Below are 72089 nucleotides of genomic sequence, written 5' to 3' on the forward strand. Positions count from 1 at the left end.
GTACACACACACATTGCTCTGCACACTGTACACACACACATTGCTTTGCACACTGTACACACACATTGCTCTGCACACTGTACACACACATTGCTCTGCACACTGTACACACACACACTGCTCTGCACACTGTACACACACACATTGCTCTGCACACTGTACACACACACACTGCTCTGCACACTGTACACACACACATTGCTTTGCACACTGTACACACACATTGCTCAGCACACTGTACACACATTGCTCTGCACACTGTACACACACTTTGCTCTGCACACTGTACACACACACATTGCTCTGCACACTGTACACACACATTGCTCTGCACACTGTACACACATTGCTCTGAACACTGTACACACACTGCTCTGCACACTGTACACACACTTTGCTCTGCACACTGTACACACACACATTGCTTTGCACACTGTACACACACATTGCTCTGCACACTGAACACACACACATTGCTCTGCACACTGTACACACATTGCTCTGAACACTGTACACACACTGCTCTGCACACTGTACACACACATTGCTCTGCACACTGTACACACACATTGCTCTGCACACTGTACACACACATTGCTCTGCACACTGTACACACACATTGCTCTGCACACTGTACACACACTGCTCTGCACACTGTACACACACATTGCTCTGCACACTGTACACACACATTGCTCTGCACACTGTACACACACATTGCTCTGCACACTGTACACACACATTGCTCTGCACACTGTACACACACACATTGCTCTGCACACTGTACACACACACATTGCTCTGCACACAGTACACACATTGTTCTGCACACTGTACACACACATTGCTCTGCACACTGTACACACACATTGCTCTGCACACTGTACACACACTGCTCTGCACACTGTACACACACACATTGCTCTGCACACAGTACACACACACATTGCTCTGCACACTGTACACACACACACATTGCTCTGCACACTGTACACACACACATTGCTCTGCACACTGTACACACACATTGCTCTGCACACTGTACACACACATTGCTCTGCACACTGTACACACACACATTGCTCTGCACACAGTACACACACACACTGCTCTGCACACTGTACACACACATTGCTCTGCACACTGTACACACACATTGCTCTGCACACTGTACACACACATTGCTCTGCACACTGTACACACACAGATTGCTCTGCACACTGTACACACACATTGCTCTGCACACTGTACACACACATTGCTCTGCACACTGTACACACACACATTGCTCTGCACACTGTACACACACATTGCTCTGCACACTGTACACACACATTGCTCTGCACACTGTACACACACATTGCTCTGCACACTGTACACACACATTGCTCTGCACACTGTACACACACATTGCTCTGCACACTGTACACACACACATTGCTCTGCACACTGTACACACACATTGCTCTGCACACTGTACACACACATTGCTCTGCACACTGTACACACACATTGCTCTGCACACTGTACACACACATTGCTCTGCACACTGTACACACACATTGCTCTGCACACTGTACACACACACACTGCTCTGCACACTGTACACACACACACTGCTCTGCACACTGTACACACACACATTGCTTTGCACACTGTACACACACATTGCTCTGCACACTGTACACACACACATTGCTCTGCACACTGTACACACACACATTGCTCTGAACACTGTACACACACTGCTCTGCACACTGTACACACACTTTGCTCTGCACACTGTACACACACACATTGCTCTGCACACTGTACACACACATTGCTCTGCACACTGTACACACACATTGCTCTGCACACTGTACACACACATTGCTCTGCACACTGTACACACACTGCTCTGCACACTGTACACACACATTGCTCTGCACACTGTACACACACACTGCTCTGCACACTGTACACACACACATTGCTTTGCACACTGTACACACACATTGCTCTGCACACTGTACACACACACATTGCTCTGCACACTGTACACACACACATTGCTCTGAACACTGTACACACACTGCTCTGCACACTGTACACACACATTGTTCTGCACACTGTACACACACATTGTTCTGCACACTGTACACACACACATTGCTCTGCACACTGTACACACACTGCTCTGCACACTGTACACACACACATTGCTCTGCACACTGTACACACACATTGCTCTGCACACTGTACACACACACTGCTCTGCACACTGTACACACACATTGCTCTGCACACTGTACACACACACACATTGCTCTGCACACTGTACACACACACACATTGCTCTGCACACTGTACACACACATTGCTCTGCACACTGTACACACACATTGCTCTGCACACTGTACACACACATTGCTCTGCACACTGTACACACACACATTGCTCTGCACACTGTACACACACACTGCTCTGCACAGTGTACACACACATTGCTCTGCACACTGTACACACACATTGCTCTGCACACTGTACACACACACATTGCTCTGCACACTGTACACACACACATTGCTCTGCACACTGTACACACACATTGCTCTGCACACTGTACACACACATTGCTCTGCACACTGTACACACACATTGCTCTGCACACTGTACACACACATTGCTCTGCACACTGTACACACACACATTGCTCTGCACACTGTACACACACATTGCTCTGCACACTGTACACACACACATTGCTCAGTTGACTCCGCCGGCGGCTCCAGCCCATTGTTACTTTCCGCCGTGTGTCTGTCCCTTTAAGCGGAGGGGCAGGTCCTGGAGGAAGTGACGGCCTCAGAGCCGCCGCCTGGGGGAGAACATCCCAAGATCCGAGTCCGGCCCGGGAGAGACGCGGCGGCCGGAGCGGATGAGGACGGAGCGTGTGCGGGAGCTCTGCTGGGGCGGACGGGCCGGGGGCAGAGGCTTCCAGCAGGACGGGCGGCCGATCCGGAGGTCACATCTGCCCCGGGTGAGTGCGGCTCTGCGCAGCCATCCTCCAGCGCTCAGCGGTGGTCCCTGCTCCCCCCGGCTCCTGCCCCCCGGTCGCCCCTCTGATCCATCCCGCATCTTACGGCTTTGGTTGTGACAGTGACAACTATAGTGCGACCATCAGAGGGGTCACATGGACCCCAATATGCCACCGGCAGGACTCCCCTCCCCCATCCTTACTCCTCTGCCCCCATGTGTGCTGTGAGCCCCTCTTCCACATGTGCAGATGATGACCACTATGGATGTAGCCCCCCGGGGACACAAGTCTCGTCCAGCAGCGTCAATTTATGGAACATTATATCTTTTTTGTTATCACATTTGCCATATAGTGGAGCACAAGCTATTACTCCCTGTTATCAGCCTTGTCCGGCAGGTAGCGAGCGTGAGTATCGTCCATGTGACACATCCCAGTGTGTGCCCTGATCTGTGTATCCCTGTGTATGGACTTCACACACTACACATATTCCACATCATCTGTGATCTCAGGAGACCGTGATCTGCTCCCCTAGAAGATGGTGGTCCCACCACTGCCCTGTCCTACGGGGGCTCGGACAGATGCACTACACGTCCCACCACTGCCCCGTCCTGCGGGGCTCGGACAGATGCACTACAGGTCCCACCACTGCCCCGTCCTGCGGAGCTCGGACAGATGCACTACAGGTCCCACCACTGCCCCGTCCTGCGGGGCTCGGACAGATGCACTACAGGTCCCACCACTGCCCCGTCCTACGGGGGCTCGGACAGATGCACTACAGGTCCCACCACTGCCCTGTCCTACGGGGGCTCGGACAGATGCACTACAGGTCCCACCACTGCCCTGTCCTGCGGGGCTCGGACAGATGCACTACACGTCCCACCACTGCCCCGTCCTGCGGAGCTCGGACAGATGCACTACAGGTCCCACCACTGCCCCGTCCTGCGGAGCTCGGACAGATGCACTACAGGTCCCACCACTGCCCCGTCCTACGGGGGCTCGGACAGATGCACTACAGGTCCCACCACTGCCCCGTCCTGCGGGGCTCGGACAGATGCACTACAGGTCCCACCACTGCCCCGTCCTGCGGAGCTCGGACAGATGCACTACAGGTCCCACCACTGCCCTGTCCTGCGGGGCTCGGACAGATGCACTACACGTCCCACCACTGCCCCGTCCTGCGGGGCTCGGACAGATGCACTACAGGTCCCACCACTGCCCCGTCCTGCGGAGCTCGGACAGATGCACTACAGGTCCCACCACTGCCCCGTCCTGCGGGGCTCGGACAGATGCACTACAGGTCCCACCACTGCCCCGTCCTACGGGGGCTCGGACAGATGCACTACAGGTCCCACCACTGCCCTGTCCTACGGGGGCTCGGACAGATGCACTACAGGTCCCACCACTGCCCTGTCCTGCGGGGCTCGGACAGATGCACTACACGTCCCACCACTGCCCCGTCCTGCGGAGCTCGGACAGATGCACTACAGGTCCCACCACTGCCCCGTCCTGCGGAGCTCGGACAGATGCACTACAGGTCCCACCACTGCCCCGTCCTACGGGGGCTCGGACAGATGCACTACAGGTCCCACCACTGCCCCGTCCTGCGGGGCTCGGACAGATGCACTACAGGTCCCACCACTGCCCCGTCCTGCGGAGCTCGGACAGATGCACTACAGGTCCCACCACTGCCCTGTCCTGCGGGGCTCGGACAGATGCACTACACGTCCCACCACTGCCCCGTCCTGCGGGGCTCGGACAGATGCACTACAGGTCCCACCACTGCCCCGTCCTGCGGAGCTCGGACAGATGCACTACAGGTCCCACCACTGCCCCGTCCTGCGGGGCTCGGACAGATGCACTACAGGTCCCACCACTGCCTCCTCCTGCGGGGGCTCGGACAGATGCACTACAGGTCCCACCACTGCCCCGTCCTACGGGGGCTCGGACAGATGCACTACAGGTCCCACCACTGCCCCGTCCTGCGGGGCTCGGACAGATGCACTACAGGTCCCACCACTGCCCCGTCCTACGGGGGCTCGGACAGATGCACTACAGGTCCCACCACTGCCCCGTCCTACGGGGGCTCGGACAGATGCACTACAGGTCCCACCACTGCCCCGTCCTGCGGGGCTCGGACAGATGCACTACAGGTCCCACCACTGCCCCGTCCTACGGGGGCTCTGACAGATGCACTACACGTCCCACCACTGCCCCGTCCTACGGGGGCTCGGACAGATGCACTACAGGTCCCACCACTGCCCCGTCCTACGGGGGCTCGGACAGATGCACTACACGTCCCACCACTGCCCCGTCCTACGGGGGCTCGGACAGATGCACTACAGGTCCCACCACTGCCCCGTCCTACGGGGGCTCGGACAGATGCACTACAGGTCCCACCACTGCCCCGTCCTGTGCCACCACGTTACTGAACTGTAATGTGCCCAATCACCTTCTTGGTCCTGCTCAGGATGCCCCAATGCTCTGCCCGTTCTCCGTCCTGCCCTGGTACTGTATTACTCAGGATGCCCCAATACTATGCCCATTCTCGGTCCTGCCCTGGCACTATATTACTCAGGATGCCCCAATACTATGCCCATTCTCCGTCCTGCCCTGGCGCTGTATTACTCAGGATGCCCCAATACTATGCCCATTCTCGGTCCTGTCCTGGCGCTGTATTACTCAGGATGCCCCAATACTATGCCCATTCTCGGTCCTGTCCTGGCGCTGTATTACTCAGGATGCCCCAATACTATGCCCATTCTTGGTCCTGTCCTGGCGCTGTATTACTCAGGATGCCCCAATACTATGCCCATTCTCGGTCCTGTCCTGGCGCTGTATTACTCAGGATGCCCCAATACTATGCCCATTCTCGGTCCTGTCCTGGCGCTGTATTACTCAGGATGCCCCAATACTATGCCCATTCTCGGTCCTGTCCTGGCGCTGTATTACTCAGGATGCCCCAATGCTATGTCCATTCTCGGTCCTGCCCTGGCATCCAATGCTCTGACCGTGGCACATGCTGTATCGCCGTGGTGTCCTGTGACGCTCACACTTTCTGCTCCATTTCTTCTCCATGAAGGTCCGGTCTTGTCCCTGACCATAGCGGTGCTGTCTCCTCCTTACGAGGAGCGTTGTTATTTGTGGTGTGGGTCAGTGACAGATATGGTGCACGGTCTGTGTCCAATCTTCTGTCAGATCTTCATCTGTCTCCCATGTACCCGTCGTTGTGTAATCTGCCCACAGTTTCCTCATCTGTTCTGGGATTTTGCTCTCAGAACTTTCCTTTGTATTGTGTAACTTGCTGTTTTGGGGTGTGCAGGTCCGGGCACGGCTTGTGTTGTGCGCTCGCTGGGGTTAGGATTTGGGCTTCTCCTCACATTTCAAGCTTTGCTTCTTTATTTCTACCATTGAGTTTGTGTTTTCCTTTCTCCAGTTTTCCCCAGTACAGCTCGCCTCGCTGCCTGGTGATGTGTCCTCTGGTAGCAGCCAGACATTTCTTGTGGCTGTTGTCGTTGCTGTGGTACTGTAGAACAAGCCTCGGGGAGCTGAAGGTCCGTGTCCGTCTGGAAGATGGTCAGGTAGCAGAGGAGAGCCTGCAGGCGGACAGCGAGAGGGACTGTATCACCCTGGAGTTCCGGAAGGCAGATGGCACTTTTATCACCTACCTGGCAGACTTCAGACAGGTGAGCGCTGGTGTAATGGTGCTTGACCACGGTAATGGTGGCAGTAACATCATGTGAGATGTAGGGAAAGCTCATAGAATCCTTCTGCAGTCGTCATTGTGGGTGCTGCTCTTCTAGAACCGGCATAGTTGTGAGTCACCTTGTAATGGCGGTCTATCCTGCCCAAACCACCGGCAGCATGAATCCGAGCCCGGCTGTATGACCGCACCAAGGTACGTGTACTCACTCTGGCGTTTCAGAAGAACTTAGTTGGAGATCCCGGCTGGGGATCATAGGAACAGATGAGACCAGTCCAGTGCTGCACCCCCCCGCACCACTCCAGGTGATAGACAAGTGTTTACATAGGGAGAAACCTGACAATCAACCACAGTGGTCAGGTAGAAGCCAGGTGAGGATGTCCCTGGTCTCCAGCCTTGTCTCTGCCTATGAATCGGCAAATTATATTTTTGCTGAAACGCTGGAGACAAGTACACCTGTTGGCAGCCCGCCTCTGATTCTTGCCGCCCGTGGTTTGGATGCCATGAATCACCTGTCGGGTTCTTTGTCACTACAGAGAGATTTTGGCTCTAAGTGATGGTTTATGGTATTTGCATGTACTAGTTTATGATAAGCTCTTTATTATGCCAAGAGAATTTCATCATGGTTTTTTTTTCTGCCAGTAACCATTTTCTACCCTCACCACCTGTGGGTGATGTTCACACACAGTGTACCTGCTCAGAAAGTTCTGTAACGTTTCACCACTGAATTCAAGGGTGTGAAATCCTAACTGGATAGTAAATGTGCAGCATATTATCCTCAGGAGAGTCGATCAGTGTCCGCAGATTCCCAATGCTCACAATATCAAGGATCCCATGTCCTGAGTTTGACTGTTGCGGTGGTCTGTAGTCGGCCGTCTCTATCATCCCACAGACTTTTGAATGGGGCAGATATGCAATCCCTGCTCCGATCACCTTCCCGTGATATGTGGGGGTCCGAGCTGTGGAACGCCCAACAATCAGACATTTATTAGGTGAGAAGTATTGGTTATGGGATTCATGGTCACATAGGGATACTGATCAGTGTCCAACAGTCGAAGCCCTCTCTGACCAGCTGTCACCTCAGGGGAAATATGGGTTTAGGGCTCATGTAGACGGCTGTGGACCTTGGTCCGATCTCGGAACACAATTCAAGGACTGACTGCGGCTTTCCTGACCCAATCTTGACGGCTTCATATAATTCTATGAGTCTGTTGGTCTCGAGTCTGGGAAGCCGCGGCCAGTGGTCCATGCTCTTACCGATGGGCGTCTGAATGAGCCCGTACAGTTTCCACTGAGAATGCGTACAAGTACCTGTCTACCCGTCGTTGCCACTCACATTTTGTGTATAGGAAATCTCTGAGAAGCTCAGCATAGACCTTTAGAGACTAACACGGCTGGTTCTTCCCCTTCACACTGGCAGGAGATTTCCCCATGTAGCGGGAGCTGGCATTGCAGTCCGGTCGCTGAGGAAACCAACCTCGTGATGGAGACATTTGTCACTGTGCGAGCTGTAAAGCCAGCAAGTCACCAGAGCAGTGGGGGTCACCAGATTCACGGCGGCTGCTGGTGGTTTCTTTCTTCCTTTTGGCAAGACTTTCCAGCACGTACAACATATTTATAAGGGTTGAGAAAAGCAGATGGCGAGGCCTACTGTATGACGGCCTGGAGTAATTCGGCATGTGTGGCCCCTATTTGAGGTAGATGCCCCCTTAGGCTGGGTACACGCGGTCTGATGACACACGGCCTTTAGGGCTCCTGACCCAACTCAACTGCCTCGTATAAATCTAGGAGACTGTAGAGTGCAGGTCATAAGCCTCACCGTCAACGCAAACCGCAAGACATTGGTGTAAATGCGGCCTGAGCCAGTGTCTGACTCCTCAATGATCCTTACAAGAGGACCAGAGACATCAGCCAATCTGGCCACCGATCATATCCCGGAACATGCCGCAAGACTCGTCATAGGGTCAGATATTGACTCAAATGCTTGAAACCACCTCTCGGTGACATTGTTTTCATAGGCCGGTTTCACAAATGTGTTTTTGGCATACGTGAAAAGCGGACCCATTTTCATCAGTGTATGGTCAGTGCGTCGGATTTTATCATCAGTTTCGTCAGTTCTTCTCAAGTGCAAAAAAAAAAAAAAGCTTATCTCCTAACTGTCAGTGAAAAATGTCCAGCCCCTGTAAACTGGCGGATATGTCACCGGCCTATACACTGACAGGGGAATTTGATTAGTGACTGAGATAAAAACAGACACTTCTCCTTTTTATTTTATCTATTGTTTTCTAGAAACTTGATCTGAAAAAAGTCACATGAAGAGCCCCATAGAACACGTGCCCATTATACTCCATATGTAAAAAATAAAAAAACGAGCACATATGAGAAATCGGACACGTGGAAAGGGACCTGCTAGTAGGGAGCTAATTTGCATACTTATTCTTCCCCCATGAAGTATTTGACATTACACATCCAATTTCTGTAAGGCGAATTGGTCTCTCCTTCCCCACAGTTCTGCCATAAACCTTAATGCTTCATTCACACATCTATGTTTCATAATATGGACATGTAAATTCTCTTCAGAGGACAAGGACATAAACTCTAGCGCCACCTATAGCAAGTATCAATCCTAAAAGTCCACATTGACCCTTTAAAGCGCCTAGTCACACGATTTGGGATAAAAGCTAAACCTGAATCTCGATTTCCGGACAGGTTTCAGGGCGTTGCCCCTCCTCAGTGCAAAAGAAGAGATCTAATTTGACTGTGAGAGGCCTCTGACTGGGGTCTAAGGGGTAACATCTCTCCTTGTGGAGATTGACATGCCAGTGTAAAAGACCCCAGCCAGAGGCATGTCATGCAGCCAAATGAGATCTCGTGCTTTGCACTGAGGAGGGGGCAACACCCTGAAACACGTGTTTGCAAATAGGACATGAGCTAAATCGGAATCTCTGTCATGTGGCAAGGCTCGTTAAAGGGTCGATATTGACTTGTAGCATTGCTGCTTCCAATCGGTGGCGCTAGAGTTTAACCCTCTTCCTCTATGAAGAGGCAGTTTGCATACTTAATTTCCTAGAGGAGCTTGCACGGCCTCTAAGTCTCCTTACACAGTCATGTCACTCTCCACAAGGATAGTATGGACAGTGATACACGGGTCTCCAGACCCAAACATGACCGCCTCATACATGTGTGACTGTAGCATTAGTCACATACTCCTGATGTGTTCATGCGCTTGTTATAGACTGGTTGTGATGATTGTATCCGGTTGAGAAGCCTTTCTTACACTAGATGTCTATTGATCTGTCTGGAGGGCGGCTGTACAGCTGACGCACTGTGTGTCATCGCCCTTAGGATGTCCTCTTCTGTAGAAGTTGTGGGAGCCTTGCATTGCCTTTGTTACTGATGAACGTTCTTCACTGTCCATCACTCACCGCACCCAAAGGAGAGACGCTCATGTGCTGCAGTGAAGTACTCGCCATGCGATGCCACCACTGTCTCTGGGCCTCCCCAGTCCGCACCAGCACAGGCCTGGGAACCATGAAGCTGGAGGCGCTGCCATTGTCACGTTGTGTCCCAGCAGAGGACGGGTCTGAATACTCTTCTACGTGGCCACATCTGGACCACAGATGCACCCCCGCTCCTCTCAGACGCCTCGTGTTGGCTGGAGTGTTGCTGCGGGCTTGTTGTTTGTGGGAGAAAAAAAAAGATCTTCTGTCTCTGCAGTCAATAGGAGCTGCCCTCGCTATCTGGGCAGCGCCAAATGCCGTGATGAAGCTTCCATTGTGGCATTTCAGCCGTGCCAGCAACTTCACTAGAGAGAACTTATAGGTCGAGAGCAAAGAAGAATAACAAATCCAAACAATACACTACTAAATACAGATATACCGCAAGTATATATGTACACACCATCGTGGCCAAACGTTCTGAGACTGAAAAATGTTGGCTTTCCCATAGTTTGCTTCTTTGTTGCTCTTAGATCTTTTAGCCTATGTACATTTTAAGACACGTCTTACAGTACCAGGCTATGAGATTACAGAAATCTCATGCACACATATTGTTGTTTTATTTTCCTTTCCAGACCGAATTGAAAAATTGCTGCGTTTTTTTGAAAACTACAGCATTTTTTTCACCCACAGCAAGCAATGAGTAATTGCAAAAACGCAGCAAAAAATAAACAAAGTTACAGTAGTATGTGAAACATATTTATTTTTGTGATTTTTTTTTTTTTTTTTTTTTTTTTTCCCCCCCACACACCAAGTTTAAACCGTAATGTCTTGGTCTCCTCCCCTGAAAATGGTAGGATTAGTGCAGTTTAATTTAAATTAGTGATATGTGTAAAAAGTAAACATTGGCCGACCAAAGAATGAAAATAAAAAATACCTGTGGCCGACCAAGGTGTGAAATTGAGCAATACCTGTGGCCGACCAAGGTGTGAAATTGAGCAATACCTGTGGCCCACCAAGGAGTGAAATTGAGCAAGTGTGGAAGTAAACAATGTCCTACAAACTCGATGCTCGGCTAATATTTTAGGTAGCCTATTCCTGACCGATTCCACTTCCCCGCACTTGCATGTAATTGTATTTTTTCATGAACTTTTGTGTTCAGAATAGTCACTTTTTTTTTTTTTTTTTTTTTTCCAGACACAAAAATCTTTTTCCAATAAATACTATTTTTTATATTGCCCTTTTTGTATATTTAATACTACACTTGGTCATGGCCAAAAGTTCTCGGTTCTTTATAGGTGTATTATATATAGTGGACTCCCATTTGTCACATGGTGTTATATGATGATCCGTCTAAATCACATTTTTCTGGGATTCCGACAGAATGGGCAAGGCTCCGTGTCAATGTCCCTGTATTATTGAAGTGTCGCCTTCTGGTTTTTATTATTTTACGGCTTTACAAAGTGGAAACAGTCAGTGACGTCTAATGTAGGCACAATAAAACCATCCGACATCTCCATGGCTTCAACCACCATGTGCAATAACCACAGTGCAGAGGTCACTGCTGTATCTTTAACTCGTTAATAACCAGTCGATCTGGAGCCTTAATGACTAGGCATATTTTTTTCTCTTTAATGTCACATTCTTATAGCCGGAATGTTTCGGTTTTTTTTAATTATAATTTTTTCATCAACTTTGCTGTTTTGTATTTTTGAATACTATTTTTGAGGTGCCTGAAATTCACTGTAACGCTTCGTTACCCTTTTTATGTCTTTTGTTGTTGAGGAGGGGGTGCATTTACCGTATTTTTGAGTATTGCTTTAATGCATTCGCAGTGTGGGCCGACGCAGAGAACCTCCTCCCTCTGGGGCGGCACTCTATTCTAAAGCCCCTAACTGAAAATATGTAGTAGTGATTTAAGGGAATTTTTCTTCTTTTTTGCCACCTAATGGCTATGTGCACATGAAGTTTTTTTTGCCAACACTTCTCGAAAAAAATTCTGTGTGCTCATAGCCAATGTGAGAGCAGCATGATGGAGGGGCAGAGACCCTGATTTCAGCAATGTGTTACTTACTAGGCTGTAGGTCTGGTAACCTCCTGCTAAGAGTATCACTAGAGGACTAGTAATCCTGCTGCCATGTCGTCCTCCATATTCATGAGCTCTGTATAACTCTACCCCCCGCTTTCTGCCTCTGCACAGTGTATACAGAAAGTGGCCAATCAGTAGTGAGGGTGGGGTTACACAGAGCTCCGCAATAGAGGACTACGAGATCTGTATCAGATAAACGTGTGATTTTATCAAGTGACACTGCTGGAATCAGGGTCTCTGCCCCTACATTATGCGGCTTTGGTAACATGGTGACAGATTTACCTTAATTAATTTGATCAATGTCTTCATGAGGATGGCGACCTGCAATGCTCATGTTATTAACATAATCTACTTATCAGACTTCTATTCTCCCATCACATATGCCGATACAGTTTCTAAGCTTGACTGTTCGTAAATAATGTGGTTTGTAAACCACCATGTAATCACTTTTTATTGTCTTTATGTGTCTAAAATGGCAAGTTGGGCAACTTACTAGATGGTCATGAAAAGCAACGTACCGTTTTGTGTCTGCAGCTCCTATGCAGAGCTGTACATATTGTGTATTTCTTAGGCTACTTTTACACTAGCGTCGGAATCTCCCCGTCGCAATGCGTCGGGCAGAGATTCCGATGCTAGCGTTTAACGCACTGCACAACGGAGGCAGCGGATGCATTTCTCCGGCGCATCCGCTGCCCCATTGTGAGGTGGGGGCGGAGTTCCGGCCGCGCATGCGCGGTCGGAAAAAGCGGTCCGTCAGGAGCAAAAAACGTTACATGTAGCGTTTTTTGCTCCCGACGGTCCGCCAAAGCACGACGCATCCGATGCACGACGGATGCGACATGTGGCAATCCGTCGCAATGCGTCGTCAATACAAGTCTATGGGGAAAAAACGCATCCTGCAAGCACTTTTGCAGGATGCGTTTTTTCTGCAAAACGACATTGTGACAGATTGCAGTTAATGCTAGTGTGAAAGTAGCCTTAGTAGTGTGTCTTCGCCCTCCGCGCTCCTCCGCCCTCGCCGCCTCCTGTCCGTCTCATCTTCTCAGATCTGTATTGGCGGTCTACCTGCTCTGACGCCCCAGTTTCGCACTGCTGACGTCTTGATGACCACCGTCAGACGCCCTGTGTGGATGACTTTGGGCACTTTTTCCCGGTTCCGGTTTGAGTTGTCCCATCTGGCATTGGGTTGGGTTCCCGCTCTCCTCCTTCCCTGGGACCTGCCATCATATTCCAGGGCTGGATGAGCAGCTGGTGGCCCCAGGCCTTTCTGTCCTCGGGTGAACTGTCCTGAGCTCTTACCTCATATGTCGGGGTCTCGGCTGATCCTACAGCACAATGCTCTATATTCCTTGTTGTATCTGTTCACATGTTCGGTGTTACACGTGTCCTCCCTGTGTTGGGGATCTTAATCACTGTCCATCTTGACCCCGCTCACACTTTGGGTCCTGGGAAAGCTTCCAGGTGCATGTGCCCAACTTTTCCATGTGCCCTAATGTGCTTGGTGTGTCCTTTTGGTGTACATAGTGTCAGTATATATTTTATTTTAGATATGTTTTACGGTAGTGGTCAATGGCTGATGTTTGCCCCATGGGGGGGCCATATAGGTGGGTATACATTTGGGGAAACTCATATTTAATATAAAAGTATAATAAGAAGTGTGAACAGCTCCCTAAAAAAGATCTGTCGCCAGCTTTCTCAATGCATCTGCAACTTGGGATTTAGGCTTTAGAGATGGACCTATTTGGCTGGTGTACTTGCTTTGAAAATCCATGTCAGAATTGCTCTCTAATACTCTGAAAAGTTTAACTCCATGTCTGCCCACCTAAGCTGACTGATGGCTCCTCAGTGTTCCTCCTCCCTGTTGCTGTTGAATCTCGCCCTGCTCAGGACAAGCTGCAGCTGTCATTCTGGGTGGGCAGAGACTGAATACACATGGAGCTGTCAGCTCTTATAACTGAACTGATAAAATGCTTACAATCAGGGTTATACAGCCATGCTGACGTAGACTTTCAGAGTAAATACACCAGGCTCATCCGGTGTGAGAGATGACTAATGTGAAATCTGGTGCCGGATCCACTTTAATCCAATATAAATGTATCTTTCTGGTCGTTCTGCCTTCCGGGAGGGATCCGATGGCCAAGGTCAGTAACCCTGCAGCGTTCCTAGATTGTCTGGAATGTGTGGGAAGATGGATCATGGGAACCTTCCAGCTATAATACATGTATGTTTTGAGAAGCAATTCCTGCCTTGGGGCTACGTGGGTTCCACAGACCAGTAAGGCAAACAGCTCTGGAAGGAGCGCTGCGTGGAGCAGGGTGGGATGGTGGTGTTTTTATAAGAAGTTAGAATGCTGAGTGATCAAAGCGCGCCGACCATTATGTAGCTGCGGGCGTTGGAGGGTTGTGTGTTTGCTTTATCGGTATTCTCCGCAGTGATGGAAGTTGTTGAGATGTATTGCGGTCTATGAATCTGGAGCTGTGAGGTTTGTATTGTATAAAGTGAGTTGTGGATGACCATTAAAGCCATAAATCGCCTTTATTCCAGCACCACCACCGTTGATTCCTCTGATGACCTAGGTGCTTAGAGTTGCCCCCTTTTTAAATAATACCTTTCACTGGATTTATAGCACCTCATTCTATTGAGGCCGCTCCACTGATTCTGGAACAGTTTTTCTTTTTCTTCTGGGCTTATCGGTTCTAAAGTTATGCCCCTTTCTAATAAAAGTGCTACGGTAATTTCCCCCTTCAGCCAACTGGGCGTATACCGCAGAACCTCCCTATTGGCAGAGCCTTGTTTTGATTGGCCGACATCGGAACAGAAAAAGCAAGCCGCCATGAAAAGTTCTGGGTATACGCCCAGTTGGCTGAACGGGAACATTTTCACCTTTATTATCGGGGGGCATAACTTTGGAAAAGAGGGGCACAGAAGAAAAAGAAAAACTGTTCCAAAATCGAGAATTGGAGGAGGAACTTGGTTTTAATTAACATGTCCTGTAAGGGGCCCTCTTCAAACATTAGATACCCCAAGGGCATCAAAAAATGTCTGCAGAGAAGGCGGCTTCCATAGTTTATAGATCTGGCAATTGGTTGTTCCTTACAGCTGTCGGACATTGTAGCTTCAAGATGGCCTTTGTTAAATGTACAGATTATTCAATGATCTGAGCCACTTTGTAATGAGAAAGGGACATTAAAGGGGTATTCCCGTCTCCAGGATCCTGTCCCAATATGTAGTATGTATAATAATTAATATTAGCAAATGCCTCCAATTAGAAATGTATTGTAGTTCTTCTGTGCAGGGCATTGCAGTAGCGCAAGTATCCATGGTTACGTACACTGATGGATAACTCACTATGTGAGTGGTTGTAACCATGGATACCTAAGCTACTGTAATACCCTGCACCGTGACATAGCTAATCAGGAGAACTGTACTACATTTCTAATTGCAGGTATTTGTGAATATTCTTATTACACCTACTACATATTCGGATAGGATCTTGGAGATGGGAATATTAAGCTGCAGATGCTTCTCCAATATATGAACAATTTTCTCCCTGGACCCGAAACTGTCTGCTTTACCCATCTGTGACATATTTTGTGTCTGGATAACATCAGTGGCGAGTTTTCCGTTTTGACCAAGTTTCCATTTGATCGCGGGCAATATTCCAGGTCTGTGGAGCATTAGGAAAGCTGCATCAGCTGTTTGGGTAAAGACGTCCCTGGAGATCGGAGGAGAATTGTGGAAAGTTTTAGATCAGCTGGATTCAGACCTTGGTGAAGTAGTATTGTGCCTGTCAGAGGCTATGGAGGATGATTAATGTGGGGCTTCCGATTATCGTGCTCTCCAGTTTCCATACTTTTTCCGTCTGGAGACACCTGAGGTAAGATCTGATGTTGTACATCGTTTCCAGCTCACACGGTTTATCACTTATGTCACAGCGTTTTCTCCCTCATCTGTTTCCCAGAAGTCTTGTCCATTGTACGTTTCTCAGGAAACTTACTCACTCGACCAGATCTTTGTGGTTTGTGCTTTACAGAAGAGGGAATGGACAAACCCAATGTGATTTATATAAACTGTGAACCTAGTAATATGACTGTCAGCCCAAAATGACTGCTCAAACCAGCGCATGCGCTCTGTGCACCTTTGGTGTGGGCAAACCGTTCAGGACCCCTCCACATTTACCGTACTTGTTTTCCTCCCACCTCCGTACTTCTTTGGCTTCAGAAAACCTGAGCTGTCAATATAGAAAACAAGTATAGCGGGATGGTGCGCTGACCGGTGTGACCCTGCAACGTGTGCATCTGCCAAGTGTGTACTGCGCGCTCATACTTGGTTTCAACAGTCATTTTGTCCTGACAGACCCCCTCAAATAATAAAAGAAAATCAACTGTAAAATTGCCCACTGCATGTTCTCAATCCAGCTTTGTGGAAATCCTGAGGAGAACATGGCTTCATCTCCTGTTGATCCATATTGGGCTTGGTACCTGCTGAGGGGTTAAACCTAAACATGGGGCAAGTTTTAAAGGAGTCCTAACCATGGCGGTGTAAATGATATACTGGCTGCATGATTGCAACCAGGAATAGGATTCTCTGAAATGTTCTAGTATTTAAGAGAAATTACACTTTCAACATCTGGACTATAGCGGGAAACCAGATTAGTGAGTGACGGGTCTCTCCCTGGTCTGTACATAGGCAAAGACCTGTCTGTTAACCACCTGCTGCGGTGCTCTGAAGAGCCGGCCAAGGACCCAGCCGGATTAGTCTGGTCTCCGGTTATGGCCCTCGGCTGGATCTTTTGAAAGTAAATTTCCTATGAAACTCCATAGCATTTCTGAGAATAATTATATACCTGGCCGCAATTGTGCAGCCAGGCTGTGATTTATGCTGCCTACGGTTTGGGCATTATGAATCGCATGACAGGTACGCTTGGTCACCCACACCAGAGATGACCGAAGAAAGGGAGAGGCTCCTGCTGCAGCCAGTTGTCTCACAGCTTGCTGGAGGATAAGGGGGAAATGGCTGATCTGAGACACATATATCTCTCACTCTCGCGCTCTCGACTAGACAATCTAAGACTAAAGACCAATAAATAAATATATGTGACAACACTGGGTCCCGTGTGGAGTCAGACCTGACGGGCACCAAATGTCTGTCAATAACAATTCTGTATGAAAATTTTGACTATGATCCTAGGATTGCCCAAGCTCTTGTCCTGGGATTGTAAGCCAAAATTGATGCTTCACAAAGGAAGAGCCTTTATACTGAAACCGTTCATCATCGTTAACAAAACTATTAACTAAGGGTACAAGAATTTCTATTATCTCCGCAATGATCTGTCACCCCAGACAAGAAAAAGCCGGAGTTCAAGCAACGTCGCCTAAGATGATCAATCCCTGCCATCTCGAAAGGCATGTGAAGCCTCCAGCAGACCAGACGTGGTACCATTGCTGGGGGCTGTAGATCTGCATACAGAGAACCCGTCGCTTTCATACAACCCTCTATAGCCCATAAAGATGTCATTGCTCTCCAAATTGTTGTATTCATCCTCATGAGATTAACCTAATGTTGGCCTGAGGAGCTACTGAGGGACCGCTTCCAGCCAGGGGGGCAGGGGGCAGGCTTAACCAGAAGGGGGGAGGCTCCTGCTGCAGCCGCATACAGGATTGCGAGGGGCAGGGATCATGGTGGATCATCTGGGACAGGTTTAATTATATGAGGAGTCAAATTCTTTATCATTTTTTAGCATTCTAGTGTTTAGTAGACTGGCTGACACTTTTCTATCTGACTTTTGCTATACTTTTGCTATTTGCAGCACTTGTGACTCTGCTTGGAAGGAAATTGCCAAATAGATTGATCATCCATCCATCCATCAAAGCGATTTAATTGGGGATGATCCGGACGATGCACCTCATTAGCAGAGACTTTTCACTGCTTTGTATGTCGTGTGTCTTGTAGCAGCTTACACCTTGGTCTTTCTGTAGATGGTGGTCACACATCACATATTCTGCATTGTGTAACGAGGATTTATATTATTAAGGCTTACCATGCGGCAGATCCGGGGTGTTGGCCGCAGCACTTTGAACGTGTTCCTCCACCACTATCAATGGATGAAGCACGCACGCTCACATAGTATATTCAGCATGTCTGATGACCTGCGCACCAGCGGGTAATAAGAATAGGAATATACAGGGACATTGGACTGCAGGAAAGATACAGATCTGTACATGCTTACCCTTTATCCTGCCTCTTTGATGTTTCTTGCCGTTGCCTGTAGTTGGACGTCATTTGTATGTATTGTGTACATTCACGCTTGATAAACCAACAAATACAGAGAACATCATTACTGTAAACTTCATTTTCTGACCTTCTCAATGGCCAGAGTAGAGAAAGCTGCTGCCAGACACTTGTGACAGTGGCTAAAAGGGGAATTACGGTACCTTCTAAATGGGCATTATTGGATAGGGCTTGTATACACAATCAATTTTACAATTTACTGCTTAATAAAAATTTCAGCTGTTCTTGAGATATTAACACTTTTGGTTTACAGCTCATTGCCTTGGAGACTGACCACTGCTGCTAGACAGTAAAACATGCTCAGTGCTTACTATTTTTTTTTTTTTTTTTTTCTATTGAACTTGTAAGCACTGTTTTGAAGCTGGCCACAAGCTGGATAGAAGCGGTGGTCGGTCTCTTCGACAATGAGCTGTAAACAAAAGAAAAGCGTTGACATCTTAAGAGTGGCTGAAAATTTTAACAAGCTGTAAATTGCAAAAAGTGTTTGTACTTACAGATACTGTACAACTATATCCATCTGTGATGAGGAGAATAACCCTGTAAGGCTGGGTTCACATTGCGTTAGTGGCAATCCGCTAACGGAATCCGTTACATAGCGCCACTAACGCAATGTAACAGATCCGTTAGCGCACCCATTGACCGCAATGTATCTAACGCATCGCTAACGTATGCCATTTTTGGCATGCGTTAGCGATGTCCCGTTATTTTCTGACGGACCTCGAACGCTGCTTGTAGCGTTTTTGGGTCCGTTCTTGCTAGCGCAGATCGGGCATCTGCGCTAGCGGGATCGCTAAACGCAATCCCTTTTAGTACATTGCGTTAGCGCATTCCGTTAGCGCATGCGCTAAACGGATTGCACTAACGCAATGTGAAGCTAGCCTAACGCCACTGAAAACAAAATGATCAGGGGATCATATCCACCTACCTGATCCCTCTCCCACCTGAAATCCTCTGTCGGGGAGAGTCGTGAGACCTCCAGACACATAAATTGGTCGTCAGAACTTGTCAGGTTTGGCCGGCATCTGTTGTACACGGGGCCTTAAGATTAGTTTGGTCACAAATCTGTGTGGGTAGACCGATCCTGGCAGATAACTGGTAGCAACGCACCTAGACATTTACCACTGGTGCCAAGTAGTCCACGTACACAGATCAGCCACATAATGAGCCGCAATTGGCAATATAGGACGTGGATTGGAGCTTGTTGTGGTTCTGTTTTTCATGCAACCATAATCACTCAGGCCTAATTACACAAGGACATGTGCTGTCAATAAGACATATATTTTTTTTTATCAATAGCTAAAGAGCATTTTATCATTTGATGTCAGGTTCACACTGGGCCGTGATCGGCCGTCATCGCCCGAGTTTGTAGGTTGCTTCTGTGGTCAAGAAAATGATTTATTCCAAAGCCTCTAAAACCTCCCAGTAGCTCCTACAATCCTGAGGGTTATACACTTAAGTTCTAAAAATGTTCTCTTCATTTCCTTTATCTGTGGGAGTCATCGGAGAATAACATAGAAGGCTGCAATTTCAGCTTCTCTTCAGAACCCAGGCTGGATGTTGTAGATATCACAGTCCTAGTTTAGAAGAATTGCTGTATATTCATACAAGAGAAATATTCTCTCCATGTACATGTAACGTGCCTGTGGACTTCTGTTAGCCATAGGTTGGCAAGCAATGTCTTACAGGCCGACAAGACCACTTATTCCCAATAGCCTGTGTCAAGATGGCAGCGATCCGTGAATGAACAAAGCATCCACTCTTACACAGCCTACAAAATCCATGTTCTCGGCAGCATCAGGGAATGTGCTGCTGACAATCTACAAACTATACAAGTATCAAAAAACATGTAGTTAAAAAAAATCAAGTTATGCAATGGATAAATTGCTGATGGCGGGTGGGTCTGAACTCGGACTCCCAGCAATCCTGATATTATGGGTCTGGAACCCCAAAGAAAGAGATTCTGCAGCCGGGGTTGAGGAGTCTGGAGTCAGGGAGATTGAGGAGTCGGAGGTTTGGGTTCCTGATGTCACAGCCCTGTCTGCAGCCCCCTGTAGAATGTAGCTCGATCTTTGCTCCATTCATGGTCAGTGTCACAAAGCCAAACGCTATACTCTGCTTTCTCCCGCAGCCACAATAACAATGACTAGCGAATGCCGAGAATGTGCCCCTCCACTGCATTCATGGTGGGGCAGATCCCCAATCTCTGGATAGTTCAGATCCCCCCTTCCCCAGTCTCTAGATAATTCCGCTATTGGACCCTGGGCGATCAGTAAGTTATCTCCTATCCTAGAGGTGATTGATGTCTTAGGAATGGCGATCACTCGTCTCCATACCATGTCCATCAATCTGTGTAAAAAGATCCTTAAGCGACCTTGGATCGATGGGTCATGTTGATGGGGGTAAAGCTGGTAGAAAGTCCAGATCACTTGCCACCAGGTGCACCAATAACATAGGCAATGTGTAGCAACAGGAAATAAGAAACACCCAGCATCGCCAATCCAACGAAACTGCAATGACCTTTACTGAATATCCATAGACTACACAGACCGGTACAGTAACTGACAGGTTTTGGATCAGCTAGGATCCCAAATTACAGCGAATGCTATGATTAAGGATCCTAACTGATCCGAAACGCGTCAGTTAGGCTACTTTCACACTAGCGTGGTACTCGGCCCATCGCAGTGCGTCGGGCCTACGTACCGACGCTAGCAGTGAATGCGCTGCACAACGGGGGCAGCGGATGCATTTTTCCAGCGCATCCGCTGCCCCATTGTGAGGTGCGGGGAGGTGGGGGCAGAGTTCCGGCCACGCATGCGCGGTCGGAAATGGCGGACCGTCGGCAGCAAAAAACGTTACATGTAACGTTTTTTGCAGCCGACGGTCCGCCACAACACAGCACAACTGTCGCACGACAGTTGCGACGTGTGGCAATGCGACGCTAATGGAAGTCAATGGAGAAAAAACGCATCCTGCAAGCACTTTTGCAAGATGCATGTTTTTTTCTACAAAATGACGCATAGTGACGTGCAGTGCACGACGCTAGTGTGAAAGTAGCCTAACTGTACCTGTCTGTGGATTTTCCGTAAAGCCCACTGGAATCTTATCCGGTCACCATGCTGGGTGCTGCTAATTGTGGGCAGGAATCTATGTGAAATCTGATTTCAGCAGATATGCGTATCGTTTTGACTCTGGAGGAGCTGTAGAAAATTACTGAGATTTTTCCTCATTCTACGCTGACGTTCCCCAGAGTTTTTCTTTGTTGTGTCTTCAGCCTTTCTTTCGTGGTACAGTAGGTGGATACTTTGCGTTGGTTTTCACTGTGTCTGATGTGGCAGGAACTCTCCCTTAGTCTTGTGACTCGGTGTGAACTTTGTGTAGAAAGCTGGCGTGGCTTCTCCTCCTCCTCCTCCGTCTGTGTGTCCTGCTGGTCGCTCTGCTTTCTTATCGTCCTCCTCCCACATTGCGTTTGTCTCTTGCTTCCTCCGTTCTGCGCTTTTAGCAGGTTTTTCAGTCCTGTCAGGAATGAGTCTCGCTAATGTAAGAACATGGTAATGTCATCATTGGAGTATGGAACGCCTTCCTCTTGGCCGGGGTTCCACTACTCCTACACCGGGGTCAGAGGGGGAATTTTGGCTTTTTCTGCCAGATTTCGTTAAGAGGAGAATAGCGTGATCCGAGGACATGGGCGACCGGAGGCTGGACGGGAGGATTCCTGGGGCTATAGTTCTGTAACCAGATATTGAAGGGAAAGTGACACGTTTCTGGCTTTTCATTTTACGCCTAGATGTAGATTTAGATAAATTCCTCACATCTCCCCGGTGTGATTTATTTTATTTTCCCCGAGTTCAGTGTCCTGATATTGTCGAGTATATCACAAATATATGTACAACCTGCAGCAAAATTGTACCGAATATGTAAAGTAGGAATTTCAGGAAGTGGGGAAATTCAAGGTGAATTCAGTTCACCTCAGATTGCTTCTCTCATTTCTTATAGTTAATGAGGACCCCAACTAAGTTCAGATTTTTAATAACTGGGACGCATTTAGCATCAAATTTTATGGGAAAATCAGACGATTAGAGGAAATACCATTTTTAAACAGGTTTGGTTAAAATAAATATATTTATTTTTGCAATTCTGATGGCGTAAAGATCTTAATCCGCTGAGGAGTTTAGACCTTTTCTTGCATACAGTAGTATGACGCCGTGTTCGGAGCGTATAACCATGTACACATCCCTCTAATGAGCGGAGTACTGGCACAGACGCATGTTCTGTCGCTCTGCCCACAGAGTTTTCTGCTTTTTGCACAAAGAAATTTGAGTATGGGACATTTTAAAAAAAAAAAAAATTTTCTTGGATAAAACCCACAGGAGTATCTGCCACCTGTTCCAGATTCACATACATGTATTTGCATATATAGGCTTAGGCTGCTTTCACACATCCGGTTTTTGGTTTCAGGCTAAATCCGTCAAATTTGCAAAAAAATGGATCCGGTGTAAATTGTGAAAAACTGATGCACTGGATCCGTTTTTTAGCTGGATCCGGCTCTCTGTACTGCGCATGGGTGAGAGAGAGATCCCATGCCAGAAACAAAAACAAAGCTTCTGGGCATGCTCAATGTATAAAAAACGGATTCAGTCGCCGGATACGTTCATTCACACATCCGTTACATGCGTTTATTGCCGGATCCGTCCCTTCAGGCTTTTTTGCCGGACACAAAAAACGTTGCAGGAGACGTTTTTTGTGTCCGGCAAAAAAGCCTGAAGGGACGGATCCGGCACAAAACGAATGAAACGCATGTCCTTCAGGCACAATCCGGCGCGAATACAACTGTATGGGGAAAAAAAACTGATCCGGATTGTGCCTGAAAGAAAAAACCTGATGTGTGAAAGCAGCCTCAGTGTTACATTTTATGTTTTCATGCTCTTTTAGCCAAATACACCAGACCCATGACATGGGTAGAGCCTAATTCAGCACGTTATATCATATTATACTGCTGGAAATCTCAGCAGCTTTCCTACAAGACAGGCCTGCCCTTATAAATCATCTGCACGAGATTTCCATCAATTTAGAAACTCCACAAAGCAGGAAGCTAATGGTTCAACCTCAGCTTAGTGGTCAGACGCGTGCTGCGAATCAGTCCTGGGAAGGATTGGTTCTCCTTTTTTTTAGAAACAAAATTTACCGGTACTTGACAATTTATATGCATGTAGAAAAGCCGCGGAGACACCATCATGTGTTTCTCAACGCAAGCAATAAATAGCCAGGTCTTTCACCGGGAAGGAGCAACCACGAAAGGAACACCACCTATGCCAAAACATGGTATCCATCCACAGACAGCTGTTTCGGGGTATTTGCCCCTCATCAGTGTGGAGTTGGAAACTGGCTATTAGGAGCAGTGCCTAGTAAAAGGACTATAAACAAGGATGAATGACCTCGGGTAGATCAAAACATCCAACACCGCGGAGGCACCATCACGTGTTTCTCAACGCAGTGATCCAGAACACTGCCCCCATCCCTTATGGGAAAAATAATATAGTTTGTGACACCTTCTTTTTTTTATATATATATTATTTTCCTTTAACATGCTGTTCATGTCCAGGCCTTGAGACCCCCCAACCAACCACTTAGAAGACTTTGTAAACCAACACAACAAAGCCTCTAAATGAGGACCTACAAAGAGCGGTGTACAGACACGTAGACATATAGCTCTGTTCACTCGCCCAGGTAGGAGCTTGGCACATCTGCACTTTCTGTAGTTATTTGAGCTATGGGTCAGGGTCTCAGAACTTGAATTCCCTCCACCAATCTTTTTTTTTTTTTGTTTAAATAGTTTTTTATTGAAAGCAAACATGCACAATACAATTTATGCACTGTCCAGTATTTTACAAAAATTTTAACATTTTCCAAACCCCCAACAATCCCAACCATACCCAAACCTCCCCCTCCCCTGACAGCTCCTTCCCAGTTATACTTTTGTTACCAGTATTGATGGTTCCTTGAGCCATTTGACTCACTTATGTTCGCTTGTTCCTTTGGCACTCTCTTCCTTTCAGAGGCTCTCACTCTCCCATTTCCCATAACTATTCATCCCAGCTCGAGCCACGGAGACCACATTTTGTCAAACGTTTCTATTTTCCCACGTCTTTTATAGACCCCCTTTTCCAGATTGAGACCATGTTTAACATAATTCAGGAATTCACCCCTCGTAGGCGGTTCCTCCTTGATCCAGTTCCTTGCTATTACCTTCCTTGCCATGTATAATAGCCTAGCTATTGCTATCTTCCAGATGTTATCCACTCTAATTTCCTCTACATATCCTAGTATACACACTATCGGATCTCTCGGCACTCTGCATTTATACGCCCCTTCCACACGGCTCATTACCACCAACCAGAAAGCAACCAGTCTTGGACATGTCCACATCATGTGGTATATTCCTGCATTCCCAGTCTTACATCTCGGGCATTCAGAGTCAGCACGCAACCCCGCTCTGCACAACACTTCCGGTGATTTATAGACTCTGTGCAAGATGTACAGCTGCGATAGTCTATACGGCTCGCTCAGCGACACTCGTGGAACCGACTCCAACACCGATTCCCAGGTTTCATCCTCCATTGGGCCTAAATCTCTTTCCCATTTCGCTCTCGCTTTTAAAGGGAAGTCTAACAAATATGCATGTAGAAGGTCCTTATAAAGGGTGGTAATGACTCCCCTTGTGGACCCTTCCCCACACACATATTCCAGAACTATGTCCTCTTGGATCTCAACACCACCGCCCCTGTTTTGAGCTTTAAAAGCATGTTTCATCTGAGCATATTGATACTCCCCAGTCGGTCTCAGTCCAAACTCCCCTTGCAGCTGCGAAAAGGACTTTAATCCTCGTTGTTGAACTATCTGAGCCACCAAGTGGATTCCTTTGGCCCTCCACTCCGTCAGCACTCCAAGGGCCGCAAACTCAACCAAATTATTATTAAACCATATCGGTGTAAATTTAGTCAGCCCCGTAACCCCCCGAATCTGTCGCAGTCTGGTCCATAATTTATATATCAAAAACATAGTTGGGTATAATTTCCCCAATACTCCCAAGGAACCATCCTCCAGACACTGCGCTACCGGTCGTCGGTCTGTCACCCTCTCCATCAAGTGCTGCACCGCACTGGCAGACGCCTCCCGCGCCCAGCCCTTCAAATGCTGGCTCTGGGCTGCAAGAAAGTATAACTCAGGATTGGGTAAAGCCAATCCTCCATCTTCCTTGGGTCGCTGAAGCGTCTCCAGGCGAATACGTGGGTACCGCCTCCCCCATATCAGACTTCTAAATAGAGCATTAATCTGCCGGAATTTCCCACGTGGAATCCAAACTGGCGCGTTATGTAGGACGTAGAGTAATTTGGGCATCAGAACCATTTTAATTAGATTAACCCTCCCCACCACCGATAAGTGCAATTTATTCCATGCATCCACTTTTGCTTTAAGGGCGCCCACGAGAGGTGTCAAATTCCTATACAGAAACTCTGTAACTGGCATCGAGATCCATATTCCCAGGTATCTGAAAAGGGATACCACCCTAAGCCGCCCCTCTCCCAATGGCTCACTTCTGCTCTCCTCCACCCCATCCACCTCAAAGAGGACTGATTTATCCCAGTTTATCCTCAATCCCGATAAGTCTCCAAATTTCCCAACGATCTCGATAGCCCCATTCAAGGCTTCATCCGGGTCCGCTAGGAACAGTAGGATGTCGTCTGCATATAACGCAATCTTCTCCTCAACACTCCCATAACTGAACCCAGGGACTTCATCCGACTGTCGGATCTTGGCGGCCAATGGCTCCACAGCTAAGGCAAACAGAAGGGGCGACAGTGGGCAACCCTGCCTCGTACCTCTGGCCAGCTTTATAGGCTGAGAAAGCTCCCCATTCACTCTAATTCTAGCTGTTGGTAGTGAATATAACAGTTGAGTCCACGCCACAAATTGCGGGCCAATACCCATACATTTCAACACCCGCCAGAGATATCCCCACTCCACACTGTCAAACGCCTTATGGGCGTCCAAGGATGCAATAACCCTTCGGCCACAATTGTCAGACTTCAGCTGCAGGTTCATATGCAGCCTCCGCAGATTAACCGCTGTAGATCTGTCAGGCATAAAACCAGACTGATCCGGATGCACAAGGTTAGTAATGACACTAGACAGACGGGTAGCTAACACCTTGGCCAAGAGCTTGACATCGATGGTTAACAGAGAGATTGGCCGATATGACTCAGGCTTCCCCAGATCCTTATCCTCCTTCGGAATAACCACTATAATAGCCTCCCTCATAGATGCTGGGAGATACCCTTTACATCCAGCCTCCTCCAGTACTAACTTTAATCTGGGAATCAGCACTTCCTCCAAACTTTTATAGATTTCGGCTGGTAACCCATCAACCCCAGGTGCCTTCCCATTGGCCATAGACTTCAGCGCCCGACTCAGTTCCTCCTCGGTGATAGGGGCATCGAGGCTCACCCTATCCTCCTCACTCAATTTCGGAAGACCCAGACTCTCAAGGAAAGTCTCCGTATCTCCGGCTGACTCATTGACCCTGGAGGAATATAAGTCCGCGTAAAAGTCCGCAAAGACCTTTATAATATCAGGTGTTTCAGATACCCTGCTCCCCCCATCCGAAACCAACGAGTGTACATATGAGGTACTACGCTGAGCCGCGGCTACCACCGATAGCATGTGTCCCACTGTTTCTCCCTCCTGAAAATAAGCCACCCTCTGAAACTCCCGCTTCCTTTCAGCTTTTCCCAGCAGAATCTTTTCCATACAATTTTGCGCTGTTCTCAACCTTTTCTCTGCCTCGGAGGTCCCCAGTACCACCATCTCGTCCTCCGCGGCTTTCAACTCTTCCAATGCCACTCTCTCCGCTTCCCTTGTCCTCCTCTTACACCTACTAATGTCTCTAAAAAGTAGCCCTCTCAGGTACGCTTTCATTGCATCCCAAACAGTCAGAGCATCAGTACTCCCATCATTTAACGCAAAAAATTCCGTCACCTCCTTCCCTATACCGTCCAAGTCAATACTCTGTAACCAGTTAGGATGGATCTTCCATTCTCTCCCACTTGCGGTCCGTGTCCCCAACAACCTAACCTCCACCTCAATTGGACTATGATCCGAAAGGGCCCTCGGCAGATAACGCACCTCCCCCACCATTGTGTCCAACAGGCGGTTACCCAGTGCCATATCAATTCTGGATAGCGTAGCATGAGCCGGCGAATAGCACGAGTATCCTCTCTCCCCAACATGTCTGACTCTCCATAGATCAATCATGCCTAATTCACGCACATAGGTTCCAAATGTTGTAGTGTGCCCCTCCGACCTATTCTGGGCGTTCTTATTTTTATCCCAAAAGTCATCGCATATATTGTTCAAATCCCCAATAATTAAGAGTGGCAGTGGTTCCCATCGTTCCACCCTCTCCAATACCTCCCTGATCTTCTTACTTGAATATGGAGGTGGAATATACATTGCCGCAACACACAATCTCACTCCATACAATATACATTGTATCACCACATACTGACCCTCAGCATCCACGCATACTTTCACCTCTTCATACTGCACTCCCACCGGCACCAATACTGACACCCCTCTTGAGTACGTCGAGAAGGTAGAGTGATACCCTTTCTGTATCCAACGTCTATTTAGTACGTCCACTTTCTCCTGTATCAAGTGCGTCTCTAGCAAGCATATCATAGAAGCCCGTTGATCCTTCGCATACTGCAAGCTCGCAGCTCTCCTAGACTTATCCGCCAGGCCTCTCACATTCCAGCTCAATATCTTAAAGCGGTCCCCTATTATGTGACTCATCATCCTTAGTTATGTCAATACTCCCGGTTCTGAGCTGTCTAACTTCCCTCCCCACCCTCACCCCTCCCCCCCCCCTCCCCCACACCCCCCAATATTATACATTCTGCCTCTTATCAAGAGTGGGGCACCATCACCCGTTGCAAACACTCTTGCTAAACCTTCTCTTTCCGCCTCCCGCTACCGTTTATAACAGAATTCGGCGCAATTCTTAGAAGAACAGTATAATTAAACCTGTATTATATTACAACTGCAAGAAACTAAATAAACTTTTTAGTACGCTGCACACCCTTCCTCCCTCATATTTCACCGCCGCACCAGCTCTCCCAGTGCGTTCCCTGAGTAATACCCAACTCCACCCTTCAACCTTCACATTTCAATTACCAGTGTACTGTCAGTCAATCTCTTTTTTTCCCCTTTTTGAAAGAATTAAGATACCTCCCGACCAACCCGCCCCACATTTTCAATCTCCTTTCCCTTTAAGTTTTTTAGCGTTAAGATCTATCCACTGGGTAGCGTCCTCCGGCGTCTGGAAAAAGTGAATCTTATCCATCGCTACCACTCTCAGTCGTGCCGGAAACATCATGGAGTATTGCACTCCCAGTTCTCTCAGCCGTCTCTTGATACCCGTGAACATCATCCGTTGTTTCTGTACCAGGGCGGAATAGTCAGGGTAAATAGCAACTCTTTGACCTCCAATTGTCAGATCCGTCATGTCTCTAGCCTTCCTCAGGATAATGTCTCTGTCTCTGTAGTTTAGGATTTTGGCAAGCATGGTACGGGGATTCGCTCCAGGGACAGGTGGTTTCGGTGGGACCCTGTGGGCTCTCTCTACCGCAAATACTTTTGTCAGTGCTGCATCACCAAAAGTCTCAAGGAGCCAGCTTTCAATATACTCCGTGGGATTCCTCCCCTCAGTTTTTTCAGGGACACCCACTATGCGAATGTTATTTCTTCTGGACCTATTCTCCAGATCCTCATTTTTTGCAGCTAGCTCCGATATTGTTTGAGCAAACTTCCTCTCCGCTTTCTGCAGCTGCACTATATGGTCTTCTGCCGTGCTCACCCTTTCCTCCACAGCCCCCACACGTTTGTCAATCTTCTGCAGGGCTGCATTTATCTGGGCTGTATCCCCTTTAACCTCCTGTATCTGCTGGGTCAGGGATTGTTTGCAGGATGATACCAGTGCAAAGACATCTCTAAGGGTGGGCTCTGCTCCTGACTCCTTATCTTCAGGTCCCCCTACTACCACCGCCATGTCACCATCCCTGCTCCCCTGTTGTACCTCCTGCTCCTCTGCTGGGCTTTCCTCCTCTCCTTCTGTGTCTGTGTCAGCTCCGGCGTCCTCCTCTGCTTTTCCTGTGTTCCCTGCGGCTTCCACTCTAGCAAACTGCTGGAGCTTTGCCGCCGCCGCCATTCTCTTCTGGCATGCCGCGTTGTCCTTCTCCGCCTTCTCCCTGGCGTCGGCGCCATCTTGGCCGGTCCCTGCCTCGCCGGCTCCGGCGTCTCTTTGTCTCCTCCTGGTCATACTCATTGACCTCGGGGCCGCCGCTATACACCGCCGCACTCCCGGGACTTTCCTGCAGCCGGTAAGCGCTGTGAATCGCCGCTCAGCTGCGGCTTATAAGGATAATATTAACTTTGGCAGCGGGAGCGCTCTGTCACGCGTCCGCTCACATGAACGTTCAGGCCACGCCCCCCCTCCACCAATCTTTAGTTTATAAAAGGAGACTTGTCATAAGTGGCCAGTTTTTACTCATATTTTATTCCCGCTATTCTTCTGAGTTTAATTCTTTTTTTTTTTTTTTTTTTCTTTAAATCTTTCATACCAGTTCAGAGAGATGGGCTTTTTATTTACTGCTAATTTTTGCATAGTCTACAAAGGGGCGTGGCTCGCAGGAACCTCTGGGGCGTGGCTCGCAGGAACCTCTGGGGCGTGGCTCGCAGGAACCTCTGGGGCGTGTCTTTAGGTTGCTCTGCATTATTACGCTGTGAGCCACACTGCCTTGTAAAAAAAAAATTAAAAAAAAATTAAGGAAGAAGAAAAAAGTAACAGCACTAAATAAAATGGCCTGATTCTCTGGAACGGAATGGGGGATTTAAATTAAACAAATAAATGGAATATTCAGTGGAGCAGCAGGAAAAAAAAATTGAGCAAGAAGTGGCCACTTTTCATCATTAAATGGGGTATTGAATTAAAAAAACAAAACGCATTATAAATGATAGATGCTCCGAACAATTCAAAACCAGACAAGACTCATGGCAATCATTTAATTGTCTTTCCAGGAGGTGAAGATTTTTCGGATCCTGATATTGGGGGAACTGGAACGAGGACAAAGTCAATTTCAAGCTCTTTGTTTCATTACTCAACTGCAGAATAATGAAATCATCCCCAGCGAGTCTATGGCCAAGCTGCGACAGGTAAGGATATCATCCCTGATGATGTGAGGACACCACCTGCCGCGGCTGGAGGAGACCGGATTGCTCAGTCTACTTATCCGTCCCTACAGACTTCTCTAACCGCTTGTTCTGGGGCGTAACAAGCAAAGTAATGACCGGCTCTCGGGGTATTACAGGACTCTGACTTCTATTTTCCTTTTTTTTGGGGGGGTGACTTGTACAGCACTTAGAATTGAAGTGTCATACGAGTAAAAATGGCTGCCTACAGAATACAGAATGAGGAGAGGGAGAGGGCTGGGCGCTTCCACGTAGTACGGAGATGAACTGAAGTTGAAATGTCACTGGAGGGGCCGATCCTGCTGGTGACCACAGCCATAGTGGGAAAAAAGGATTCGCTCTGGCGCGACCATCCAGGTAAAATATATTATTGGGACAGTTTAAAGAGAATAAAAGAAACCTGATGCGTTGCTGGCGCCATAGTAGCACCCTTAGTTATAGGAAACTCGTCAGGTTTATTTTATTCTTTTTAAGGTGTTCCAATAAAATGTTGCTATTTTACCTGGATGGTCGTGCCAGGACGAATCCTTTCTTTTTGTCATGCATTGGATAAAATCAGGGCCGACGCTGGTAATATTTTAAAATATCAAAATAAACACAACTTAATTGTTTAAGCCCCTACATTTTTTTTACCCCCTCTGGTCTGTATTTATATGTCTGCTGCCATCACCTCCTGTCCACAACATGTGACTACTGCAATTATTCACTGGCCTTAGCACCATTATACTATCTACCCTAACATCACCGCTGAGGCGAGTGATTGGCTGCAGTTGTCACGTGTTACAGATGGGACATCACTACTGCATCCCTGTCCTCAATCGCTGGTAATGCCCTCTGTTGTTTACAATAATTTCTGGAGGCAGGTACTCATTGAGATCTGTGTCCAGCCCATAGATCTAAACAGCTCATTTGCATATTAAGGATTTCTCTGAAATAAGACATCAGATTTCGGATATCTGTGTCCTTTTACTCAGCTTCCTATAACCTGCATGCCCATACAGACAGCTTAGGGTTACTCCTACTGACAGATTCTCGTATAAAGAGGTTGTCCTTTACTAGGACAACCCCTTCTCGTTCCTCATGTTTGGCCCTAACAAAGGCACCTATGCTCCTCCTTCGGTGCCAATGCTATTTCATCGGTGTCGGCACTCTCTCTCCTGGGGCTAAGGCGAGGTTATTACATCACACGAGTCCTGCACACCATGGGCGCCACCTTCACTATCAACGCCTTCGGATGTATTGAGCATCAACAGGAAGTCGGGGCTGCGGATGCTTTGATGTCCTCCTGATGTTTGATTTGTCAGGAGGCGGGATAGCAATGCCATCTGTGATTGGGCGCAGCACTGGCATGAGGAACGGCGCCGGCACGGGAAGTGAGCTGAGGTATTTCTATGCAACCGCACACTCCGGTCCCGAGTGTCGGCGGCAATGCCGGGTATTGATGTGAGAGACTCGCAAGTGTGACCCCGGCCTTATAGAGACAGTCACGCTTGCTGATGAACAATTAGTGAAAGGCATTTTACTAGCGGCACCTGGCTACTACTTACCCTCATAATACTTATGGTAACAATAAGGGGTACTTAGTTTTTCACTACTTCTTCGTTCTGGCCTAGTTTTTGTCAAAAAATGACCCAGTGCCATATATTTAAGTGTTGCTGTTTGTCTGAGGAGGTATTTACCTAATCTTTAGATTTAGGGACCAGATATTTTTTTGCCCGGCTACATTAAACCATAGATATCAACGAGGGTGTACTTAGTTTTTCACACGACTATATATGCAACTAAGAAACAAAATCTGAAGTCTGAAACCGTAACGTCGCTCCTATTTCTTTTATGTAGAAAAATCCACACACCGTGCGTCAGGCAGAAGACATGAGAGGATTTGAGAATTTGCAGATGGACGTAGCTGTTAACTTTACGAAAGGAATCCAGCTGAGCTCCCACATCCACAACATCTGCTCCGAGGCCAGAGAGGCGGTCTATACACGGCAGGAAGATGTGAGGGCTTGGCTAAAGAAAGGTAAGTCATGGCCGCCTCATGCCTTAGTATCCGAAACGGAAAATCTTCAGGTAGAAGTTTTTTAGTGTGGATTTACTGAAGAAGTAGATGTATTCTCCACTGGATTCTCCCTCCTATAATGCTGGAGAAACTCTGGCTATATAACAGTCTTCATTGGCTGGACTCCACTTATTTCTGGTGTGTAAATTTAAAGAAGGCCAAGAGGGAAGGGTGGGAAAGAAACTATCTCTGAGAATGTTAATTCCTATGGGATACACAAGAGGAGTTACCTTAGGTGTAGCTTTAATGAATGCCATAACTCCATTTTAGTGTGTCCAAAATTATTGGATCGTCTTTCATTTGACCTCAAGACTTAATATATCCTCCATATCTCGTGCACTTGATCATATTATGCCTCTTCCATAAGGCATATATTTAGTGCCCATAAGGCATATATTTAGTGCCAAGGATCGTGTCCTGGGAGATGAGGAAAGCTTTAAGCTTGTTCAGAGCAGTCATATAGCTTTGCGGTTATTGAAGTCTGTAGTAGGGGTGGTTTTCTGATTTCTTTATTTTTTATGACAAGGATGTTGTCCCCTAAAGTTGCTAACACGTTAAAAAATATTTTTTTAACTTTTTTTTGTTAAACTGAACATAAAATATAATAGTGACTGCAAAGCAAAATAAAACCTTTTTTTATTTTTGTTTTGTTTATGTCTGTAACCAAGAGGAAGAAAAACAGTTTTTTTTCTGGCACCTAATGAGTTAACGTTTAAGTCCAAGCAGGTGTTACCAGACAGTTTTCAGTGGAGGCGTGTACTTCTTTTTCCTGTATGATGTTGCCCAATCATAAGCCGGTAGCAATACACCTGAGACAGAACACGCCCCTACAATATCTTAATGCATATTTCCCAGTGTGAGATGTAATCACAATTGTGTCTGCTGTGCTCAAGCAACTTGTAATAACTCTGCAATGAGATCAGGGCTGTCATTACATCTCACATGAGTAATCTGCTTGTTCTTGACTACTCCTGTGTGAGATGTATTCACCTAATCTGATCTCCCTGCACAGTGAGAACAGGTTGAACATAACACATTTAGTTTAATTACTGACACATCACTGGACAGTGTGAGAGGAGGGGCACTACAGCAGAGCTGACAGTGCTATGACAGGAATAAAGCTGACAGAGTTTGTAATATGACACAGCTAAGCTCCGCTGCACCGCCCCTCCACCTACACAGGGACCTTATCTGAAAGGTGTTAGTGCTCTACTCCCAACACGTTCTTATCATGCAGGAGGTTAGACCAGGAGATCAGTGCTGTATCATTACATCTCATAGGCTAGGGTCACATTGCGTTATGTGACCGCGTTTAACGGACTACGTTACACCGCGGCATAACGCCTAACGTCTATGCAGGACGTTTTGCGGCCTGTGCTGCCAGTAAATATCTGACATGTCAGCGTGTTTTGCCTACGGACACACGGTCCGTAAACACACTGACATGTTCACATACCCATTCACTTAAAGGGACACTGTCACCTGGATTTGGAGGGAACAATCTTCAGCCATGGAGGCGGGGTTTTGGGGTTTTTGATTCACCCTTTCCTTACCCGCTGGCTGCATGCTGGCTGCAATATTGGATTGAAGTTCATTCTCTGTCCTCCGTAGTACATGCCTGCACAAAGCAATCTTGCCTTGCGCAGACGTGTACTATGGAGGACTGAGAATGAACGTCAATCCAATATTTGAGCCAGCATGCAGCCAGCGGGTAAGGAAAGGGTGAATCAAACACCCGAAAACCCCGCCTCCATGGCTGAAGATTGTTCCCTCCAAATCCAGGTGACAGTGTCCCTTTAAATGGGTCTACATCTGTAAGTGTCTCCAGTATTTGTGAAAACTGTCACCACATACCGGACACTAACATATGAAAGAGGCTGTACAAGGGTGGTACCAAGTGTATATCCTAAAAATATATAACCGTACTCCTACGAACAATCCCTGGGAGGGATTTTTCTAGTCTGTATAGCTTCGTCCTTTTGATCCAGCGGAGAACCGTGCATACCGGGAGAACTGAGGTGAGATCGAACCTTTCTTCCTGAGCACGGGTAGCATGGAGCACCTCATCAATATTGTTGTGTACATATTTGTGTGATTATATGTTGTACGCCCTGAGCTCAGCTCTTTTACAACTTTTGTGTGTTAAAAATTTCCAATTATACCAATTAAGATCCTCCGGCTTTGCACTTGATTTCTGCTCTGAAGTGATATTAGTTCCATTTTTAGTTAATGGTATGAGACTTGACTCCTCTCATTAGGTGCCAAATACTTTGACTGCTAGTAGCTCCACAATGGAGAGGCAAAATAAATAAAAATGTATTCCACTTTGCAGCCACTATTACTTGTGTTCAGTTCAACATGAAAAATTGGTGGAAGGTCCTCTTGAACTAGTAGATTAGCCTGAAATGTGTTTTTTTGAATATCTATGGTACCTTTTAAGATGACCAATATGTTCACTGACAGCCAAGTAATTTGTTCCTTGCAGAACCCTAGAGAATAGAAAACTGCATGTTCTCCTCCTCAATCTCCTCAACATATCTAAGATAGACTGTGTTATGTAGTGTGAAGGAATTAAGCGAAGCTAAAAATGTGTTCATCTCCTTGCCTCCTTCTCCCCTGTAAGGTGTGGATGGCTCCATGTTCGAGGTCCTTCCTCAGTCGTCTTCTTTGCCCGTTCTTCACCCCTGCAAGATCTGCTCTCATGACTGGAAAGCCTGCATCTGCTCATATCGGCTAAGTCTGGAATGGATCCCCTGTAGCCTAAAATACTGCAAAACTCGGGATTCATCCGGGAAGACAACGTCTTACAAGTGTGGCATTCGTAGCTGCCAGAAAGGCTACATCTTTCACTTCTATGTGCCCCAGAAGCAGCTTTGCCTGTGGGATGAAGAGACTTAGACACATCTGCTGCAAGGACTTCTATCTACACCAGCGTGCCCATAAATGAAATAGGACCACGACTTCTTCAGATCCAGCTAGTACATTTGCCTTAAAGACATTTTGATACTGTGAAGTTTTAGGATCTTCTAAGAAGTAGATCTCCGCACATCTACCTTACATTTTGCTTTTCTCTTATTGTTGAGAAGATACAGACGTATCCATATTAATTGCACAATGACTGGACCTTCTCAGCACTCCTATGTGCCTTAACACAAATATGATTTTTTTTTTCTTAAGCCCCAGAAGAAGTACAATTATACCAAGTGTAGGTCTCCACTAGGACATTATGGAGAAAAGCAGTATTAAAGGAACTGTGAACATCTGGGAATTATTTAAACCCACCCATTTATCAGAATGGCCGGTCATTTATTTTTTACATGAATTCTTACTGGTCCTGGGTTAATGGGTTAAATGTTGCAGATTCTCCGTGTGCCTTCTTCATTCTATATAATGTATTTTAATATAGTTCTGATATTTTTGTATGAAGATACTTTTTTTTTTTTTGTTTTGTTTTGTTTTTTTGCATCATCACAAGTCCAGAAAAGAAAACCTTGTGAACAAAGTATTTATCATTTGTAATAAGAAATAAAATGATTTTTTAAAATTGCAATTTATTTCCTATTCTGTAAGTAATCTGCTCGAATGCATTGTCCATGACACGATAACTAAAAAGGGCAATGCATTGGGTTTCACATTATTGTATGTGATTTATTATGAGCCGTTATTTTATCAAGTGATTAGATGAAGGTTAGGAGCCAAAGTTTTGGAGACTTGTCCAAGAAGATAGAAAAGGGAGTTCGAATATCCGAATCCTCATTAAAAACACTGTTACAAATATGAATTAAAACGTCGCAAATCCAGAGCCAATAATTGGCTAGCAAACGCATTTCAGACAGTCACTGCGAATGACGCTTGTCTGAAACTCGTTTGCTGCCAATTAATACTACCTTTAAAGGTAACTTCACACTGAACAACTTAACGATATCGCTAGCGATCCGTGACGTTGCAGCGTCCTGGATAGCGATATCGTTGTGTTTGACACACAGCAGCGATCAGGATCCTGCTGTGACATCGTTGGTCGGAGCAAAAAGGCCAGAACTTTATTTCGTCGCTGGATCTCCTGCAGACATCGCTGAATCGGCGTGTGTGACACCAATTCAGCGATGTCTTAACTGGTAACCAGGGTAAACATCAAGTTACTAAGCGCAGGGCCGCACTTAGTAACCTGATGTTTACCCTGGTTACCAGTGTAAATGTAAAAAAAAACAAACAATACATACTTACATTCCGGTGTCTGTCCCCCGGCGTTCTGCTTCCCTGCAATGACTAAGCGCCGGCTGGCCGTAAAGCACAGCGGTGACGTCACCGCTCTGCTTTACGGCTGGCGCTTACACAGTGCAGGGAAGCAGAACGCCGGGGGACAGACACCAGAATGGAAGTATGTATTGTTTGTTTGTTTTTTACAGTTACACTGGTAACCAGGGTAAACATCGGGTTACTAAGCGCGGCCCTGCGCTTAGTAACCTGATGTTTACCCAGGTTACCCGGGGACTTCGGCATCGTTGGTCGCCGGAGAGCTGTCTGTGTGACAGCTCTCCAGCGACCACACAGCGACGCTGCAGCGATCGGCATCGTTGTCTAGATCACTGCAGCGTCGCTAAATGTGACGGTACCTTTAGTGTTTGATAGTATCTTATAACCTTCAAAGGTCGGGCACTCTTGATTGCAGCATACAGTTACTTGACAGTAATCTACGCATGGCAGGGAGAAATATATGTTGGATGAAATTCTCAATTAAATCAGCAGAAAGCGATGAAATATTTTGCAGTCCAAGGGGTAAACTTTCTCCTTGCGGAGAGTGACATGTGAATGTAAAGAGACTTATAAGTCATGCAATGATTTTCTGGGAAATTACATATGCTAATTGTTTCTTCAGAGATTCTGGATTGGCTTTCATCCTAAATCATGTGACAAGGCTCGTTAAAGGGTTGATATTGACTTTTAGGATTGCTACTTCCAATAGGTGGTGCTAGTTAGTCCTCTTTACCTCTGAAGAGACAATTGTCATACTTAATTTTCCCTTCACCATGACAGCACCGTACATGAGAGATGGCATCCGCCCCCAGGAACAGGAAACCTGCAGCAGAGATAAAAGGGGGCGGCACCTCTCTCCTCAGTTTTGGTTTCCTGTTCCTGCAGGTGGATGCCTGTGACAGAGCCCTTACCTCCAGAGGGATCTCCCTCTGATGATCGCCAGTCTGGAGGCTGAGGTCCACGGTGGGGGCAGCCGCATTTGACGGCATCACGTGCGGTGTTGTCAGGGAATCCAGAGGCCGAGGGAGCTGCTGCGTGCCGCGCCTCATCCCCCCCGCTAGACTCCCCGGTGTCCGCTCCGTTCAGAAGGCTGGTCCAGGAAAAGGGGCGTGTCCTTCACGGACTCTGGCGCCGAAGTGAAGGTGACGACTTCCGAACGCACAGGAAGTGATGTCACACGCCGGGGGAGCCGGTGTGCTGGACACTTCCGGGCGGAAGTTGCTCCAGAGGCGCGCACACCGCTCCTACCTTATAAAGGGGAAAAGTGAATGCGGCAACTGCCTTCTAAACATGGCAGAGCCCACAGCAGATCCTGACATACCGGCGGTACTTGTACCCAAGATGAATGATGAGGCACAAGCTACCGGGGTACCCAGGGTCCTCGAGGGGTGAGTGCCTTTGAAAGGCAAGACGCACATACTGATGTCCTTTATACCATGTGTTTTTAGGGAAAAGAAAGCTTCCTCAAAACAGAAGAATAGGGCTTGTGTACTATGCAAAGAAGCCTTTCCTAGACTGTACAGCAAAAAAAAAAATCTGCCAGCCATGCATTGATAAAACAGTAGCAGAAGAGTCTTCTTCCCTATTGCAGAATATTAAATCAATCATACGGGAGGAAGTTAAATCAACTGTTAAAGAACAATTAAAACACCATGCAACAAAGGGAACGCCTCCCCCAACAAGTGTCCAGGGGTCTAATGTAGATTCAGGAGAAGAGCCGGGAGAATTAACCCCTTCTGATGCCTCAGACCTGGACTCCTCAGATGAAGAGTATGGCCGCCATTATTTTCAATCCGAAGATATCGGAAAATTGCTCAAACTTGTTAGGGCGACTATGGCGGTGGAAACCCCTAGAGAGCCACGATCAAATCAGGACACTATGTTCAGCAATCTAGAGGGGAAAAAGCGCAATGATAATATCTTAAATAAGATCAAGAGAGAGTGGAAAAAAACAGATATGTATCCCGCAGGCATTAAAAGGCAAATACCCTTTTGACGGAGAGGTCTGTGAAAAGTGAGAAAAGGCTCCTAGGTTAGATGCAGCCATTGCTAGTACCTCTAAAGGAGTAGTGCTACCATTTGAGGACATGGGAGCCCTAAGAGATCCCCTTGACAAGAAAGCATTTGCTTTTCTGAAATCAGCCTGGAAGGCAGCGTCATGGTCGTTTAAAACCGGGGTGGCCGCCACTTGCACAGCACGTGCTATGGTTAAGTGGTTAGAGGAACTGGCTGATCAGATTAAAAACAAATGCCCAAGAGAGAGACTACTTGAGGAATTACCCTCCCTGCAGGGGGTGGCAAGATTCCTAGCAGATGCTTCCGTCGACTGTCAGATGTGCCGCCCGTGCATGCGCCTTATCCAACTCAGGACACAGAGCATTGTTGCTAAAAAACTGGACTGCAGACTCCCAATCAAAAGTCAAACTCTGTGCAGTACCCTGTGAGGGACAATATCTTTTCGGTAAAGCCTTAGATGAAATCCTAGAGAAGGCATCGGACAAGAAAAAACGATTTCCGCCTCCTCCTTTTCCTAGATGCCTGTGGGATACGTCTCGCTCGTCCTTTTGTGGGTCCGGATATAGAGGAGGCCGATCGGACGATAGGTCTATGCGGGGCAGACCCTGGAAAGAGAGGGGATTCCTCTTCAGTAAGCCTCCCCCAAACCTGACCCCAAACACCAATTACGCCAAAATCACAGTTGGGGGAAGACTCCGATTGTTTGTCCACCACTGGGCAGCATTACCAGCTTCTCAAAGGGTAAAGGCACTAAATCGCTATATTCAAGTGGAGAGCTTCAAATTGGAAACTAAGAACGGCAATAAAAGTACTCGACCCGGACTGTTACATGGCAGTAATAGATCTTACTTACTACCGTGTGCCAATTGCTGGCCAACATCAACAATACCTAATATTAGTGATAAACATTGCAAATTCCCACCCATCTGTAATATCAATGCCTTCCCTTTGGGGAGGCTATAGCTCCGCGTATATTTACAAAAATTATTTCCGACGTAGTGTCTTTTATCAGAAAGGAAGATACAATACTGGTACCCTATTTGGCCAATTTTCTTGTAATAGCAGACCACAAAGAAAATTGTGTAAAAACAGTCACGAGAATACTGAAGGTACTGACCAAGCTAGGTTGGATAGCCTAGGCTAAAAAAAATCAAAATTAGTCCCAGCTCAGACTCAAGAATTCCTCGGGATCCTACAAGATTCAGTCAAACAGGAGTGTGTCCTCCCGCAGAGGAAAATTCAAGCCATTCAACAAAAAATATAACTGTTCCAACTATGTCAGCCCATTTTTCTGCGGAAGGCAATGTCACTCTTGGGTGTTCTAACAGCAACAATCCCAGCAACCCGGTGGGCACAAGCCCACACGAGAGAATTACAATGGCAGATACTATCAGAGCAAACAAAACATCCATACAACTTGAATCGGAAAATTCTTCTATCACCAAGAGTTCAAGACTCATTAAGATGGTGAACAGAAAATGTAAACAACGCGGTGCCTTGGTCAGTTCAGAATCCAGTGGTGCTAACTACCGATGCAAGCCCATGGGGGGTGGGGAGCACACCTAGAGGGTCAAGTCCAACAGGGTCAATGGGGGGCCTCAATGAGAGCAGCATCTTCCAATCTAAAAGATCTGTCAGCGGTGAGGCAAGCACTTCATATAGGGGAAAAAATACAGGGAAAACGTGTGGTGGTGTTCGATAGCAACACAACGATGGCCTACATAAATCTGCAAGGGGGCACAAGATCAGCATCTCTTATGGCAGAGGCCAAATAACTGTTCATGTGGGCAGAAAACAATCTTCTTTCCTTAGCGGGAACATATTTAAAAGGGTCAGAGAATCTGGTAGCTGATTTCTTAAGCTGTCACATATTACATCAAGGAGAGTGGTCCCTGAACCAGGAAATATTTGGGAAAATCTGTGCCAGCTGGGGCACTCCAGAAATAGACTTGTTTGCCACAAAAGAAATTGGAAGGTGAGGAAGTTCTATTCTCTGAACCCAAGAGAACACCCAGAGGGAGTGGATGCACTTCTGTAATGATGGAACTTTCATCTAGCATATGCGTATCCCCCAATACCATTAATCCCGACAGTCCTCAAGAAAATTCAGAAAGACAAGGCACGAGTAATCCTTGTCGCTCCCTTTTGGCCAAAAAGGGCATGGTTCACGTGGCTCAGACGCATGTCTATCTCGGACCCCTTAATCCTTCCAGATACTCTGAACCTCCTACACCAGGGACCGGTACAACACCCTCAAGCACGCAGGCTCCATCTCACCGCTTGGAACTTGAGAGGGGGCTCCTATTAGCAAAGGGATTCTCAAACCCTTTGGTGACCACTTTGCTCGCCAGCAGGAAAAAGGTCACATCAGACAAATACCAGAAAACTTGGCAGAAATTCCTGGAATTCTCGGGGCAACATTTGTCCAAAACGAGCCAAGAAATTCCGGTAAAAAATTCTAGAATTTCTTCAAAAAGGGTTAGAAAGGAGGCTATCTACTAGCACCTTAAAAGTGCAAGTCTCCGCCCTGGGTGCGTTTTGATTAAAAACCTGCTGACCACCCTTGTGTCTATAGGTTCATCCGGGCCTCCTTTGCAGCCAGACCCTCAAAATTACTACCTAATGTGGCTCCCTGGGATCTAAATTTAGTTTTAAATGCCCTAATCTCCCCACCCCCCTTTGAGCCTCTCTCTTCCATTTCAATAAAGGCCTTAACCCTAAAAACGGTCCTCCTGGTTGCCTTAACTTCAGCTCGACGTACCTGCGAGCTGCAAGCTATTTCGGTAAATCCCCCATACGCTACCTTTCAGGATGACAAAGTGATTATTAAAACTGACCCGGCCTTCCTTCCAAAGGTCAACTCCAAATTCCATAGAGACCAGGAAATAATTTTGCCCTCATTTTGTCCACAACCATAATCCCAGGGAGAACAAACCTTCCATTGTCTTGATGTCAGACGCTGCCTTCTTCAATACATAGAAGCCACAAAAACTTGGCGTCAGTCATCAGCCCTTTTTGTCTCCTTCCAGGGGACAAATGGGAAAAAAGGCCTCAAGGTCAACTATTGCACGGTGGTTGCGTGCGGCTATTTCACTTTCATATTCCTCCTCTGGTCAAGTTCCCCCACTGGGTGTTACGGCTCACTCCACGCGTGCTATCACATCCTGGGCAGAAAGGGCAAATGCTTACATGGAACAGATTTATAGAGCGGCGGTATGGTCTTCACCCTCCACCTTCTTCCGACATTATAGGCTAGACTTGGGTCTGTAAAACCTTTCTTTTGGGAGAAAAGTACTATCTGCTGTTGTCCCACGCTAGGAGTCTTTCTATTTCTTCCTATCACGTACGGTGCTGTCATAGTGAAGGGAAAAATAATTACTTACCGGTAATTTGATTTTCCAGAACCTTGACAACACCGAATTAATTCCCGCCCTATCTTGGTGATGGTTGTGTGATGCACAAAAAAAAGGAATATACATATATAGAAACAAATAAGTGACTATACAAAATGAATGTGACATACGTGTGTGTACTAACAAGGCGGTCAACTTCCATACTCTGAATCAAATTGAGGAGAGAGGTGCCGCCCCCTTCTTTTATCTCTGCTGCAGGTTTCCTGTTCCTGGGGGGAGGGATGCCATCTCTCACGTACAGTGCTGTCATGGTTCTGGAAAATCATTACTGGTAAGTAATTATCACATTTACCAGAGGAGCATTGCACAACCTGTAAGTTTCCTTACACTGGCTTGTCAGGTGTGTCACTTCTCCACAAGGAAAAACGTTACCGCTTAGACTCTAGTAAGAGGCCTCTCAAACAACCAAATTAGATCTCATGCTTTCCACTGAGAAGGGGCAACATTTCAAAACATGTCTGCAAATTATGATTCTGCTTTGGCTTTTATCCGAAGTCATGTGGCAGGGCTTGTAAACCCCACTCCGACTTTAGACATATAGGTATGTTCAAGGTTGCCTCCCACTGTTTGATGTGGGCTCTGGCGATGAGCCCGCAACTTTGCTGGCACATGTCAGATGATTTCATCTGCTGATATATGCTCCTAACAGTCGCAGGGGGAATCGCGATCCACCCACGGCTGTTAACATGTTAAATGCTGCTGTCAATCTGAGAGCAGCATTTAACATGATCACACTGGAAGCGCATTATAAATCCTGCCTATTGGCACTCATGTTACATGACCACGGGTTGCCGATGGGTTGACATGACAATCTGGGGTCGGCAGGAGACCCCTGTGGTTGTCATTGCCCAGTGACCAGTGCTCATAGCAGATGAGCTTTTTAGCTACACACAGCAGTGCTGAAGCCCTGTTATATGTAGCACTGACGATCGGATGATCGCAGATTCTAGTCTCCCATGGAGACTATTGAAGCTAGTAGAAAGTACATATATAAAAAAAAATAAAAAAAAGTTTATTCAGACTCCCATGACGGCACCACAAGAGAGGGGATCCGCCCTTCAGGAACAGGAAGCCTACAGATACAAAAAGGGCGGCACCTGTCCATGCATCAGTTGGTTTCCTGTTCCTGTAGGGACAGGATCCTACAGAGTTTTTACAAGATAGAGTAGTCCTCAAGCCGGACCCTGCTGAATTGCCAAAAGTAGCATCACATTTTCACAGATCACAGGAGATGGTACTACCATCATTTCTCCCTAATCCTTCTAACTCTAAGGAAGAGATGCTCCATACATTGGATGTTAGAAGATGCCTGTTAGAATATACCTCAGTCACTGATGCTTGGAAGAAAGATAATGCATTATTTTTGTCCTTCCAAGGTCCTAGGAAAGGGTCAATGGTACCTTCACACATAACGATTTTGTTAACGATATCGTTGCAACGTCACACTTTTTGTGACGTAGCAACGATCCCACTAACGATCTCGTTATGTGTGACAGCAACCAACGATCAGGCCCCTGCTGGGAGATCGTTGGTCGCTGGGGAATGATCAGGACCTTTTTTTGGTCGCTGATCACCCGCTGTCATCGCTGGATCGGCGTGTGTGACGCCGATCCAGCGATGTGTTCACTTGTAACCAGGGTAAATATCCGGTTACTAAGCGCAGGGCCGCGCTTAGTAACCCGATATTTACCCTGGTTACCATTGTAAAACTTAAAAAAAAAAAACAGTACATACTCACATTCCGATGTCTGTCACGTCCCCCGCCGTCAGCTTCCCTGCACTGACTGTCAGCGCCGGCCGTAAAGCAAAGCACAGTGGTGCTTTACGGCCGGTGCTTACACAGTCAGTGCGGGAAGCTGACAGCGGGGGACGTGACACATTGAAATGTGAGTATGTAGTTTTTTTTTACTTTTACAATGGTAACCAGGGTAAATATTGGGTTACTAAGCGCGGCCCTGCACTTAGTAACCCGATGTTTACCCTGGATACCCCGGGACTTCGGCATTGTTGAAGACAGTTTCAACGATGCCGAAGTCGTTCCCGTGATCGTTGGACGCTGGAGAGAGCTGTCTGTGTGACAGCTCCCCAGCGACCACACAACGACTTACCAACGATCACGGCCAGGTCGTATCGCTGGTCGTGATCGTTGGTAAGTCGTTTAGTGTAACGGTACCTTTAGAGTATCGAAATACACACTAGCAAAGTGGATTAGGGAGGCTATCTCTCTGGCTTATACTGCAGGTGGGGGTCCGGCTCCGCAGAATCTGAGGGCGCATTCCACCCGGGCCATGGCATCATCCTGGGCGGAAAGATCTGGAGTGTCAATCGACCAGATATGTAAGGCAGCCACGTGGTCATCCCCTTCCACCTTTTTTAAGTACTATCGGCTGGACTTGGGGTTCTACTCTGATCTCACCTTCGGGTTAAGGGTGCTACAAGCTATAGTACCTCTCTTAGGTAGCTTACATCTCTGTAAATCTCTTGTGGTGCTGTCATGGGAGTCCGAATAAAGCATTAAGCTACTTACCGGTAGCAGCGTTTTTAGGAGGCCCATGACAGCACCCTTTGTTCCCTCCCTTTTCACGTGGGGGTTGCACTTCCTAAAAAATGTGTGTGTATATATAGATAGATAGATATAGAGATATATATAGAGAGATATATAGATATAGATATGTGTATATATATGAGATATATAGATCTCGCGTGTGGTATCTAGTTGCAATGCAACAGGATATTTTTGTATATAACTGTATATAATGTATATTTGTGTGCCACTAACCGCGGTAGTCCTCTCAGTCTCTGGAATACAGCTGATACGTGGGAGAGGTGCTGCCTTTTTTGTATCTGTAGGTTTCCTGTTCCTGAAGGGCGGATCCCCTCTCTTGTGGTGCTGTCATGGGCCTCCCAAAAACGCCGTTACCGGTAAGTAGCTTAATGCTTTTTAAAAGTATTAAATATAAAAGATTTAATCACCCTCATTTTCCCCATTCAAAATAAAAGAATACAAAAAAATAAAAAAACACATATTTGGTTTTGCCGAGTTCAGAATCTCCCGATCTATCAATACATAAAAAGAAGAATTAATCCGATTGGGAAATGAGGAAAAAAAAACATAACTCCAGAATTACAGTATTTTGGATGCTGCAACATAACATTTAAAATGCAATAACGGGTGATCAAAAGATCGTATCTGCACCAAAATGGTATCAATAAAAATGTTAGTTTGGAACACAAAAAGTAAGCCCTTGCCCAGCCCGAGATCACAAAAAATGGAGACTCTATAGGTCGCGGAAAATGGTGCCTTTTTTTTGTACAAACTTTTTTTTATTTGTGGTGACAAAAAAAAAAAAAATGATACATGTTTGGTATCTACGAACTTGTAATGACCTGGAGAATCATAATGACATGTCAGTTTTAGCATTGAATTTTGTTTTCCTGTTTTCCAGTACACTCTGTGGTAAAACCAATGCTGTTGTTCAAAAGTACAACTCCTTTTGCAAAAAATAAGCCCTCAGATGGCCATATTGATGGAAAAATTTAAAGAGTTATGGCTCTGGGAAGAAGGGGAGCAAAAAACAAAAACTCACAAACTGAAAAAAGGTGGTGAAGGAGTTAAAGGGTCGATATTGACTTTTAGGATTGCTACTTCCAATAGGTGGCGCTAGAGTTCTAGTCCTCTTGCTCTCTGAAGAGGAAATTTGCATATACAGCTCTGGCAAAAATTAAGTGACCACTGCACTGTTTTCTAAAAATCATCATCTCTGCATGTCTGACAGCCATTCCATTCCGGTGTCAGTTGAATTCCAACCAGAGGACACCTCATTCTACTTAATGTTCTTCTGATCAGATGATCACCTGAACTATATCTTATTTAACGAGAGAAAGTATAAAAAAAAACACTGCTGTGGTGTTCACAATCCTTTTGCAATAGGTAAAGCTGGATGGGCAAACAAGTGCTAGGGATAGCACAAAATTAATTTGAATGAAAAAATAACTTTTAACCATGTCAAAGAAGTTGATAAGTCTTGAGTGAGGAAAAGAAGGGCTCAATTCTGGCTTTACTAGCAGAGAGATACAGTGAGCGTCATGTTGCCTCCATCCTTAAAAATTTCAAAGACAGCAGTCCATTACAACCAGGTCAAGCAGCAGACATTGGGGACAACAAAGCTACAGACCGGCAGAGGGCAAAAGCGACTCCACTGGCCGGGCTGAACGTCATCTTATTCTAATGTCACTCAGCAACTGCAGGATGACATCAATTGACCTACAAAAGGAATGGCAAATGGCAGCTGGGGTGAAATGCACAGCAAGAACAGTTCGTAACAGGCTCCTAGAGGCATGCCTCAAGTCATGTAAAGCTAGAAAAAAGCCTTTCATCAATGAGAAGCAAAAGAGAGCCAGGCTGAAGTTTGCCAAAGACCATAGGGATTGGACCATAGAGGAGTAAGGTACCTTACTGGAGTAAGGTAATCTTCTCTGATGAGTCTAATGTTCAGCTTTGCCCAACACCTGGCCATCTAATGGTTAGACGGAGACCTGGGAGGTGTACAAGCCACAGTGTCTTGCACCCACTGTGAAATATGGTGGAGGATCGGTGATAGTGATGAGCGAGTGTACTCGTTGCTCGGGTGATCTCCGAGTATTTATTAGTGTTCGGAGATTTAGTTTTCATAGCCACAGCTGAGTGATTTACAACTACTACCCAGCCTGAGTACATGTGGGGGTTGCCTGGTTGCTAGGGAATCCCCACATGTAATCAAGCTGTCTAGTAGCTGTAAATCATTCAGCTGCGGCAATGAAAACTATATCTCCGAGCAGTTACAAATACTCAGAGACCACCCGAGCGTGCTCAGGAAAACCCGAGCAACGAGTATACTCGCTTATCACTAATCGGTGATGATATGGGGATGCTTAATCTTTGCAAAGGACACTTGCTTCCTTCTGCTCAGGCAATGTTCCCCAACTCTGAGGACTGGTTTTTCCAGCAGGACAATGCGCCATGCCACACAGCTAGGTCAATCAAGGTGTGGATGAAGAACACCACATCAAGACCCTGTCATGGGCAGCCCCAATCTCTAGAACTGAACCACATTGAAAACCTCTGGAATGTAATCTAGAGGAAAATGGATAGTCACAAGCCATCAAACAAAGAAGAACTGCTTACATTTTTGTACCAGTGGCATAAGGTCATCCAAAAGCAGTGTGAAAGACTGGTGGAAAGCCTGCCAAGATGCATGAAAGCTGTGATGAAAAATCATCGTTATTCCACCAAATATTGATTTATGAACTGCTCCTGAGTTAAAACAAGAGTACTGTTGTTTGTACATTAATAAGAACTTGTTTTCTTTGCATTATTTGAGGTCTGAAAGCACTGTTTCTTTTTTATTAGTTTGTCGCTTTCTCATTTGCTGCAAGTAAATACAACATTCTTAGCTTTAAATTTCGGAGACATGTTGTCAGTAGTTTATACAATAAAACAACAATGTAAATTTTCCACACAAAAAAAATACCTATAAAGAGAAAAATCAGAGAAACTGAAAATTTTGCAGTGGTCTCTTAACTTTTGCCAGAGCTGTATATCGTATTTTGCAGACTATAAGATGCACCAGACCATAAGACACACCCCAAACTTTGGGGTGCAAAATAGGAAAAAAACAGCCTTTACTGGCTAGTTTACAGGGGAACCCCAGAAAAAAATTGACATGATGTCCCCCTATAAAATCAAACCAACAAACGATAGGCAGACAGCTACGGGCTGATATTAATAGCCTGGGGAAGGGGCCATGTATATTGGCACCCCCCCAGGTTATAAACATCAGCTCTTAGCTGCCCCAGAAATGGCGCATCTTATAGATGCGCCAATTCTGGCACTTAGCCTCGCTCTTCCCACTTGCCCTGTAGCGGTGGCAAGTGGGGTAATATTTGTGAGGTTGATGTCACCTTTGTATTGTCAGGTGACATCAAGCCCATGGATTAGTAATGGAGAAGCGTCAATAAGACACCTAATCCATTACTAATCCTATAGTTCTATGGTAAATAAAGACACAGACAGAATAAAGTCCTTTATTTGAAATAATCACACAGACTCCTTTATTGAATCTAAATTTACCACACTTAATGAACACCAAATCCCGGAATCCCTCGATCTCCTGCAACAAAATAAAATAATAAACCAACACACATACTCCCTGTCCAACGTAGTCCAATTACAGAGTGTCCCACGGTGATCTCACGTGTAGAACAGTCCAACAGGAGATGTGACCGCTCTACCCGACCTCCAGTGACATACTGACAGGAGATAATCGCTCCTGCAGTGTATCACTGAGAGTTCACCAGAGTTCGTTCTCTCACGGCACCGCTGCGTGAGCATTTTCTCAAGCAGCAGTGCCGCAAGTGATAATCGGACCTGAGCAGCTGGTGTACTCCGGTGACCTCTCATGGCGGCACAGTGAAACTGGGCAAGCGATTACCTCCTGTCAGTGTATCGCCGGAAGCCAGGTAGAGCGGTCTGCCTGTTTTTTGTTTCTTTTTTACAGTTGAACACAGTCGCCAGATGATGGGACTACTGTCCCATCATCGGCTCATGTTGCCACTGTTATATGTAACAGCAGACATTATCGGATGGGAGTAGTAGTCCTATCAGACGATGCCTGGCTACGCAGACAGACACCCCCTTCCTTTCTGCAGTGTTTTTGGCATGCACATCCGCAAACCCCGCAAAGTGTGCACACCAGTTCTGGATTCCCATTGACTAACATTGCTTGAACACTCCTTTGCGGATATGGTGCAATTCTGCGCTGAAAAACGCTGTGGATCCGCAACAATGCGGCGACACCAAATATGTCTTTTTTACATAGGGCTGTTTTTTTCCCACAAATTATGCATCTTTTATAATCAAGATCGTGATTATTATTATTTTTTTATAATTTGAAAGCTTTTCTGTTCAATGTTTATTATTTTCACAGATGGACTTGAAGACGTGATCCCCGGATCTCATTAAACACACCGTACAATCAGAATACTGTACAGCGCATTATCTGACCGTTAGCCTATCAGGCCCTTCCTCTGGTCGGATCTGGAAGACTTGGTCTTACCGAGAAAAGAGGCCATTGTTAGGACTTGGATTGTCATAGAAACCCATCAGCTCCCTGTGATTGCACTGATGAGGATAAAATTGCAAAGTTGTTATTTTAAGTAGAACATTCCTTATTTGTGCAAACCTTTCTCACTTTTTTAGTCACTAATGGTAAGTTAAGTGAAAAGTGGAGCTAGAGAGCCACCGTAAGGGCTCATGCACATTACCGTATTTCCTGCATTAGCCCTGATTGATCTGATCAGAATGTTTAAAATAAGAACGTCATGTTCAGTTATATATATATTTTTGTCTAGCGGCATTAGATCAACGTATGAATTTTTGGAGGTGCGGTCCATGCTCTTTTTTTTGGTGACCGTATTTTTGTCTGAGTGCGATCCAACACTTGGACCAACGTTCTTTTATAGGTCCATGAACATGTCTGATTTTTTTTTTTCCCTGACGGTCTGCTCCAAATTGCAGCATGCTCGATTTGCATACGATATTCGGATCGGTCTCGACCATGCAAGTCAATGAGTTCTTGGGAAAAATTGGACTGCATCTGGATGACACATGAGGGCAGTCCAATTTTCATGAACTGGAATGGAGAGCTTCTTTTTTTTTATCTTCAGGAAAATCAGATCACACTATGATCAAAACTCTGACCAGAGTATGATTAGCATAATGAGCCCAAATCTCTCGGATGAGAGTAAATACGGTGGTGTGACCCTAGCCCAAATCTGACAAATCTACTGCAAGCGGTAGATTTCAATTTCTAGCAGCGCCAACATGCGTAGATTTTTTCCTTACGGAAACAAGTACATTTGCTAGTGCCACATTTTGGTTTAACATACATTTTGGACAAAATTATAACATTTTATTCCTTTATCAAAATAGGTTTCCAGCCACATCTAAGCAACCCTGAAAAACTAAAAAACCCTAAAAAACTTAAAAAAAAAGGTTTAAGTTATCCTCCTTTGCAAAAAAATGTAGCTTACATAACTTTAAAATAGTAAGTTACTAGGTAGGCATACACATGGAAAGTACTTTGCAGCAGCAGCCACTAGTATTGTTCTGATATAACCAACAAATAAAGTGGCATTCTATAGCGAACATATATTTGCATTACTGCACTAGAGCATTGGAAAAATTGAGAATATTTCAAGAATAAATTGGCCAATTCATGTGTACCCGGCAGCCATGATAAGGCGATTTGCGTTGTGTTGCTGGGACCTATCTAATGTGAATCCCCTCCTAGGCTGAAGCCTGCATTTGTATACGTAGGAAGGTAGGATCCTGCTATAATTAAAACCATTATAAAAACTTGACTCCAGCTCACCTAGTTGCTCTGTGCTCATCCACCTGGGCTTCAGACACTAGCCTCGCCCTGGCCTCACATCAAGGAAATAGTTTGGCTCAACAGGACTGGATTTTCCTTTTCTTTTTCAAAAGAAAATAAAGTGCATGCAAAAGAAAAATTTACAGGGTCGACATGACCCAGTGGACGCGTTTCGACTGCACTAAGCGGTCTTACTCATGACTCGGGACAGAGTCGGAGAAACACAGCCGAAAGTAATCAACGCTTTTCTCCACTTTTTTCTTGTTGCAAAATGTGGAAATTTAGTAACATAATGAAGAGTAATGATGAACATTCATCTTCTGCCTCCAGGGCAAGTGTCATTGACAGCTCTGCACTCCATAACAGTAACTGATAAAATAGTAGTCAGAGAAGTGACTCACAGCAAGAGCTAAAGATCAGAGGCAGCAATTGCTCAATGGAAAATTCAGATTAACCCCTAAACGACCTGACCGATTTGATACTTAAAGGGGTTTACCCATGAACAAAGATGATTTTAATAAATAATCTTGGAATAATAATAATTTCCACAATTGGATGTGTTTAAATAAGATTATTTCAGCACAGGAATATTTTATGTGAAGCAGCGAGTGACAGCAGTTAGGAGCCGGCTGCTGCAGCTAAAGCCTCTGCTTGTGCTAAAGAGAAATGAATATTCACTGCTCCTCACGCCCATGGGTGTGGTGACAAGTCAATAATCGTTTTCTTTACTAAAGAGAATCAATATTCACTTGCCTCCAAGCCCATGGGTGTGGGGAGCAGTGAATATTCATTTCTCTCTAGTAGCGGGCACAGCTGCAGCTCTCTAGTAGCTGCAGCAGCCAGCTCCTGCCTCCTGTCACCCGCTGCTCCACTGCTGCCCCCCCAGTGCGCGCCGCATTCAACTGAATTGGTATCATAGATGGCGATGCAGTTGTAAGCAATAATGGAGGAGAGTGTCAGATGACGCTCTCTCCCCATCATTCCCCTCTGCCTCTGACATAGCCCGGCTGTGAGTTCTGGGCAGAAGACAGTGCAGCTGCTGAGACCAAAGCAGAGCCAGGATCAGCGGACAAACAAGGAGAGGTGAGCATTAAGGTTTTATATATATATATAAATGTGGCACCCCTAGGGGTATTTGCCACAAAAATAGTTACTGACACTAAATACAGGTACTAAGATAGCAAAACTGCACTACCACCTCCGGCCAGAAGGGGGAGCTCCAGAGACTCCCCTTGATCCATTCTGGTCTGAGAGAAAAACTGGCAGTTGGGCTAAGGAGCTGAAAGTGAGAGGTCATACAACTGAATTTCTAACAGTCCTATGACGGTTTCCAGGCCCAAATCACGGGCCTGAGGAGAAAAGGGACGGAGAAAAAGGACATTGTGAGAACCGGGTAGCATTAATCACTACCCAGAACAGGCGCAAAGACGGATACCGGATCCGTGGCTGTATTCATTATATATAATACAGCAACCGGAAAAACGTGAGGTGATATCAGCTTCACTAGGGCCGGACGCAGCAACAGACACAGAGTTCAGCGGTACTCCTGGAGGGGGTAAGCCGATAAAAGGACTCGGGTTGCCCGTCGAACCAGGACCCGGAGGGGACAGATTGGGCCGGCAGCCAGTTCACATACAGCAGCAGGGCCACACAGAAATTGCGTACAATAAGAGGCGAAGACCCCGGCAGGGTCAAAGTAACTCAGAGTTCCCATACAGACTCCGGTGACAGGACTGGTTGTAAATCCTTTTATGTTAAAGTAAACTGGTTAAACGTTTCAGTGCCTCAGACTTTCATTTGGACAATAGCTATCTATCCAGGATCAGGATCATCACCGCTGGGAGAACCTGTTGCTGATCAAGTAAGTGCCTGTTCCCTCACGATACCCCTTACACTGTGCATTGCCTGAGGCCACAGCACCGGGTCAAGCCAACCGTGACATCTCCCTCAAGAGACAGACCCCATTGGTCCGGTGCTGGGTACCCCGGTCTCCTGGGCGTCACAATTTCCCCCTTAGTTAAGAACAGTACTCCGGGACTGTGGGACGATAACATTTTGAAATAACAATTAATATGTACAGAGTCTTAAAAATGAAAAGTTACAAAAACCACTCAAGGAAACAAAAATAGAGTTCTGTAAAAAGTCACTTCAAATAGCGTCCATTAATACAGTTCTATCCTTGAAGGTACTAGGAAAGGCACTGCACTTTGTGTCCAAGAATTTAGTTCCATTTTTCCAACGGAGTTACCAATATAAAGTCTACAGAAAGTTCAAAAAGAGCAAAAGGCAAAGTTTAAAAAGCAGTCTTTCCGGAGCTTTGATTTAGTGCCTCCGGGCTGATAAAAAGTTCAAGAATATGCATTAAGTTCATACAGACAAGTCTCTGTAGGCACTGGGCTTAAACGTTGCAGACTGATAACAATGACTATACTACATTTTCTGTTTAACTATATATGGCATAACATATATACAATTCACATTATGAGCTTTATAGTTGGTAATCTGCATACCTGGCCGGTAATTGATCCTGGGTACTACGCTGTGATCTACGTAATAGCGGTGTCTCTTCATGTGGTGTACTACTGTCTACTGCGGATGTAGTATCTGCCCGCTCTGCTAAAGATAATTCCACGACTATGGAGTTGGCAAGTCCACCGTGAATGGGATCACTCTGATCAGGAATCTGTTCTTCCTGGCCTGGAATCTCCTGTAGTACGGGGTCAGCCTCTTCCTGTCTTGGGACTTCTGGTATTGGGTTCGGTGTTGGGTAAAAGGCCACCATGGGAACCACTACTGCACCATGGTATGTTAGTAGGGTTTTGGGAAAGTCTCCTATACAGGTGTGATACATTTCCTCTTCTTTTTCCTTTACTGGTGGGACCTGCATGGGTTGAATAACTTCTGGTTCTGGCTGGACAACTTCTGTCTCTTTCAATGCTTCCGGACATAATTTAAGATTGTCTCTTGACACTAGTACAGATGATAAGCCCCCGTTTTTGCTAATGAGACACATTTTAGGATTATCCATTCTTGTTGGTAAAACTGTGTAGGGTACGGCTTCCCACTGATTGTCTAGTTTATTGGTTCGACGATTTCTCTTGAGCACTTGGTCACCCGGTCTTAATGGGGTCGCTAGAGCATTCTGGTTGAAAGTTCGCTCTTGTCTTTCTCTAGTTTGCTGAAGGCTTCTTTCCACACTCTCTTGCACTTGGCGATACTGCTTTTGCCGTATGATATCCCAATTGGAGTCTTGGACTTCTGCGTCTGGTTTCAGAATTCCCATTTCTAGATCGATTGGTAATTGGCCGGGTCTTGCACGCATAAGGTAAGCTGGGGTGCAATTGGTGGAGCTCACCGGGACATGATTATACAGATCCACCAAGTCAGGCAATTTCTCTGGCCATTGATTCCTTTCTGTCTCAGGTAAAGTCTTTAGTAGGTCTATTACAATATGGTTCATCTTCTCGCATAAGCCGTTTGTTTGTGGATGATAAGCCGTCGTCCGGATCTTTTTGCAACCATACATATTACAGAATTCTCTGAAGATCTCTGATTCAAAGGCTGTACCTTGGTCGGTGAGAACCTGTTCCGGATATCCATGGGGTCTACAAAAGTAACAAAGTAACATAGTAACATAGTTAGTAAGGCCGAAAAAAGACATTTGTCCATCCAGTTCAGCCTATATTCCATCATAATAAATCCCCAGATCTACGTCCTTCTACAGAACCTAATAATTGTATGATACAATATTGTTCTGCTCCAGGAAGACATCCAGGCCTCTCTTGAACCCCTCGACTGAGTTCGCCATCACCACCTCCTCAGGCAAGCAATTCCAGATTCTCACTGCCCTAACAGTAAAGAATCCTCTTCTATGTTGGTGGAAAAACCTTCTCTCCTCCAGACGCAAAGAATGCCCCCTTGTGCCCGTCACCTTCCTTGGTATAAACAGATCCTCAGCGAGATATTTGTATTGTCCCCTTATATACTTATACATGGTTATTAGATCGCCCCTCAGTCGTCTTTTTTCTAGACTAAATAATCCTAATTTCGCTAATCTATCTGGGTATTGTAGTTCTCCCATCCCCTTTATTAATTTTGTTGCCCTCCTTTGTACTCTCTCTAGTTCCATTATATCCTTCCTGAGCACCGGTGCCCAAAACTGGACACAGTACTCCATGTGCGGTCTAACTAGGGATTTGTACAGAGGCAGTATAATGCTCTCATCATGTGTATCCAGACCTCTTTTAATGCACCCCATGATCCTGTTTGCCTTGGCAGCTGCTGCCTGGCACTGGCTGCTCCAGGTAAGTTTATCATTAACTAGGATCCCCAAGTCCTTCTCCCTGTCAGATTTACCCAGTGGTTTCCCGTTCAGTGTGTAATGGTGATATTGATTCCCTCTTCCCATGTGTATAACCTTACATTTATCATTGTTAAACCTCATCTGCCACCTTTCAGCCCAAGTTTCCAACTTATCCAGATCCATCTGTAGCAGAATACTATCTTCTCTTGTATTAACTGCTTTACATAGTTTTGTATCATCTGCAAATATCGATATTTTACTGTGTAAACCTTTTACCAGATCATTAATGAATATGTTGAAGAGAACAGGTCCCAATACTGACCCCTGCGGTACCCCACTGGTCACAGCGACCCAGTTAGAGACTATACCATTTATAACCACCCTCTGCTTTCTATCACTAAGCCAGTTACTAACCCATTTACACACATGTTCCCCCAGACCAAGCATTCTCATTTTGTGTACCAACCTCTTGTGCGGCACGGTATCAAACGCTTTGGAAAAATCGAGATATACCACGTCCAATGACTCACCGTGGTCCAGCCTATAGCTTACCTCTTCATAAAAACTGATTAGATTGGTTTGACAGGAGCGATTTCTCATAAACCCATGCTGATATGGAGTTAAACAGTTATTCTCATTGAGATAATCCAGAATAACATCCCTCAGAAACCCTTCAAATATTTTACCAACAATAGAGGTTAGACTTACTGGCCTATAATTTCCAGGTTCACTTTTAGAGCCCTTTTTGAATATTGGCACCACATTTGCTATGCGCCAGTCCTGCGGAACAGACCCTGTCGCTATAGAGTCACTAAAAATAAGAAATAATGGTTTATCTATTACATTACTTAGTTCTCTTAGTACTCGTGGGTGTATGCCATCCGGACCCGGATATTTATCTATTTTAATCTTATTTAGCCGGTTTCGCACCTCTTCTTGGGTTAGATTGGTGACCCTTAATATAGGGTTTTCATTGTTTCTTGGGATTTCACCTAGCATTTCATTTTCCACCGTGAATACCGTGGAGAAGAAGGTGTTTAATATGTTAGCTTTTTCCTCGTCATCTACAACCATTCTTTCCTCACTATTTTTTAAGGGGCCTACATTTTCAGTTTTTATTCTTTTACTATTGATATAGTTGAAGAACAGTTTGGGATTAGTTATACTCTCCTTAGCAATGTGCTTCTCTGTTTCCTTTTTGGCAGCTTTAATTAGTTTTTTAGATAAAGTATTTTTCTCCCTATAGTTTTTTAGAGCTTCAATGGTGCCATCCTGCTTTAGTAGTGCAAATGCTTTCTTTTTACTGTTAATTGCCTGTCTTACTTCTTTGTTTAGCCACATTGGGTTTTTCCTATTTCTAGTCCTTTTATTCCCACAAGGTATAAACCGCTTACACTGCCTATTTAGGATGTTCTTAAACATTTCCCATTTATTATCTGTATTCTTATTTCTGAGGATATTGTCCCAGTCTACCAGATTAAGGGCATCTCTAAGCTGTTCAAACTTTGCCTTCCTAAAGTTCAATGTTTTTGTGACTCCCTGACAAGTCCCCCTAGTGAAAGACAGGTGAAACTGCACAATATTGTGGTCGCTATTTCCTAAATGCCCGACCACCTGCAGATTTGTTATTCTGTCAGGTCTATTAGATAGTATTAGGTCTAAAAGTGCTGCTCCTCTGGTTGGATTCTGCACCAATTGTGAAAGATAATTTTTCTTGGTTATTAGCAGAAACCTGTTGCCTTTATGGGTTTCACAGGTTTCTGTTTCCCAGTTAATATCCGGGTAGTTAAAGTCCAACATAACCAGGACCTCATTATGGGTTGCAGCTTCATCTATCTGCTTTAGAAGTAGACTTTCCATGCTTTCTGTTATATTTGGGGGTTTGTAACAGACCCCAATGAGAATTTTGTTACCATTTTTCCCTCCATGAATTTCAACCCATATGGACTCGACATCCTCATTCCCTTCGCTAATATCCTCCCTTAAAGTGGACTTTAGACAAGACTTTACATAGAGACAAACCCCTCCTCCTCTCCGATTTTTACGATCCTTTCTAAACAGACTGTAACCCTGTAAGTTGACTGCCCAGTCATAGCTTTCATCTAACCATGTCTCGGTTATTCCCACTATGTCAAAGTTACCTGTAGATATTTCTGCTTCTAGTTCTTCCATCTTGTTTGTCAGGCTTCTGGCGTTTGCGAGCATGCAGTTTAGAGGATTTTGTTTTGTTCCAATCTCCTCACTGTGGATTGTTTTAGAAATGTTCTTACCTCCCTTCAGAGTATGTTTTCCTGGGTCGTCTTTGTTCGAGTCTAATGTTTTTCTTCCCGTCCCCTCTTCTTCTAGTTTAACGCCCTCCTGATGAGTGTAGCGAGTCTTCTGGCGAATGTGTGTTTCCCAGGTTTTTTGAGGTGTAGTCCGTCTCTGGCGAGGAGTCCATCATACCAGTAATTCACACCGTGGTCCAGGAATCCAAATCCTTGTTGTCTGCACCATCGTCTTAGCCAGTTGTTTGCATCAAGGATCCTGTTCCATCTCCTGGTGCCATGCCCGTCTACTGGAAGGATAGAAGAAAAAACTACCTGTGCATCCAGTTCCTTTACTTTCTTCCCCAACTCTTCAAAGTCCTTGCAGATTGTCGGTAGGTCCTTCCTTGCCGTGTCATTGGTGCCAACATGTATCAGAAGAAATGGGTGGACGTCCTTGGAGCTGAAGAGCTTTGGTATCCTATCGGTCACATCCTTGATCATCGCACCTGGAAGGCAGCATACTTCTCTTGCAGTTATGTCCGGTCTGCAGATGGCTGCTTCTGTGCCTCTCAGTAGTGAGTCTCCCACCACCACCACTCTTCGTTGCTTCTTGGCTGTACTTTTTGCTGTCACTTGTTGCTGTGTGCCCTTTTCTTTTTTGCTTGCTGGTATTGCTTCATTCTTAGGTGTGCCATCTTCATCCTCTACAAAGATTTGATATCGGTTCTTCAGTTGTGTGGTTGGTGATTTCTCCATGGTCTTCTTGCTTCTTTTGGTCACATGCTTCCACTCATCTGCTTTTGGAGGTTCTCTGACACTTATTTCACCTTCTGTGACCAGTAGAGATGCTTCTGTTCTGTCTAGAAAGTCTTCATTCTCTTTGATGAGTTTCAAAGTTGCTATTCTTTCTTCCAGACCCCGCACCTTTTCTTCTAAAAGGGCCACTAATCTACACTTCTGACAGGTGAAATTGGATTCTTCTTCTGGTCGATCTGTGAACATGTAGCACATGCTGCAGCTCACCATGTAGGTTGTCACATCTGCCATGTTGCTCCTAGATCCTGATGACTTGCTGTGTGTTTTCCTTCTTGTGTAATCTACTCAGCCAAGCTCTCTTGCAATAATGTCCTACAGGCAAAAATTCGCGCGCCGTAAGGCGCGCGGTTTGGTGATGCTTTCGAAGCAGCTGGTCCCGGCTGTACCCAACGATCTTCTAGCTTAGGGAGACTTCGCTTCTCCCAGAAGGCACCTGGAATATGCAAATTAGCCTCCTGAAGCTTGAATCCCTGGTTTGGTGATGCTTTCGAAGCAGCTGGTCCCGGCTGTACCCAACGATCTTCTAGCTTAGGGAGACTTCGCTTCTCCCAGAAGGCACCTGGAATATGCAAATTAGCCTCCTGAAGCTTGAATCCCTGGTTTGGTGATGCTTTCGAAGCAGCTGGTCCCGGCTGTACCCAACGATCTTCTAGCTTAGGGAGACTTCGCTTCTCCCAGAAGGCACCTGGAATATGCAAATTAGCCTCCTGAAGCTTGAATCCCTGGTTTGGTGATGCTTTCGAAGCAGCTGGTCCCGGCTGTACCCAACGATCTTCTAGCTTAGGGAGACTTCGCTTCTCCCAGAAGGCACCTGGAATATGCAAATTAGCCTCCTGAAGCTTGAATCCCTGGTTTGGTGATGCTTTCGAAGCAGCTGGTCCCGGCTGTACCCAACGATCTTCTAGCTTAGGGAGACTTCGCTTCTCCCAGAAGGCACCTGGAATATGCAAATTAGCCTCCTGAAGCTTGAATCCCTGGTTTGGTGATGCTTTCGAAGCAGCTGGTCCCGGCTGTACCCAACGATCTTCTAGCTTAGGGAGACTTCGCTTCTCCCAGAAGGCACCTGGAATATGCAAATTAGCCTCCTGAAGCTTGAATCCCTGGTTTGGTGATGCTTTCGAAGCAGCTGGTCCCGGCTGTACCCAACGATCTTCTAGCTTAGGGAGACTTCGCTTCTCCCAGAAGGCACCTGGAATATGCAAATTAGCCTCCTGAAGCTTGAATCCCTGGTTTGGTGATGCTTTCGAAGCAGCTGGTCCCGGCTGTACCCAACGATCTTCTAGCTTAGGGAGACTTCGCTTCTCCCAGAAGGCACCTGGAATATGCAAATTAGCCTCCTGAAGCTTGAATCCCTGGTTTGGTGATGCTTTCGAAGCAGCTGGTCCCGGCTGTACCCAACGATCTTCTAGCTTAGGGAGACTTCGCTTCTCCCAGAAGGCACCTGGAATATGCAAATTAGCCTCCTGAAGCTTGAATCCCTGGTTTGGTGATGCTTTCGAAGCAGCTGGTCCCGGCTGTACCCAACGATCTTCTAGCTTAGGGAGACTTCGCTTCTCCCAGAAGGCACCTGGAATATGCAAATTAGCCTCCTGAAGCTTGAATCCCTGGTTTGGTGATGCTTTCGAAGCAGCTGGTCCCGGCTGTACCCAACGATCTTCTAGCTTAGGGAGACTTCGCTTCTCCCAGAAGGCACCTGGAATATGCAAATTAGCCTCCTGAAGCTTGAATCCCTGGTTTGGTGATGCTTTCGAAGCAGCTGGTCCCGGCTGTACCCAACGATCTTCTAGCTTAGGGAGACTTCGCTTCTCCCAGAAGGCACCTGGAATATGCAAATTAGCCTCCTGAAGCTTGAATCCCTGGTTTGGTGATGCTTTCGAAGCAGCTGGTCCCGGCTGTACCCAACGATCTTCTAGCTTAGGGAGACTTCGCTTCTCCCAGAAGGCACCTGGAATATGCAAATTAGCCTCCTGAAGCTTGAATCCCTGGTTTGGTGATGCTTTCGAAGCAGCTGGTCCCGGCTGTACCCAACGATCTTCTAGCTTAGGGAGACTTCGCTTCTCCCAGAAGGCACCTGGAATATGCAAATTAGCCTCCTGAAGCTTGAATCCCTGGTTTGGTGATGCTTTCGAAGCAGCTGGTCCCGGCTGTACCCAACGATCTTCTAGCTTAGGGAGACTTCGCTTCTCCCAGAAGGCACCTGGAATATGCAAATTAGCCTCCTGAAGCTTGAATCCCTGGTTTGGTGATGCTTTCGAAGCAGCTGGTCCCGGCTGTACCCAACGATCTTCTAGCTTAGGGAGACTTCGCTTCTCCCAGAAGGCACCTGGAATATGCAAATTAGCCTCCTGAAGCTTGAATCCCTGGTTTGGTGATGCTTTCGAAGCAGCTGGTCCCGGCTGTACCCAACGATCTTCTAGCTTAGGGAGACTTCGCTTCTCCCAGAAGGCACCTGGAATATGCAAATTAGCCTCCTGAAGCTTGAATCCCTGGTTTGGTGATGCTTTCGAAGCAGCTGGTCCCGGCTGTACCCAACGATCTTCTAGCTTAGGGAGACTTCGCTTCTCCCAGAAGGCACCTGGAATATGCAAATTAGCCTCCTGAAGCTTGAATCCCTGGTTTGGTGATGCTTTCGAAGCAGCTGGTCCCGGCTGTACCCAACGATCTTCTAGCTTAGGGAGACTTCGCTTCTCCCAGAAGGCACCTGGAATATGCAAATTAGCCTCCTGAAGCTTGAATCCCTGGTTTGGTGATGCTTTCGAAGCAGCTGGTCCCGGCTGTACCCAACGATCTTCTAGCTTAGGGAGACTTCGCTTCTCCCAGAAGGCACCTGGAATATGCAAATTAGCCTCCTGAAGCTTGAATCCCTGGTTTGGTGATGCTTTCGAAGCAGCTGGTCCCGGCTGTACCCAACGATCTTCTAGCTTAGGGAGACTTCGCTTCTCCCAGAAGGCACCTGGAATATGCAAATTAGCCTCCTGAAGCTTGAATCCCTGGTTTGGTGATGCTTTCGAAGCAGCTGGTCCCGGCTGTACCCAACGATCTTCTAGCTTAGGGAGACTTCGCTTCTCCCAGAAGGCACCTGGAATATGCAAATTAGCCTCCTGAAGCTTGAATCCCTGGTTTGGTGATGCTTTCGAAGCAGCTGGTCCCGGCTGTACCCAACGATCTTCTAGCTTAGGGAGACTTCGCTTCTCCCAGAAGGCACCTGGAATATGCAAATTAGCCTCCTGAAGCTTGAATCCCTGGTTTGGTGATGCTTTCGAAGCAGCTGGTCCCGGCTGTACCCAACGATCTTCTAGCTTAGGGAGACTTCGCTTCTCCCAGAAGGCACCTGGAATATGCAAATTAGCCTCCTGAAGCTTGAATCCCTGGTTTGGTGATGCTTTCGAAGCAGCTGGTCCCGGCTGTACCCAACGATCTTCTAGCTTAGGGAGACTTCGCTTCTCCCAGAAGGCACCTGGAATATGCAAATTAGCCTCCTGAAGCTTGAATCCCTGGTTTGGTGATGCTTTCGAAGCAGCTGGTCCCGGCTGTACCCAACGATCTTCTAGCTTAGGGAGACTTCGCTTCTCCCAGAAGGCACCTGGAATATGCAAATTAGCCTCCTGAAGCTTGAATCCCTGGTTTGGTGATGCTTTCGAAGCAGCTGGTCCCGGCTGTACCCAACGATCTTCTAGCTTAGGGAGACTTCGCTTCTCCCAGAAGGCACCTGGAATATGCAAATTAGCCTCCTGAAGCTTGAATCCCTGGTTTGGTGATGCTTTCGAAGCAGCTGGTCCCGGCTGTACCCAACGATCTTCTAGCTTAGGGAGACTTCGCTTCTCCCAGAAGGCACCTGGAATATGCAAATTAGCCTCCTGAAGCTTGAATCCCTGGTTTGGTGATGCTTTCGAAGCAGCTGGTCCCGGCTGTACCCAACGATCTTCTAGCTTAGGGAGACTTCGCTTCTCCCAGAAGGCACCTGGAATATGCAAATTAGCCTCCTGAAGCTTGAATCCCTGGTTTGGTGATGCTTTCGAAGCAGCTGGTCCCGGCTGTACCCAACGATCTTCTAGCTTAGGGAGACTTCGCTTCTCCCAGAAGGCACCTGGAATATGCAAATTAGCCTCCTGAAGCTTGAATCCCTGGTTTGGTGATGCTTTCGAAGCAGCTGGTCCCGGCTGTACCCAACGATCTTCTAGCTTAGGGAGACTTCGCTTCTCCCAGAAGGCACCTGGAATATGCAAATTAGCCTCCTGAAGCTTGAATCCCTGGTTTGGTGATGCTTTCGAAGCAGCTGGTCCCGGCTGTACCCAACGATCTTCTAGCTTAGGGAGACTTCGCTTCTCCCAGAAGGCACCTGGAATATGCAAATTAGCCTCCTGAAGCTTGAATCCCTGGTTTGGTGATGCTTTCGAAGCAGCTGGTCCCGGCTGTACCCAACGATCTTCTAGCTTAGGGAGACTTCGCTTCTCCCAGAAGGCACCTGGAATATGCAAATTAGCCTCCTGAAGCTTGAATCCCTGGTTTGGTGATGCTTTCGAAGCAGCTGGTCCCGGCTGTACCCAACGATCTTCTAGCTTAGGGAGACTTCGCTTCTCCCAGAAGGCACCTGGAATATGCAAATTAGCCTCCTGAAGCTTGAATCCCTGGTTTGGTGATGCTTTCGAAGCAGCTGGTCCCGGCTGTACCCAACGATCTTCTAGCTTAGGGAGACTTCGCTTCTCCCAGAAGGCACCTGGAATATGCAAATTAGCCTCCTGAAGCTTGAATCCCTGGTTTGGTGATGCTTTCGAAGCAGCTGGTCCCGGCTGTACCCAACGATCTTCTAGCTTAGGGAGACTTCGCTTCTCCCAGAAGGCACCTGGAATATGCAAATTAGCCTCCTGAAGCTTGAATCCCTGGTTTGGTGATGCTTTCGAAGCAGCTGGTCCCGGCTGTACCCAACGATCTTCTAGCTTAGGGAGACTTCGCTTCTCCCAGAAGGCACCTGGAATATGCAAATTAGCCTCCTGAAGCTTGAATCCCTGGTTTGGTGATGCTTTCGAAGCAGCTGGTCCCGGCTGTACCCAACGATCTTCTAGCTTAGGGAGACTTCGCTTCTCCCAGAAGGCACCTGGAATATGCAAATTAGCCTCCTGAAGCTTGAATCCCTGGTTTGGTGATGCTTTCGAAGCAGCTGGTCCCGGCTGTACCCAACGATCTTCTAGCTTAGGGAGACTTCGCTTCTCCCAGAAGGCACCTGGAATATGCAAATTAGCCTCCTGAAGCTTGAATCCCTGGTTTGGTGATGCTTTCGAAGCAGCTGGTCCCGGCTGTACCCAACGATCTTCTAGCTTAGGGAGACTTCGCTTCTCCCAGAAGGCACCTGGAATATGCAAATTAGCCTCCTGAAGCTTGAATCCCTGGTTTGGTGATGCTTTCGAAGCAGCTGGTCCCGGCTGTACCCAACGATCTTCTAGCTTAGGGAGACTTCGCTTCTCCCAGAAGGCACCTGGAATATGCAAATTAGCCTCCTGAAGCTTGAATCCCTGGTTTGGTGATGCTTTCGAAGCAGCTGGTCCCGGCTGTACCCAACGATCTTCTAGCTTAGGGAGACTTCGCTTCTCCCAGAAGGCACCTGGAATATGCAAATTAGCCTCCTGAAGCTTGAATCCCTGGTTTGGTGATGCTTTCGAAGCAGCTGGTCCCGGCTGTACCCAACGATCTTCTAGCTTAGGGAGACTTCGCTTCTCCCAGAAGGCACCTGGAATATGCAAATTAGCCTCCTGAAGCTTGAATCCCTGGTTTGGTGATGCTTTCGAAGCAGCTGGTCCCGGCTGTACCCAACGATCTTCTAGCTTAGGGAGACTTCGCTTCTCCCAGAAGGCACCTGGAATATGCAAATTAGCCTCCTGAAGCTTGAATCCCTGGTTTGGTGATGCTTTCGAAGCAGCTGGTCCCGGCTGTACCCAACGATCTTCTAGCTTAGGGAGACTTCGCTTCTCCCAGAAGGCACCTGGAATATGCAAATTAGCCTCCTGAAGCTTGAATCCCTGGTTTGGTGATGCTTTCGAAGCAGCTGGTCCCGGCTGTACCCAACGATCTTCTAGCTTAGGGAGACTTCGCTTCTCCCAGAAGGCACCTGGAATATGCAAATTAGCCTCCTGAAGCTTGAATCCCTGGTTTGGTGATGCTTTCGAAGCAGCTGGTCCCGGCTGTACCCAACGATCTTCTAGCTTAGGGAGACTTCGCTTCTCCCAGAAGGCACCTGGAATATGCAAATTAGCCTCCTGAAGCTTGAATCCCTGGTTTGGTGATGCTTTCGAAGCAGCTGGTCCCGGCTGTACCCAACGATCTTCTAGCTTAGGGAGACTTCGCTTCTCCCAGAAGGCACCTGGAATATGCAAATTAGCCTCCTGAAGCTTGAATCCCTGGTTTGGTGATGCTTTCGAAGCAGCTGGTCCCGGCTGTACCCAACGATCTTCTAGCTTAGGGAGACTTCGCTTCTCCCAGAAGGCACCTGGAATATGCAAATTAGCCTCCTGAAGCTTGAATCCCTGGTTTGGTGATGCTTTCGAAGCAGCTGGTCCCGGCTGTACCCAACGATCTTCTAGCTTAGGGAGACTTCGCTTCTCCCAGAAGGCACCTGGAATATGCAAATTAGCCTCCTGAAGCTTGAATCCCTGGTTTGGTGATGCTTTCGAAGCAGCTGGTCCCGGCTGTACCCAACGATCTTCTAGCTTAGGGAGACTTCGCTTCTCCCAGAAGGCACCTGGAATATGCAAATTAGCCTCCTGAAGCTTGAATCCCTGGTTTGGTGATGCTTTCGAAGCAGCTGGTCCCGGCTGTACCCAACGATCTTCTAGCTTAGGGAGACTTCGCTTCTCCCAGAAGGCACCTGGAATATGCAAATTAGCCTCCTGAAGCTTGAATCCCTGGTTTGGTGATGCTTTCGAAGCAGCTGGTCCCGGCTGTACCCAACGATCTTCTAGCTTAGGGAGACTTCGCTTCTCCCAGAAGGCACCTGGAATATGCAAATTAGCCTCCTGAAGCTTGAATCCCTGGTTTGGTGATGCTTTCGAAGCAGCTGGTCCCGGCTGTACCCAACGATCTTCTAGCTTAGGGAGACTTCGCTTCTCCCAGAAGGCACCTGGAATATGCAAATTAGCCTCCTGAAGCTTGAATCCCTGGTTTGGTGATGCTTTCGAAGCAGCTGGTCCCGGCTGTACCCAACGATCTTCTAGCTTAGGGAGACTTCGCTTCTCCCAGAAGGCACCTGGAATATGCAAATTAGCCTCCTGAAGCTTGAATCCCTGGTTTGGTGATGCTTTCGAAGCAGCTGGTCCCGGCTGTACCCAACGATCTTCTAGCTTAGGGAGACTTCGCTTCTCCCAGAAGGCACCTGGAATATGCAAATTAGCCTCCTGAAGCTTGAATCCCTGGTTTGGTGATGCTTTCGAAGCAGCTGGTCCCGGCTGTACCCAACGATCTTCTAGCTTAGGGAGACTTCGCTTCTCCCAGAAGGCACCTGGAATATGCAAATTAGCCTCCTGAAGCTTGAATCCCTGGTTTGGTGATGCTTTCGAAGCAGCTGGTCCCGGCTGTACCCAACGATCTTCTAGCTTAGGGAGACTTCGCTTCTCCCAGAAGGCACCTGGAATATGCAAATTAGCCTCCTGAAGCTTGAATCCCTGGTTTGGTGATGCTTTCGAAGCAGCTGGTCCCGGCTGTACCCAACGATCTTCTAGCTTAGGGAGACTTCGCTTCTCCCAGAAGGCACCTGGAATATGCAAATTAGCCTCCTGAAGCTTGAATCCCTGGTTTGGTGATGCTTTCGAAGCAGCTGGTCCCGGCTGTACCCAACGATCTTCTAGCTTAGGGAGACTTCGCTTCTCCCAGAAGGCACCTGGAATATGCAAATTAGCCTCCTGAAGCTTGAATCCCTGGTTTGGTGATGCTTTCGAAGCAGCTGGTCCCGGCTGTACCCAACGATCTTCTAGCTTAGGGAGACTTCGCTTCTCCCAGAAGGCACCTGGAATATGCAAATTAGCCTCCTGAAGCTTGAATCCCTGGTTTGGTGATGCTTTCGAAGCAGCTGGTCCCGGCTGTACCCAACGATCTTCTAGCTTAGGGAGACTTCGCTTCTCCCAGAAGGCACCTGGAATATGCAAATTAGCCTCCTGAAGCTTGAATCCCTGGTTTGGTGATGCTTTCGAAGCAGCTGGTCCCGGCTGTACCCAACGATCTTCTAGCTTAGGGAGACTTCGCTTCTCCCAGAAGGCACCTGGAATATGCAAATTAGCCTCCTGAAGCTTGAATCCCTGGTTTGGTGATGCTTTCGAAGCAGCTGGTCCCGGCTGTACCCAACGATCTTCTAGCTTAGGGAGACTTCGCTTCTCCCAGAAGGCACCTGGAATATGCAAATTAGCCTCCTGAAGCTTGAATCCCTGGTTTGGTGATGCTTTCGAAGCAGCTGGTCCCGGCTGTACCCAACGATCTTCTAGCTTAGGGAGACTTCGCTTCTCCCAGAAGGCACCTGGAATATGCAAATTAGCCTCCTGAAGCTTGAATCCCTGGTTTGGTGATGCTTTCGAAGCAGCTGGTCCCGGCTGTACCCAACGATCTTCTAGCTTAGGGAGACTTCGCTTCTCCCAGAAGGCACCTGGAATATGCAAATTAGCCTCCTGAAGCTTGAATCCCTGGTTTGGTGATGCTTTCGAAGCAGCTGGTCCCGGCTGTACCCAACGATCTTCTAGCTTAGGGAGACTTCGCTTCTCCCAGAAGGCACCTGGAATATGCAAATTAGCCTCCTGAAGCTTGAATCCCTGGTTTGGTGATGCTTTCGAAGCAGCTGGTCCCGGCTGTACCCAACGATCTTCTAGCTTAGGGAGACTTCGCTTCTCCCAGAAGGCACCTGGAATATGCAAATTAGCCTCCTGAAGCTTGAATCCCTGGTTTGGTGATGCTTTCGAAGCAGCTGGTCCCGGCTGTACCCAACGATCTTCTAGCTTAGGGAGACTTCGCTTCTCCCAGAAGGCACCTGGAATATGCAAATTAGCCTCCTGAAGCTTGAATCCCTGGTTTGGTGATGCTTTCGAAGCAGCTGGTCCCGGCTGTACCCAACGATCTTCTAGCTTAGGGAGACTTCGCTTCTCCCAGAAGGCACCTGGAATATGCAAATTAGCCTCCTGAAGCTTGAATCCCTGGTTTGGTGATGCTTTCGAAGCAGCTGGTCCCGGCTGTACCCAACGATCTTCTAGCTTAGGGAGACTTCGCTTCTCCCAGAAGGCACCTGGAATATGCAAATTAGCCTCCTGAAGCTTGAATCCCTGGTTTGGTGATGCTTTCGAAGCAGCTGGTCCCGGCTGTACCCAACGATCTTCTAGCTTAGGGAGACTTCGCTTCTCCCAGAAGGCACCTGGAATATGCAAATTAGCCTCCTGAAGCTTGAATCCCTGGTTTGGTGATGCTTTCGAAGCAGCTGGTCCCGGCTGTACCCAACGATCTTCTAGCTTAGGGAGACTTCGCTTCTCCCAGAAGGCACCTGGAATATGCAAATTAGCCTCCTGAAGCTTGAATCCCTGGTTTGGTGATGCTTTCGAAGCAGCTGGTCCCGGCTGTACCCAACGATCTTCTAGCTTAGGGAGACTTCGCTTCTCCCAGAAGGCACCTGGAATATGCAAATTAGCCTCCTGAAGCTTGAATCCCTGGTTTGGTGATGCTTTCGAAGCAGCTGGTCCCGGCTGTACCCAACGATCTTCTAGCTTAGGGAGACTTCGCTTCTCCCAGAAGGCACCTGGAATATGCAAATTAGCCTCCTGAAGCTTGAATCCCTGGTTTGGTGATGCTTTCGAAGCAGCTGGTCCCGGCTGTACCCAACGATCTTCTAGCTTAGGGAGACTTCGCTTCTCCCAGAAGGCACCTGGAATATGCAAATTAGCCTCCTGAAGCTTGAATCCCTGGTTTGGTGATGCTTTCGAAGCAGCTGGTCCCGGCTGTACCCAACGATCTTCTAGCTTAGGGAGACTTCGCTTCTCCCAGAAGGCACCTGGAATATGCAAATTAGCCTCCTGAAGCTTGAATCCCTGGTTTGGTGATGCTTTCGAAGCAGCTGGTCCCGGCTGTACCCAACGATCTTCTAGCTTAGGGAGACTTCGCTTCTCCCAGAAGGCACCTGGAATATGCAAATTAGCCTCCTGAAGCTTGAATCCCTGGTTTGGTGATGCTTTCGAAGCAGCTGGTCCCGGCTGTACCCAACGATCTTCTAGCTTAGGGAGACTTCGCTTCTCCCAGAAGGCACCTGGAATATGCAAATTAGCCTCCTGAAGCTTGAATCCCTGGTTTGGTGATGCTTTCGAAGCAGCTGGTCCCGGCTGTACCCAACGATCTTCTAGCTTAGGGAGACTTCGCTTCTCCCAGAAGGCACCTGGAATATGCAAATTAGCCTCCTGAAGCTTGAATCCCTGGTTTGGTGATGCTTTCGAAGCAGCTGGTCCCGGCTGTACCCAACGATCTTCTAGCTTAGGGAGACTTCGCTTCTCCCAGAAGGCACCTGGAATATGCAAATTAGCCTCCTGAAGCTTGAATCCCTGGTTTGGTGATGCTTTCGAAGCAGCTGGTCCCGGCTGTACCCAACGATCTTCTAGCTTAGGGAGACTTCGCTTCTCCCAGAAGGCACCTGGAATATGCAAATTAGCCTCCTGAAGCTTGAATCCCTGGTTTGGTGATGCTTTCGAAGCAGCTGGTCCCGGCTGTACCCAACGATCTTCTAGCTTAGGGAGACTTCGCTTCTCCCAGAAGGCACCTGGAATATGCAAATTAGCCTCCTGAAGCTTGAATCCCTGGTTTGGTGATGCTTTCGAAGCAGCTGGTCCCGGCTGTACCCAACGATCTTCTAGCTTAGGGAGACTTCGCTTCTCCCAGAAGGCACCTGGAATATGCAAATTAGCCTCCTGAAGCTTGAATCCCTGGTTTGGTGATGCTTTCGAAGCAGCTGGTCCCGGCTGTACCCAACGATCTTCTAGCTTAGGGAGACTTCGCTTCTCCCAGAAGGCACCTGGAATATGCAAATTAGCCTCCTGAAGCTTGAATCCCTGGTTTGGTGATGCTTTCGAAGCAGCTGGTCCCGGCTGTACCCAACGATCTTCTAGCTTAGGGAGACTTCGCTTCTCCCAGAAGGCACCTGGAATATGCAAATTAGCCTCCTGAAGCTTGAATCCCTGGTTTGGTGATGCTTTCGAAGCAGCTGGTCCCGGCTGTACCCAACGATCTTCTAGCTTAGGGAGACTTCGCTTCTCCCAGAAGGCACCTGGAATATGCAAATTAGCCTCCTGAAGCTTGAATCCCTGGTTTGGTGATGCTTTCGAAGCAGCTGGTCCCGGCTGTACCCAACGATCTTCTAGCTTAGGGAGACTTCGCTTCTCCCAGAAGGCACCTGGAATATGCAAATTAGCCTCCTGAAGCTTGAATCCCTGGTTTGGTGATGCTTTCGAAGCAGCTGGTCCCGGCTGTACCCAACGATCTTCTAGCTTAGGGAGACTTCGCTTCTCCCAGAAGGCACCTGGAATATGCAAATTAGCCTCCTGAAGCTTGAATCCCTGGTTTGGTGATGCTTTCGAAGCAGCTGGTCCCGGCTGTACCCAACGATCTTCTAGCTTAGGGAGACTTCGCTTCTCCCAGAAGGCACCTGGAATATGCAAATTAGCCTCCTGAAGCTTGAATCCCTGGTTTGGTGATGCTTTCGAAGCAGCTGGTCCCGGCTGTACCCAACGATCTTCTAGCTTAGGGAGACTTCGCTTCTCCCAGAAGGCACCTGGAATATGCAAATTAGCCTCCTGAAGCTTGAATCCCTGGTTTGGTGATGCTTTCGAAGCAGCTGGTCCCGGCTGTACCCAACGATCTTCTAGCTTAGGGAGACTTCGCTTCTCCCAGAAGGCACCTGGAATATGCAAATTAGCCTCCTGAAGCTTGAATCCCTGGTTTGGTGATGCTTTCGAAGCAGCTGGTCCCGGCTGTACCCAACGATCTTCTAGCTTAGGGAGACTTCGCTTCTCCCAGAAGGCACCTGGAATATGCAAATTAGCCTCCTGAAGCTTGAATCCCTGGTTTGGTGATGCTTTCGAAGCAGCTGGTCCCGGCTGTACCCAACGATCTTCTAGCTTAGGGAGACTTCGCTTCTCCCAGAAGGCACCTGGAATATGCAAATTAGCCTCCTGAAGCTTGAATCCCTGGTTTGGTGATGCTTTCGAAGCAGCTGGTCCCGGCTGTACCCAACGATCTTCTAGCTTAGGGAGACTTCGCTTCTCCCAGAAGGCACCTGGAATATGCAAATTAGCCTCCTGAAGCTTGAATCCCTGGTTTGGTGATGCTTTCGAAGCAGCTGGTCCCGGCTGTACCCAACGATCTTCTAGCTTAGGGAGACTTCGCTTCTCCCAGAAGGCACCTGGAATATGCAAATTAGCCTCCTGAAGCTTGAATCCCTGGTTTGGTGATGCTTTCGAAGCAGCTGGTCCCGGCTGTACCCAACGATCTTCTAGCTTAGGGAGACTTCGCTTCTCCCAGAAGGCACCTGGAATATGCAAATTAGCCTCCTGAAGCTTGAATCCCTGGTTTGGTGATGCTTTCGAAGCAGCTGGTCCCGGCTGTACCCAACGATCTTCTAGCTTAGGGAGACTTCGCTTCTCCCAGAAGGCACCTGGAATATGCAAATTAGCCTCCTGAAGCTTGAATCCCTGGTTTGGTGATGCTTTCGAAGCAGCTGGTCCCGGCTGTACCCAACGATCTTCTAGCTTAGGGAGACTTCGCTTCTCCCAGAAGGCACCTGGAATATGCAAATTAGCCTCCTGAAGCTTGAATCCCTGGTTTGGTGATGCTTTCGAAGCAGCTGGTCCCGGCTGTACCCAACGATCTTCTAGCTTAGGGAGACTTCGCTTCTCCCAGAAGGCACCTGGAATATGCAAATTAGCCTCCTGAAGCTTGAATCCCTGGTTTGGTGATGCTTTCGAAGCAGCTGGTCCCGGCTGTACCCAACGATCTTCTAGCTTAGGGAGACTTCGCTTCTCCCAGAAGGCACCTGGAATATGCAAATTAGCCTCCTGAAGCTTGAATCCCTGGTTTGGTGATGCTTTCGAAGCAGCTGGTCCCGGCTGTACCCAACGATCTTCTAGCTTAGGGAGACTTCGCTTCTCCCAGAAGGCACCTGGAATATGCAAATTAGCCTCCTGAAGCTTGAATCCCTGGTTTGGTGATGCTTTCGAAGCAGCTGGTCCCGGCTGTACCCAACGATCTTCTAGCTTAGGGAGACTTCGCTTCTCCCAGAAGGCACCTGGAATATGCAAATTAGCCTCCTGAAGCTTGAATCCCTGGTTTGGTGATGCTTTCGAAGCAGCTGGTCCCGGCTGTACCCAACGATCTTCTAGCTTAGGGAGACTTCGCTTCTCCCAGAAGGCACCTGGAATATGCAAATTAGCCTCCTGAAGCTTGAATCCCTGGTTTGGTGATGCTTTCGAAGCAGCTGGTCCCGGCTGTACCCAACGATCTTCTAGCTTAGGGAGACTTCGCTTCTCCCAGAAGGCACCTGGAATATGCAAATTAGCCTCCTGAAGCTTGAATCCCTGGTTTGGTGATGCTTTCGAAGCAGCTGGTCCCGGCTGTACCCAACGATCTTCTAGCTTAGGGAGACTTCGCTTCTCCCAGAAGGCACCTGGAATATGCAAATTAGCCTCCTGAAGCTTGAATCCCTGGTTTGGTGATGCTTTCGAAGCAGCTGGTC

At 47.1% G+C, this 72089-nt stretch overlaps 1 protein-coding gene across 1 annotated transcript; it reads left to right on the forward strand.

Annotated features, from left to right (window-relative positions):
• Positions 1–2683: 2683 nt before the first annotated feature.
• OAF (out at first homolog) lies at positions 2684–36445 on the forward strand. Its single transcript, XM_069742077.1, has 5 exons — positions 2684–3019; positions 6450–6699; positions 30666–30800; positions 32676–32856; positions 35519–36445. Exons 2-5 carry the CDS (start codon positions 6484–6486, stop codon positions 35791–35793), a joined length of 807 nt encoding a protein of 268 aa, XP_069598178.1. The 5' UTR covers positions 2684–3019; positions 6450–6483; the 3' UTR covers positions 35794–36445.
• The last annotated feature ends 35644 nt before the right edge of the window (positions 36446–72089 follow it).

This window comes from Ranitomeya imitator, chromosome 10 (assembly GCF_032444005.1).
Source record: "Ranitomeya imitator isolate aRanImi1 chromosome 10, aRanImi1.pri, whole genome shotgun sequence".
Taxonomy (NCBI): Eukaryota; Metazoa; Chordata; class Amphibia; order Anura; family Dendrobatidae; genus Ranitomeya; species Ranitomeya imitator.

Excerpts from the sequence above, each read along its gene's own strand:
- OAF (XM_069742077.1), top strand. The coding sequence starts at position 6,484 with ATGTGTCCTCTGGTAGCAGCCAGACATTTCTTGTGGCTGTTGTCGTTG. Across the intron at positions 6,700-30,665 it reads ACCTGGCAGACTTCAGACAG|GAGGTGAAGATTTTTCGGAT; the intron begins GTGAGCGCTGGT and ends TTGTCTTTCCAG. Across the intron at positions 32,857-35,518 it reads GAGGGCTTGGCTAAAGAAAG|GTGTGGATGGCTCCATGTTC; the intron begins GTAAGTCATGGC and ends CTCCCCTGTAAG.